Source organism: Rhinolophus sinicus, linkage group LG05 (genome assembly GCF_036562045.2).
Source record: "Rhinolophus sinicus isolate RSC01 linkage group LG05, ASM3656204v1, whole genome shotgun sequence".
NCBI lineage: Eukaryota > Metazoa > Chordata > Mammalia > Chiroptera > Rhinolophidae > Rhinolophus > Rhinolophus sinicus.
The window spans coordinates 96834054-96906142 of record NC_133755.1 but is presented as its reverse complement, the minus strand read 5'-3'; positions in this window follow the sequence as shown (position 1 = coordinate 96906142).

Sequence of the window (72089 nt, the reverse complement as noted above, 5' to 3'; positions counted from 1 at the left end):
AAGGTAAATGCACAAAATCATTCCACTCCTAATACAAAGGTCAGGATCAAAGGGAATGGTACATTTTTTCTCTTCTCTCATTTTCATGCTTTTTTCCTGCCTTCCTCCATGCATTTTCCTCCCTCCCTTTGCTTTCTTCCTTCCTCCTTTTCCTCTCCTCCACCCCTGCCAGTCTCCCATTTACACATCATTTCCTCTTCTTTAATCCTTTTTATTTCTTCTTCTTCTAAAATATGCCTTAAGTCCGAAGTAAAACAGTACAAGTAATGAGAAATAATAATACCTAAACAGTTATGGGGCTGAGCACAGTACTTTTTATACAATATCTTTTGACAATCAAAGGTTGTTAATCTTGGGCATTGTTGTAATCCTGTGATGTCAAACAGCTGATGTTTCACAAAATTCAGGGGCTCTTTTTGGTTTTGTTTTTTTGGTGTGTTTTTTTTTGCTTTTTTGGTGTTTTTTTGTCAAAAAGTACTCCAAACAATTTTTCAAACAAGTTGAACGATTCTCCTTCTAAATGATTCTTTAAATTTCAGAGAGAAATACTCTTTTTATTAAAATATTGATTTTAGAAAAGTGTGTGGTCCTGTTTTATTATTTGAAGATAAATGGGTAAAATCCTCTGTTACTGGATCCCTCTCATTTCTCTGATAGAGGGAGTCGGATGTTTGAGTAATTTACAGGGATTTATGGGTAACACCTGGTTTGGGGTTTGGCAGTCCCAATAGGAACTGCCACAAGGAATTTGCAACTTGCCTGAATTGCATTATTAGATCACATTCAGAAAGTAAATGGAACCACTTGATGCTTTGACAAGAGGTAGTTGTAACACTTAGAAACCAACATTTCCACCACTGGTGTCTCCTCAAATACTGGAAGAGGATATAAACCCATATAGGTAGTCTGGAATTGAAGGCTGTGACATCTTTGTCATTTCGTATTCAAATAGCTCTGAAAAGTAGTGTAATGACCACAGATTGGTGGGGAGAAGTAATTACAGAGGTCTTAAACAGTTGGTCACCTTAGATTGTTTCCTCCTCTGGAAACTATAATAGCTGGTGTGATTTGTAGTGGACAAGACTTACAGAGTCCACCTCTCTAGGAAAGCTGTATCTCAGCTCTGAGCACGTACTTCTCTAAAGCTAGGAGAGTCTGGCATGCAAAATAAGAACTTGGATTGAAAGAATGAATTTCAGATTTTTGTCCATCTGATATGATTGAAAAGCCCAAAGTATATCCCCAAATGTTGAGCTAAATGCCTTTTTAAAAATATTTGTTTTATTTTTCAGTTACAGTTGATATACAATATTCAGCTAAATGTCTTTACTTTAGATTTTTTAAATCCCCCCTAGTCTAGGGAGCTCTCTTTTTGATGCACATACCACTGAAAGGTCTAACTAACACATTAACAAATAGACATGGTTAATATTATTACATATTTTCATTTACCAGAATCTGAAAATTCTATAAAATGAGATACCAGCTTCATCTTCCAAGTATTTAAATATTAACACTGAGGTTGGTGAGAGTGGGAACAACTGAAATTCTCATACCATGCTAGTGGAAATATTAATGGCACAACGGTTCTGGAGGGCAATTGAAGCAATATGTGTCAAAAGGCTTAAAAATATGCTGTTGAACCAGTAATCGTATATTTTATCATATACGCATAAGTACATCTATGGGAACCTTGAAAATAGTTGAAAAGTGTGTAATAAGATAGAAAAATGCTCACAACATAATAATATCTAACATTTATTGAGCTCTTATCATGTAAAAGCACTGTTCTGATTCCTTTATGTGCATCTGCTCGTTTCATCCTCACAATAATTGCCAGGTGAATACACAGATGCATAGAGTCAAAGTAACTTGCCCAGGACTACCCAGCTGATAAGTGGTGAAGAAATAACATAAACCCAAACAGTTTGGGTCCACAGCCCTCGTTCTTACTAAAATATTGATAATGTCTTTTTCTCTGGATAAGAAAATTTCAGGGGATTTGGAATTCGGTCTCTGTAGCTTCTATGTTGTCTAAAATTTCTACGTGCCTTTCTATGTTCTGTTCTCTTCCACTCCGGCAAAATTCACTAGAGGATTCCCAAGACCATGGAAGGTGTTGGGTCACCAGATGGAAGGAGCTTGCTCCCCTGATGAATGCTATAGTAGAATCTCTCTGTTTACCTACAATGACTCGCACCTTAATCAAAAATTAACACCTCACTGTGTTAAGCCATGGAGAATATGGGGTTATTACAGTAGCTTATTCTGACCAACACACGTATTCTTCTCCCAAACCTCACACTCATGACCTCCTCAACTATGAATAATTCCCCCGTAACTGCTTGGCACACCTCCCTCATAAGAAGCACAGTTTTACTTTTCCTGTAAGTTTTTTTGAGTAGTGCTACTGAAAGGAATGGTCCACAAACACTTCGTTTCCAGTCTACAGGGAAATAAGGAGTCTGCACCAAGATGTAAATAAAGGTGATATTTCTTCATTGATCAAATCTGAAAATGTGTTATTTTAATACATCCGAATGATAACAGTCCAACATTTTCTAAAATCAAATAGTGTTCAAAAAACAATAGTTCCTTAAAAGTACTGTGAATGTATATGTATTAAGTAGAGAAATTCAAGGAAAGATACTTATCTAAATGGAATTGCAGTCCCTGGACTATTTTAGTGAATGATGTTTTTTCTGTGCCTAACACTGGTGTGAACTCTGTGGGACTTGTAAAGGAAGTCTAACAGACAGCCCCTGACCTTGAAGAGTCAGCATTCTAGTTGGAGGAGACAAATAGATAATGCAAAACATCACAGTAGGACATTTAATTGCTAATCACGTGATAACGGAATTCAGAAAGAAGAGGTCATATGTGCCTCAGTAAGAAAACCAATAACTCTGAATACATTTTCCATTATTGACTACTCTCCATATTTTGACTGATCTACTATGCTTCATTATCCCTGCATGCTTAGAAATAATCTTTAAGGTTAAATGGGAACAGCTGAAAGGGAAAAAAAAATCCCTTTGCAAAATCCTTTTGTCCTTAGTACTGGGGAAGAAAAATCCGCTGGATAAACAGTTAGACATTCTTATGCTGAGAGATATCCTCTCAGACATTCATCCAGCTCTCCTTTTGGCGTCCATTTCCATACCTTTTAGTGTCAATGATCAAAGCTCAGCCCACGAGAAAAGTGTTACTGCTTTCTTTTAGGAACTGGTATACAATTAGCCCCTCATAAGCATCTCCTCTTCATCCCACTGGAGGGACAGTATGGTGGAATAGGAGGTCACCCTATTTTTTTCTAAATATTGAGTATGAAAATAAGAGGAGATAGGAGGTCCAGTGAGCATCAGGAGATGAAAAACAAAAAGCTGCCCATTTGCCCAATACAATGGAAGAGAACAAATAAATATCTATCTATTCAATGACTTAATTTTGCATGTGAAGAAACTGAGGCTCACAGTAGGAAGATGATTTTTCAATGTCACTCAGTATATGAGCGTTAGAGATGAGAAGCAGGGCTTTGAAACTTGTGCTTTTTCCAATAATGCTCACAGCCTGGAAGCCTAATGATTCAACCCACTGTGGTTGATCAGAGTATGTCGACTGTAACTGAAGATCAGAGATGAAACACCAAGAAGGAAGATTGAAATGGTTAAAGGGTCTGTGCCTCTCCAAGTAACCCAGAACCCTGCTTACTGGGAAAGGATCCTAACTTCCTCCCATGTGCCAGCCTTTTTGTTCAGACCTGTATGGCATTTAATTAAACAAAATGATCAATTACCTTAAATAGGGAAATAAATAAAAAACATGATTCCTTCCCCCCCAGTAGAAGGAAAACAATTGGCCATGGGCAGAAGGGAGTGGGGGTGGCCTGCAAGAGAGAGGGGGCATCAACCCTAGTTCCATGCCTTTCTCTTTTATTTCTGTTTAAATCATACCATTCACCTATCTCCATGCTAGCACTTACTGAAATATATTTACCACAATTGTATACATACTGGTCTCCTGACAAGACTCTCAGCTTCCTAAGAATGATTTCTCTATCTTGGCACTATTGGCATCTGGGGCTGGATTATTCTTCATTGTGAGCTTGTCCTGTGCATTGTCAGATGTTTAGCAGCCTCTCTGGTCTCTACGCACAAGATGCCAGTAGCACCCCCACCGCGAGTTGTAACAACCAAATATGTCTCCACACATTGACAAGTGTCTCCAGGGGAAGTGGAGGGATTTCCCCCAGTTGAGAACAGCTGTCCTTAGGCATGAAGACAATGTTTTTATCATCTTTGAATCCCCAGCACATAGATCAGTAACTGGCACTCAGCAAACATTTCAGCAGTCAATTCAACAACTAATCAAAGTATAGGAGCTTAAAGCTCAACCCTTAAAAGTAATATATTACCTAAGTTTAGCAGTCTATAAATGAAGGAGCACTGGCCTCCCCACTCCAAGAAAAGAGGTCTTCTGAAGTGCTTTCTAGTTCTATTATTATGTGAAAATGGGTGTTTTTATTTCTTAAGTCCTCGCTAGTGATTTCCAAAATTCATGTGATATTCTCTGTCCCTGTTACTGGTAGCAGTCCTATTCTAGGTCTCAGCCCAGTTCATCAGGGATACTAAATTCCAGGTAGTGGGTAATCATTGTCACAATCATCAGTTTGCTCTCTGGAGAAAGAAATAAGTGACAAAGACATTCACAAGTTGTGCAAGGGTGGAGAGAAATGAATTATGGAACTTATCTGTCATGATTCACCCAGCTCTGATAACCCTTGTGCCCTTAATGAGAAACAAATACCAAGCAAGTTCCAGCTGGGGATTAAAGTCAAGCCTCCCAAGCCCCCTGCATGTCTTATACCAGCCGTTCTCCCAAGCATAGACCATACAGAACTCCCAAATCCAAACTCTCAGGGCTTGGCCCTGGCAGTGGGACTAGATTAGAAGAGAATGCAAATCTGACTCCACCAAGAAGAAAATACAAGAAATGGAGGAGGAGGGTAGCAGGCACCACTCTTCTGCATTATTTGGGACAATCACTACAGTTTGAGAAGCACAGACGAGCAGCCCTTGTAAAGTTCATCCTGCACTTGCCAAGTTCCAGTTTAAGGTGGAAATTCAATTTATTGCTGGGTCCCTTCAAAAGGTAGTGGTGGAGTTAATGGGAGATTCATTTTTCATAAAAGTGGGAGTGTGGGCACTGGGAGGAAAGAATTGCATGGAGAGTGGAAGCGTGAACTGCTGGAGGGAAGTAACCCAGGAAGGAGTGCAGGGGTGCAGAGAATTTCCCTGCATTTTGCCTCCTGCTAACGTGTCTCTTTTAATGAGGTCCCCCAGTATTGCAGGGTTTTCCTGCAGGGTGGAGAGACTAGAAATGCGACAACAGCTTCATAAGAGGCCAAAGTGCAAGACGAAGCCTTTGGGCGCCTGTGCCTACAGCACCTGTTGTGCCCCTTGTGATAGCAGTTAAGTCCCCACCTCTCCCCCTCAGAAAGGGCATATTGAATAAACCAGTTCCAAGTTCTCATACATGACTTACAGAAACCAAAGCGTGGAGACCTGTACACCTCCCTCAAGCCCTGTCTTTTTCCATTAATTCCCTATGACCTTGGGTAAGTCATTTAACCTCTCCAGGCATTCATTTTCTTTTTGGTTAAATAAGGATAAGAATAACGCTCACCCTTGCTCACCTCACAGAATCATTTGAGGGTGAGGTGAGCTAAGCAAAGTAATTAGATAATACTTCTGTCCTAGATTTCTGGGGAAGGGTGAGGTTGTCTACAGAGGACCCCAATGAGCTCATGTGCATCTAACTGTGATGCTCTTAAAGAGGCCAAGACGAAAGTCCCCTTCATCTTTGAAGCTTTGGTCTGGAATAATAGATGCTGTCCTTGTTTGAATACTGTATTGTGTACTATGCCCTGTTCTTCACGCTTTATGCACATGAGTTCATATAACCCTCAAAAAAAAAAAAGAAATATGAGGAAGGTACTATTATCCTCATTAAAGGAAACTGAAGATGTTTCCAACACAGCTGCAAGAGATGGGGTCTAGGTCCCTTCTCTTGGATCTGGAAGACTTGCAACTGCCTCAACCAACAAAGCATGGCAGAAGTCAGCATTATGACCCTGACAATGGGTCATAAAAAGCAATGCAGCTTCCAGCTTGTCTTCTAGAGCATTTACACATGGAGCGTGAGCAGCTCTGTAAGGCGTATGCCCACCCTGAAGTTGCCATGATGGGACAAGGCCAAGCCACATAGAGAGGCCACATGTGCATGGTCTGGGGAACAATTCTAGTCTTCCTTTCAGCCCAGTCCCATGCAGGCAATTTCAGCCTTCAGAGGATTCTGGAGGTCTGTCCAGCCATTTGTCACCCTCAGGCTTTAAGTCCTCTCCTTGGAGGCCCCAGCCATCACAGAACAGACACAGCCATCCCTGCTGGGCCTTGTCTGAATTCCTGACCCTCGGAATCCATGAGCAAAGTAATGTAGTTGTTTCAATCCACTATGTTTTGGGGGTAATTTGTTACATAGCAATAGTAAGTGAGACAGAAGACAAAGAGGTTTAGGCCTAAGGCCATAAGGCTCTAAGATTGAGAAGCCAGGATTCCTAGGCGTGTGGCTCCAACACACATGCTCTTAATCACCAGGTTCTTCTGCTTCATAAGAGTGGTTGTGTCAATATATGTCCACTGAATGGATGAAAAAGAGTTCCAATCAATAACGATTACAATTAATGACAACAAGTATTTTTATTGACTTTTGTAAACATACAAATATTTAAATCATAAATTATTTAAACGTGTGTTTGTTTACACAAATCAACCAAAAAGAATTCTTTATTGCAGCTATTCTCATATAATGCCTCCAAGGTAATAACTATGCTTTTAGAAATTCTAAACTGATAAAATACACACTCTCCACAATCCAGCCATCTCTAAATGGATAGAAAGATTCACATATTATGGTGCCAAGGCCAGTCAAGTGTCTAAACCCAAATCTAGACTTTCCTAAGATAACGTGTAGCCTTTATTCTAGAAAAAAATCCAGCAAGCATCTTCTCTCCTTTTTTTTTGTAATATCCTGGAATCTTTACCCTACCATACACTGTAATACAAAGCACCACAGTACAAACCACCAACTGCATTAAATGGCTATGGGGCCAGGAATAAGCTCCATACACACCTGAGTCAATAGTATTATCTAGGATGTTGAGAGTGAGTCTGATCCTCTCCTTACTCCAGCTCAACAGCAAATAACAACGCATTACTACAATTTACGGAGAAAAAGAACAAAACTTCCTCATTTCCCAGCTCACCATGATTCATGGCTATTTAACTTCCCATTAACAAGTGGGGGGAATCTATATCACAGTATTGGCTCTGGTTTCCCTGAACCTCAGAGAGAACACTGAGTATATGTGTTCTCTCTAAGCTAAAGAAGAACAGGGAAACCTTATTGTAATGTATCATCACTGTGCTGGATTCCAAAGTCCAGAGGAACCTGGATTTCTTAAAGGGCTTATGGTCAAGATGTTGGGAGTCTCAGACTGCAGAAACCTCATAGTCTTTCAGGGTAAACGTTTTTTCCAGTGAATCCAAGGTGATCATATTAATTCAGACACCCTTACTTAGCCACTTGCCATCTGAGACATAAGACACTGGGACAGTAATTTCTCCAGTCTTGTTTTGTGAATATCTATTCATAAGCTCTTTCCCTTTCACCATGCCCTCTGCATGGAGTGTCCACTATACTCAGACTTTTCTGCTCATCCAAGTTCTATCCTTTTTGTAAGGAAAATTTCAGGTTCAATAATTTTCACCCAGCATCCCTTTCCACAATGCCTTTATATTCTGAATTCCAGCAACATGTACTCTAGTTATTGTTTCTGTCTGCCATTTTTCATATAATATTGCCACCATAGACATCCTTCTTCCCCACATGTATGACATGCCATGAGAGGAACAGAGAGCCATCTCAGATTTTATAGTATCACTGGGAATTGTGGGGTGGGTACACAGCCATTATTTGGTGAGGAAAAGAGTGAGAAAAGCTACTATGGAAAGGAGGATCAGGTGAAGAGATTAAAAAAGGGGGAACTCTGATTCTGGCTGTTATCGTTGATAGACTGTGGCCAAGTCACTTCCTGTGTGTAGAACTCAGTTTCCTTTTCTATAAAAACCTTGATTTGGCCAAGATGGCCTCTGAGTCCCTTTGAATTCTACTCTGAGGTCCACCAGTAACTGTGAGAGACACAGAGAAACTGTTCCTCTGCTTTAGGACTGCAGGTTTATTAGTTAACATATACTAAAAGAGATAAATGCTGAAATCTCGGTGACAACACAATGTGAGGAGATTTCTTGTTTGTATACAACCTAGCCTGTGGCAGCAGCTGGGCTCTGCTCCACACACAACCAGTCGGGGACACAAATTGGTGGAGGCTCTTCCAGATTCAGTGAGACTTCAAATTCTCCCTGGGCACAGACATTGGGAGAGGAAAGAGAGGGTCTTACATGGAAATAAGGTTACCAGGTATAATACAGAATGCCCAGTTCTATTTGATTTTCAGATAAACCATGAATAATTTTTAGTATAAGTATGTGGCACATAATTATGTGAAAACTCAAATTTATTGGGCATCCCATGTTTTTATTTGCTAAATCTGGCAAGTCAGCTGGGAAATTTTGATGTGTCAAGCTTTAAAGTGATGCTCCTCACTGCCATTAATCATTCATCAGAACTCAGTTATATGACCCCACCTAACTACAAGAGGTCCTGGGACATTTAGCCCCAGCTGGGCAGCTACTTCCCAGCAAAAACTCTACACCTGCCATTTTATGTTTCTCTGGAGGACAGTCGTGCCATTGCACAGTGTTACTATCAACCTGCTGATTCAAAGGGAAAATAAATAGTATTTAGAGTGCTTTTTTTTTTACAATGATTTCAAAGACTTGGCCTTCTTAAATATGAATGGGCTGAAGCTGGAACTGAGGGAAACGGGCATTTTATCCCATCCTGAGGTCAAGAAAATGGAGCTTTACTCTATCTGGACAGTTTACTTACCAGATAGAGAATTAAAATTCAGAATCAATATTCAGGTATTCTTTTTCATTTGCTTTCATTTCCTATTTACATATCATATTCGTATTCAAAAGACTCTAGAATGTCATTTTGATTCAATTCAATGGTTGTTCTGTATGTTACTTCCGGGGTCCTATCTTTCCTTCCTTTTCTCCCTATGTTATTTGATTACTGGATGTTATACTACGATATAAGATAAACTCTGACTTTTCTAATCAAAAGTCAAAATGAACTGCTGCTGTATAAACTGCCCAGTTTTCTTCTTTGCTCTGAAGGTTATGCCAGGACTAAGCCATTACAATGTGAAAACATCTGAGCTACCGTAGCTAGCCTCCAAGAAATAGAAAAGGCTATAACGTCTGAAAGCTTAATATGGAGTTGGGGATGGATGGGCCAGACTGCAAGATGAATGGAAAGCAGTGTGGTCTGCAGAGTGTTCGAATTTTTTTTTTTTTTTTCAAAAGGAATTTTTTACCCCAGGCCAGAAGCCTTTGTGTCAGGGAGACTGTCTCATTTCTCTGCTCAAAGGCTGTCAGAGATGACTGAGATTTGAGAGTAGTTTCTGATGTTGACGAGGTCAAGGGAGGCAGCCCTGCGAACCATCAGTCACTGCGTCAGCGGTGAGCCGAGGAGACACGTGAGCCCCACAGTAAAACCTGGAAAGCTATTTTCTCCAGAGGAACAGAGGAGAAGGGGGGAGGTGCAGATGAGAGAAAGGAGAAAAGACACAGGTCAAATGGTCACCATGAAATTTAGCACATTAGTATTCAGCTGGAATCAGAAAAACTTTCTCAATCCCAACTGGGAGTGTTCTGAAGAAAGAAGTTGACTACAGGCAAAGATCATATTAATATTACTGTGCTTAATCAATACATAAAACCCTCCGATGTACTTTTGCAAGACTGCTCCATACAGTTAGGACCTGCAGTGATTCTGATTCTGCCTGATGGTGTTTGCAAACGGCACAGGTTAGGGGCATCCAGACTCAGACCATGGGAATGTGATACTGGCAGTATATTCCCTGCTTCAGGGATCGGTTGGGTTTGCATAAAGCTGGTCAGGCTGCAGCTCAGTTAAAATGAGGCACTAGCTCAGCGTAAGAAAGTCTCAGTGGCTATGGCAATGCTCTGCTCTGGGAAGGATGGGCCAATGGAAGCCACCATGTAGATTAACCCCCTAAAATTGGCTTGCAGGTCGGAAGCCTTGAAGCCATGACTGGATCCTGAAGTCTTAAATGGAAATGTGAAGTTTTCCAGATTTCAATGCCTAGTTGGGATCAAAGGAAAAGAGCATCTCAAACTCAATGACTTGGCCAAATATCTGTACACCCTCTCTGAAAATTCAAAAGCTACGCAAACCAACAGACCATACAGAGTCTATATATATGTCGGACAATTAGTTTCACAAACTCATTCTAGAAAAGTTCTATAATACATACCTCATTGCTAAATATCACTACAGTCACCTTCGAAGTATTCCTCTTGGGAAGCTATGCACCGACGCCAGCACTTTGTCCACCCTTCAAAGCAATTTTGGAACTCTTTTTCTGGAATGCCCATCAGAGCGGGCGTCATATTACCCTTGATGTCCTGAATGTCATCAAAATATCTTCCTTTCAATATTTCCTTTATCTTCAGGTAAAGAAAGAAGTCATTGGGGGCCAGATCAGTGAGTAGGGAAGGTGTTCCAGTACAGTTATCTGTTTACTGGCTCAAAACTCCCTCACAGACAGTGTCGTGTGAGTTGGTGCATTGTCGTGATGCAAGAGCCATGAATTGTTAGCGAAAAGTTCAGGCCGTCTAACTTTTTCATGCAGCCGTTTGAGCACATCCAAATAGTAAACTTGGTTAACTGTCTGTTCAGTTGGTAGAAATTCATAATGAATAATCCCTCTGATATCAAATGGGGTTAGCAACATGGTTGCAACAAGTTTGCAAACTTAATTGTCAGACCTCATAGACATGTAGAGAAAAGGTATCTTTCTATTAGAAATCCATAGAAACATTTCCCAATTTGGAAGATGTTTCTCCAATTCCATTTATTCACTTCAGTGGTTCTTAAATGGAAGAGGACACTGAGCAATGTCTAAAGATATTTTTGGCTGTCACACTGGGAAGGGGTTTGCTACTGGCATTCAGTGGGTAGAAGCCAGAAATGCTGCTAAACATCCTTTAATGCTCAGGTCACACAGACCCCTTTCCAAAGAATCATGTGCCAACAGTGCTGAGGTTGAGAAACCCTCGCTAATTAAAACTAGGGTACTGTGGCAATCAGATATGGAAAGAGCCACTCAAATCATCTCATTCCCTGAAATCATGATCTAGGGCTCATACTTGCACTCCTCTGCACTCCTTTCCTTTATCACGTTTCCTGCTCCCCGTGTCTTTCTGCCTATATCAAAATCAAATTATTTTTAGTTGTATTCAATATTGCAAATGTAAACTTCTATGCACCTGTCATAATGAAGGGGTCTGTCTGTTTTACCCTCATAGAAATGTTAGTCAACTCTGAGTTGATCCGTGGGACAACTGGATACATAAGGGTTTGTCAAACTCTTTGGAGTTAGGCCAGCCTGACAGCAAAGAGATCTAATAAGTTTTTATCTTCTGAGATTCTGATATTTAGCATAAGGAACCTGGAGAATGCCAGCTGAACTCTCCCTACCCTCCCTGTTTGGAGGAATAAAGCAGCTGGAGTGAGATTCGGAAAGTTTCCCATTTGTCTCCACTCTCTTGCATTTTAAGATCTCATATTCTGTGGTACACGGAAAGCTCAGAGCTCATATTAGAGCCCGTATTTAGCCTGTTTTGGAGCCTTGCATTAAAGTTAACTTCTCTTTTTTGAATAATCCCTTGGACTTCTCAGCATTACTGCTTCCAGTGTTTCATCTGTGTTTCTTCTTGTAGATCTTCCAAGTGGAAATTTATTTTCTCTTTGCCCACCCATTGGTCTCGTTTCTCTGTTCTCCCTTGTATTTGCAATGCGTCTGAATTGGGTAGCATCTGCGCATTTCATGACTGTTCCTAGTTCCCTCAACTGGACACATATAAAAATGCTAAATAGCACTAAACCTAACTTCACCTATCCCCTGTGGGACTCCACTAGGCACCTTGCCTGATTGGGTACAGTGACCTTTATCTTGACTTTGCCTCCAGTTTCTTGGCTGAAGCCCTTAGTTACTTAAAAGATAATGTGGTTTCCAATACTGGTTGTCTTCATCTTTAAAATTAACTGTACTTCTCAATACTTCCCTTGTCTTTTCTTGGTGGCCAAAACCTCAGCCTTGGCTCAAATCATGCACTAGTCTCTCCCCCAACACTCCAAGTAAATTTCAAGTTGTCTCCAAGGCAAGTCTTAAAACACCACACTTTTCAAAAACTTAAGTCAGAGATGATTACATTGTGAATGCATCTGGCTTGGTTCTTCATTGGACATCATGGAAAGTGATTGTTTGATTCATAGGAAAAAATTAGTTCTATCCCTACTCCCCTCTCTTTTCTTCCACCTTCTTGTCAAACACCAACTCCAAACTTCTTCTACTCTCCTTTTTGCAGAAAACCACTGAGCTACATCTAAGGCAGGTATACCATAGCCATCCAGTATTGTGTGTGTTGCCCAAGAAGGCATCTGATGGAATAAATCACAGGAAGCCTTTCTATGCCACTCTTACACTGGATGCAAACTTCTCAGAGATTCCTCCTTTGGGCTTTGAAAACTGGTTGCCCCAATCCAGTTTCAGAGAAGCCAGATTTGAGATGACCATTATTTCATTGACGTTCCAAGATCATTGACAATGCAGCCCTAGAGATATGGACCACTAATCCATTTCCTGCAAAACAGAATGCTTCCAAGTGAAATCCACGCCTATTTTTCTAGATTTCAGATTAGGTCATTCATTCAATGAGTATTAATTCCCGACCTACTGTGTCCCAGACATTATTCTAGGTGTTGAAGATTGAGTGCTGACTAAGAGGAAAATTCCCTGCTTCCACAGAGTCTAACATTAAAGTGGGGCAAGATAAAGTAGGAAAGGCTGGTATGTTTTCAGGTAATAATAAGTGCTAAATTAAGAAAAATAAAGCAGAGCAAGGAATAGAAAGATGTGTGAGGGAATAAGTGGCTCTTTTAGGTAGGATGATGAGGGAGGGCCTCCTTGAGGGGCAGCATTTAACAGGAGCCCGGATAAAAAGAAGAAGCCACTTAGATGAAGATCTGGGAGAAATGCCTTCTAGATATGAAGTTCAGAGGCTTGAGATAGCCATGAATCTACATGACCAAAGAAGATCAGTGACACTGGAGCAGAGCAAGAGAGAAACAAGATCTGAGACATGAGTGGAGGCTGGATCACATAAACCCTGTGGCAAGAATGGTGAAGGGCTGCCTATCAGTTTCCTGTGGCTGTCCAAATAAATTACCACAAACTGGGTAGCTTAAAACCACAGAAATTTTTCTCTCACAGTCTGGATGCCAGAAATCTGAAATGAGGTGTCATCAGGATCAATTCCCTCTGTAAAATCTGAGGGACAGTCTGTTCTATGCCTCTCTCCTAGCTTCCGGTGGCTCCTGGCAATCCTTGGCATTCCTTGGTGTGTAGACATATCACTCCAGTCTCTGCCTTTGTTTTCACATGGTGTTCTTCTCCACATCTGTAGGTCCCCAATGTTTCTCTGCCTTTCTCTTATAAGGACATCATTGGATTTGGGGTTCACTCTAAATCCAAGGTGATCTCATCTCGAGATCCTTAATTATATCCACAAAGACTCTTTTCCCAAATAAAGTCATAGTCACTGGTTCCAAGGGTCAAGACATAGACATATTTCGGGGTGGGGGGGAATTTGGGGGCAGGGCACCATTCAACCCACTAGAAGGAGCCAGCAGAGGATTCAAACTTGGGTTGAATCTCTATTCAACCTGACCTGCTACATCTTAAAAGGTCACTGTCTGCCATGTAGAGTTGTTTGGTGGGGATAAGGTAGCAGCATGGAGATGACACACACTGTCCTATGGATTCCACTGCTTTCCATTTACCCTTTTGTTTGGGGTAGCAAGGGATCAGGAAAGCTTAACTGAAGGATTGAGGTAAGAAGAAAGAACAAAATGTTTCTTGTCCTGATGCTCTAAAAAGATAGACTAAATAGTAAATCCACCAAAGATTCAGTTAGAAAAGCTCAAGACTGACTACCTACATAGCAAATGTTCATGCAGTCATGTTGTAAAACATTCTCTAAAACTACCAGTAATAATGCCTATTTATGAAGTGCTTACTAAGTGCCAGGGACTGATGTAATTGCTTTATACATATTATTTCTCACTAAATTTTTGCAATATTATGTATCATTAGTTGTCTTTTGCTTCTAAGGTCATAAAATTTGAAGGATTCAAATCTACAGTTATCATAAGCTACAGCCTGGGCTCTAACACTAATCTATGTCATCATTATCAGTAATTTCTTTTTAAAAGTTGAATTTAGTGTCATTATTGAACTGAATATTTCAAACATTGGATTTCACCTGACTCTGGATTCTGCTAAAATTCTAACCTGCTCATCTAAACAATAATCATGTAGCAGCCACTGTTTACTACTATTACAGTAAGGGACCTAAGAGGAAAATATTACCCACAATGCTTCCCAATAGTCTATCTTTTTCAGATATTAGCGATCCTTTCCAACATGGGAGAGTGCTTGGTATGCCACATGTACTACTTGCTTTAAAGAAAGTAGTCCTACAATATTAGCTTCTCAAAGGTACCTTAGATAGGAATCCTCTCATTTTACGGACGAGGGATACAAATCCCAGAAATAACCCTAGAACCCATTCTCCCTGAATCCTACCCAATTCCACTTTCTTTTAATATTGCTTTTCCTTTGGTAGAAATAGGTTAATGACAATTCTCTGCTATATTCTTATTTTAAAAAAAACCAAAACATATCTACAATACCATACTTAGCAACACTTAGTGAATTGATAATCATTGGTAGCTGATAACATTCTCAAAAATGATGCAACCAGAGTATGTATCTCCTGATGGAAATACATGACACCACTAATGGAGTAGCGTTATTCCTCCTGCTCCCCAGAAAATCAAGTCTAAAATAATCAAGGTTCTATATCTATTAATTTGCAGGAAATACAAGACACATGCAAAAATACCAAGGGGATACAATCAACAAATTAAAAAATGGTGGAAACTCCAAGGACAATTGATTGAAATTTATTTAAAATATACAAAAAATAAAGAATTAAGTTATAGATAAAAAGAGACTGAAGAGAAAAATCAATCAACCTCAATGTATGACAAGCAAACAAACTGGTAATGAAATGTGTTATGTAATTATAAATTTATAAGAAATTCAACAGACAGAAGACATGGCCAAGAAGAGCTTGACTGTATAGTGATGACAATAAAAAATTATTGTTAATCATTTTAGGTGGGACAAAGCACTGTGATCATATTTTTAGTCCTTAGCTTTTAGAAATATATGCATTTAGAAATACATCTACATATATGTGTATATATATGGAAATATGGATGAAACAATAGGATGATTTTGTTTCAAAATAATCTAATAGGGGAGGGGGAAGGTATTCCTGAAATAAGACCAGCCATGAATTTATAACTGTGGAAGTGAGTAACAGGTACATCAGGATCATAATACTATTGTATTTTTATGAATATTGAAAATTTCCAACATTGAAGTTAAAAAAAACTTAAGAAGTCCAAAATGAAAATAAAATATAAAACAAATGGTATGTGTCCTCATTGTAGAAATTCTGGAAAGCATAGAAAAATGTTCAAATATTTTTACAAAACTACTCCTAATGCTGCCCCATTAGGATTCCCTGTTAAATGAAATACCAAGTGCTCTGGAGGCTGGCTCTCTGCTCTCCAGGACTGTGTTCCAATCTGAGTGCCCTAAATAGGACGGAGAGATCCTGTGAAGTTTGAAGAAGTTGATCTTTGGAAACATTTTTCCTTAGGTCGCTGCAGGTTCCCATATCTCCAGGTCAAAACAGAAGTACCAGTCAAGAAATACATCCTCCTTGTATATAAGTGAACTTCGGTAGGTAGTTGCAGAAAAGCAAATCCGGGTCCAGGTTTGCAAACCAAATATTTCAGTGTAAGATGAGTTTCCACATTAACACCTGGATTAAAACTGAAAGGCTTCCTTGTAGGGCCCTTGCTTCATTTGGATCTGGTTCCCTCCTCCCCGTACCCCTGTACCAGACACACTAATATGGTGACGAAGTCTCTTTTCTAGTGACTTGGAATTTACTCCCTTCTGGAGACTATACCAACCAAATAACAAATTGAGACGGGTACACAGAACTTCACCATAGTCAACGCGGTTTAGAATTGTTATCCCAAGTGGGCTGGGAAAGTCAGCTGCAGTGATGGGCCAGCTCTGCCCTGTTTCCACACTGAAAGCGCCCTATCCCTCCACAGTTAAATCCTGTCATAATGAGCTCACAAATTCATGCTGGTTTCCTTCCTGTGGCAAGCATCTTTCTAGCTCCTGCTTCTGCATCACACAGCTGTGGCACTTGTCACTGGGACTGTTAAGACAATTTCCCTACTCTAACAAGATTTTACTCTTGAGTAAAATAATTTTTCTCAGTATGACTAGATTTTTTTTTTACATCTCCAATCAGTTTTCAGTGAAGGGTGGATTTTCCTCCCCCACATTCGGAAGTGATTTATATTAGGCATTTAAAGGTAAACATGGACATTTTTCTTATTTTTTATTATTATTATTTCTTTAAGCGAGCAAGCAAGAAAAATCCAACAACTTGGAGTAGATTTACAGTTAGTTCTTCGACCCTTTCTCTTGCCCTGGAGCCTGATGGGACTTGAGTGTCCTTGGAGGAATGGCAGAGGGAAATGCTAGGGGCCAATTGCTGATTTTATCATTCAAACACAAAATTTGTTACACCACTTTATCGGTCACAGGGAAAGCAATTATATTGTGGTTCAATTTTCCACTCAATGGCTGTACTGGGGATCAAAGTCAGTTTTTATGATGGGAAAAAATGTTTTGCTATTTTATTTGTTACTTAAAATAAAGAAGTACCATTATTATAATGCTTTCTGAGGTTTTGCCACCCCTAAACCCCTACTCTTTCATGAGATACAGTAGATTATTTTGGCTGTCTCCCTCCCTTTGATTAAATAATCAGTTTTCTTCCCATCCTCTAAAGCATATTTACTGTAGAAATGAAATTGGCACGGTTTAAGGCAACACAGCATTAGGACTCTAATGATAGCCACGAAGGGCAAAATCTGCCCTATGTTATTTATTGTTTTCTAGACTGGTACTTTTTCAAAAGAAGCAAGCAAGCATTGTGTGTGTGTGTGTGTGTGTGTGTGTGTGTGTGTATTATTTACTATGTATTGTTGTGACAGATGTTTACTCTCACCCATCTTCCACGTGAAATAATTAACATATATTTTGGCCGCATTTATAATTACTTTTTTGCTATAGAAAAAAATAAAATGTGATTGGGTGTAGTGAAGGATCCATATGAAATTATAAGTAAAAATCATACACTTTTATTCAAAAAAAATAGAACATGTTGCCATCAATTATAACCCTTTTCTCTTATTTTCTATGTTCATTTCATTGAGAAAATTAAAGGAAGTAAAAATGAAACTATCAAAATCAAGAAAAAGTTACTGTTATTTTTCTAAGAATCCAAATTCAGCATGAGTTGATTACTAACCTTTTTTATTTAAAAGTTCCAGTTTTAAACTGAGAAATCCAGGGAGGTTCGGAATTTCAAACAATTGTGCTCTGGGGCTACAGTTTGCAGTAGGACTGAATAGCTAAGTAAAAACTAGTCGTATTTATTGCACACTTGGTCATATTTGTTAAGAAAAAAAATAAGTAAAACATATTTCCCTCTTTCAAACTATATCAAGTGTACCCTCCCATTTCTAGTTGGTTTCAGCTTTTACAACTTGATTGCGATCATCTTCATTTTTTCTGGTCTCCTGCTAATTGCCTCCAGGCTCCGAGTCTTACAACATATCCCCTGAATCCGGGAGCAGGGAATTCTGGAATCTGCTGTAGGTAAATAATTACGGCAGTAGCTGAGTGATGGTCTAGCTACCACGGGACACTTTTGTCCTCATCGTGAAGCTTGAGGCGATGCAGGGGAGATGAGTGTGAGGCTCCATAAAAGTTTGCATGGGGAGGCAGCATAGGCTGGCTGGGGTTTGCCGCCCTCACTCCATTTCTGCCCATCCTGGGTACTTGTGTCTGAGTTTCTATGAGGATTAGGTAGAGTGACTGCTGGCTTGGAGAGTAGGAGAGTCTCCCTCTCAGCGGTTTCCCTTTAGGCTTTGTCCGTTCATATGCGTTTAAAGTGTTTTTATTTGTGTGTGTAACGTTGAGTTTTATGACTTGGGACAAGACACTGGGCCTCAGAAAAGGCAAGCACGTGCACCTGAGAAAGGTATTTCTGATACCTCCCGCTACGATTTATTGGGAGTTTATTGTGTGCTGGGTTCTGTGTATACATCGTCCATTATGTCCTTAGAGCAATCCTGCAAGGCACAAATTATTATGCTCATTTTTTAAGATGAGAGAGCTTAGATCCTAAAACTTATTTAAACTACTCTTTAAACTATTCTCCAAACTACCCTTGGAACACTTACTATATGGTAAAGAGTAGATAGATAGTAATATTAACCCGTCTAAATATAACAATACTCCTCAACTAATCTTAAACACCATATTCTAAAACTGTAAGTTCATTTTTTCCCCTTTACATACTCCAAATGTTCTTAATTACATAGACCTTTAATTAAATAATTTGGACATTTAACTTATTTTGACAAAGCAGACTAATGAAAATTTAACTTTTCCATAGACATCTACTGCTTTGTGTTCTGAACCTGTGAAAGCATCGCCTGTGCTACTTATATATCTATAATTTTATTCTGTCAAACAAAATGAAACTTTTTCAATTTAGTGACTGGCACAGTGACTAAGTACTGTTCATTAAAATACCATTTCGATTTAGATGCTTAGATGTCAAATAACTAGACCAACTGTTTTTCCTTTCTATTATTTTTAAGGAACTTAATGAGGAGTCCTATTTATCTTGTGATAATCCAGTCAATCAATTAATAATTTACCTACAAATGGTCAGCTCAAGCCAGAGGCAAAACAACCTGCTTTTGCTCAGGACATTAAAAAAAGTAATTGGAGTGGCAATAGGCGTCTTAAAAAAAATTTTTTAAAAACAAACAAACAAAAAAAAAAAACGGGATTATCTAAATGGAATAGAGTGAATGTAATCCTGAGCATTGCCCCATGTTCCCAATGGGTTGTCTCTCCATATAGATTAGTTGGTTGTCATGACACCAAACTCTTAATTTAATGCAATATGAGACTGTAAATGGGACTAGTTCTCTCTACTATGATATTATGATGCATTTTAAATAACATTTTTAAACTTTCTCTGAATTTTGAACCAAATTTTTAAGTGGTCTTTTTAAGATATTCCTTCCTATGTTATATAATTTTACATTTACTTTGATGTATAAAAACTCCAGTTCTCATAAGAACACAAAACTGAATACCTTGTAAATCATTGAATTACCCTCCCCCTTTAAGAAAATCTAGTATGTTAATATTCAAATTTAGAAAGTAGATGAGGCGACTGGTAATGATTCTATTTCTTTAGAATTTTTCACTTTACCTACAGGATAATGGATTTTTTAAATTCCAAATTGTCCCTGCTCATTTATTTTAGTACTTATTACATTTGCATTTTTATTATCTGTTTACCTGTTTTCATTCCTTACTATGCAATGCACTTTTGAAGGGCAGGATCCTTGACTTTTAAATTTTGTGTTACTCCATTGCTTAACACATACAAGGAACTCAAATATTGTTGTATTAATGAAGTAATTAATAAAGTAAATATGATTTGAAACTTAACTTTAAAGAAATATATATTTTTCTCTTTTCTTAATCCCTACACCTCTCAGATGCACTAATCTCTGTTTATAAATTAGTTCTAACCTTTTCTAAAGAGCCTTTGTAGTTCTTGTAGAAAACATATAGGCTCATTTTTCAGAAAGAAATGCTATGGAACTAGATTCTTCCCCTCTGAGAAAACTTCCATAGAATTATGAAAAGAATGAACTGAACCAAACACCTTCTTCTGCAGTTTTCAGAGCAAATATTTTTTTTCTGTCCTTTTTCCTTTAGCAGCACAAAGAAGAAAATGAAACTAAATAAGTAAATAAAATATTTTATCCCCAATGCTTTAAGTCCTACAATCACAAACTTCTATTTACAAACACTGGATTTCAAATAGCATCATCGGTAAATAAGGCTGCCATTTCAAGCTTAAAAGCATAGCTGATGAGAGACATGATGATTGCTTAAAATATCCTAAGGGTATGAAAACTAAAGTGGAGAAAGAATTATTTAGGCATAACTAAAGCATAACTAAAGGGAGATATAACTGGATGGAAAAATACTGTTAAGTTATTTTTTTTTTTTTAAAGAATAATTTCAGGGAAAGAAGCAATATATATATATATATAACCCTCAAACTTTCTTAACAGTCTATTGGGCTGTGGAATTGGTTTTAATGGAAAGTAGTAGGAAAAAACCATGAGTGCTTAAAACTAGACCAAAAACTACCAAGGACGAAATACAGATGAGGACAGTCTCACACAGGCAAGAGGTGTGTAAAAGTGATGAAACAAAGTACTATTTTTAAGCATCTTGATTTCAAGAAATAAAATCCTCATGCTTTTCCAAATTTGATTTTCCAAGAAAATGTGCTAAGTAGAGCCCCTGTGAATAATTTCTAACAGCCGTTCAAGTAAAATCCTATTTTTCATGCACAAAGTTAATGATTGTTTACACACACACACACACACACACACACACACACACATACATCTTCCAAATTTGATATTCTATTTTATCTTCTAAACAACTAAATAAGTAAAGGGATGCCCTTTGGATTTTTTTTTTCCTCGATATCTATTGGTCTCCATATGTAACCCTACTTAGAGTAGTAGAAGAATAAAGATCTGTTGTTTTTCCTCCCCAGCTATAAAAGTGCCAAGATTTTTCAGCCTGATAAATTTAAATGAGGTGAAGGCATCTCCCACATGGGAATCAGCAGACATATATTTTTCAATAAACATGCACCTAGGGTGAGGAAGGGAAACCTCCCTGATTTTTTCCCTTCCTTTATCTCTTATTTCAATTGCAGAATGGATAAGCAAGAATAATTTCTCTTTTTCCTCTGAATTTCCAAAAGACAGTGATTTTAGATATAACCAAGGAGATTCTAGGTGGTACAGAAATTTCTGAATATAAGCAAACAAGTGTTCTTTTTCCCTATGCCGACTGGGCTGGCTACCTGATTTTAATGGCGTCCCATTGTGACCAAAAAGCCTAGTAAGGGTGCTCCATGGAGTTGTGAGGTTAATGCTGGGGCCACCTTCCTTCCGGGGTTCATGCCTCTTCTTAGTTGGAATGATGGTGGGTAAGGGCTGTTTGCCACTTTCTGTCTCCCTGCTATTTGGGTTTTTACTGCCCTTGAACTACTTCCTAGTTTCATTACATATTTGCCCTTGCTCCATTCCTTATTGAACAGCAATGGATTGCAAATGCAGTAAATAATTCAAAATAAAAGTCGGGGTGTGTCTTGAGGCAAAATCAGCTTCTTTATTTGGACTGATCTGACAAATCCATGAATTCAGTGGAGTATTTGACTAAATCAATTAATATTCAGGTGAAGGAGCAACATGAATGGTATATTATAGATCAAAAGCTCAAAGTTGTTGGGTGGCATTTAAACTCCTTCGTCAAAGAATCCTAACTTGAAATTAAGTCTAAATTAGAAACTTTGAAAATTGAGGTTGTCTAGTCAACTTATTGTCTGTGTGACCTTGGGCAAGTTATTTAACCTCATTAATCCTCAGTTTCTTCATCCATAGGGTATGTGTATATAGTGAGAGTCACTCAAACAGGTAAGGAGACCTAATAATACGTATTTTTCTAAGAACTTTGCGAGCACTGCATGAAATGTGTGACTGGACCCGATATTTGCTTAAAAAAATGACGTTGTGCTATATGTATATTAAGTGGAATTTGTCAATTTACTATGTTAAATACTCAATTGTGAAACATTTACTATCTGCTGAACCATGACTCTCCAGTGTGATCCAAGGACTCTTCGATGTCCCAAAGAACAATTTAGAGTATTGGCAAACCTCTAAAAGTCAACCTTCTTTTCATAATAATGCTAGTTGCTTTTCTTTTTTACTCTCAATCTCTCCCATGAGTATAATAGAGCCTTCCAGACTCCACACATGTGATATCCTATGGTTGAATGCAAAAGTAGACATGAAAAGAGATTTGCAAGATTGTAAAGGGTCTTGAGAGAAAGAAAAGCTTGATAGTCGCTGTGCTAAACTATATTAGTTCACTTTAGGTGGGTGTGTCCTGAGATGAACCTGTGTGTGGTACTTGAAATTACTCAGCTAAGTATCTGAGCTCTGCATTTCACAGACGTGAAGCCACAGCCTTCAGTTCACACTCTTCAATCACTGTGAGCTAGAGTTAAGGAACTTAAAGTCCCATTATCAGATGTTCTCTCAGTCTAAAAAATAAAACCTGGAAGAAGAATATCCATCACGGTCATATCTATGATTGAATCTACAGAACTGTGAGTTGAGTGTCTTTCTTTAAATTCATCATTAGTTTACTTAGCACCTGCAGTGTGCCAAGCACTGTATTGGAATCTGCACAAAAGGTCTTTTATTTAATCCTCAGAACCCTGTGAGATCCTTAGGCAGGGCCCTCAACTCAGTATTTCATTTTCCACATCTGTAAAATAGGTATAATAATAGCTACCAACAGCATGGGGTTATTACAGGGTTAAATGAGTAGAAATATGCAAAGTGCTAAGAAAAATGCCTGCCATTTAGCAATCACCATATAACTGCCATGATTATTTCTACTATCAATCCAAATAATATTCTTGATTACAGAGTTAAATCCACCATTTACCATACTCATGGTTATTGTAGTGCCCATGAGCCAATCAGAAGATGTTATTACTGGGTGTGTAATGAGGCCAGAGTCATCACAGGCTCAAACCCCAACCATCCTTCTCATTAAAATACTACATATTTCATTCTTTGCTCTGGCAAATCCATTCTTTCATCTAAAGGATGACCAGATAACAGAAGCTGAATTTATTCCAAGAATATTTGAGGTATTACACGGTAGGCAATCTTGTAAGGAAATCCTCAGGGATGACCAGAATTAGAGGGTAGAGTGAAAGGGGAAGTAAGAAGACAATCTTGTTCACCAAGCTAATGAGCTTGATTTGGCTCTGAAGAATCCTTGGAATGTGGGGTTGCAGAATTACAGGGTCAAGTCTAGACTTTAAAATTATTTTAACTATAAGCATGGAAGATGAATTATAGGGAACAAAAGTGGAGGCAATGAGGTTAATTCATTGGGAGATTATTAATGCATTTAAAGTGAGAAATTATGAGGGTTTGAGTTCAGAAGTAACAGTATAAATAAGGAGGATAGTGCATTTATGAAAAATGTGTGTGTCACTGTGTATAAGTGTGTGTGTTGTGTATGTTGAATTTTAGAGCTGGAAACTACATTATAAATCATCTAATCCTTCCCTCCTCCCACCATCAATTTTACACATTGAAAAACTGAAGTAAAATGTTGTGCTAAAGCTTCAGAGACAGGAAGTTTTAGTAGAAAGGAAAAAGAAGCTTAATCATTTGACCTCGTTCCTAATTCTACTTTGGTCCTTCACCTCTTTAAGATTCAGTTGCTTGTTTTCTGAAATGTAAATAAACCTACCTGTCCTACCTGCCTCACAGAATTGTTGAAGCAATGTACTTCATGAGTCAATGTATTTGTAAGCACTAGATAACCTATAAAACATACTACGCATATAAATTATAATTTCTAAATCCTCTGATACATTTTCCACTCTTTGCCTTGTGAGAAGAGGAAATGGCACTAGTGATGTCAGGTGAGAGAGGCCATCCCATATTCTGATGGACAGATCCATCACCCTTCCAAAGGAATGCAGCAGGTCTGATTTCCAGAACCTGACAGAAGTCAGGTGACAGTGGGCTGCCATGTTCAGGGATAGTTGTGTTTCTCACTCCTTCACGGAAATTGAGAGATGACGCCTCACTCTGTCTGCTCGTAAGCCAAGAGTGAAGAGAAGTGGATAGATAAAGACACATAAAGATAAGTTATAAAAATGAGCAAAACATCAGGGTATTCAGTGTCCCCCAGTAGATGGACAAAGCTTGCTAACAAATACCCAGAAGTACTTATATATGTCACACAGAGAAGCAATTTACATCAAAAGTGGTACATCCGTCCCAGTTTACTAGAAGAAGATCAGTAGTGAGAAACTTTTTATGTTACATTATTTTTTAGATACCTTTCTCTCTCTCTCTCACTATCTCTTACCCTATCTCTCTCTATCTCTCTCTGTCTCATTGTGTGGAATATTATATGGCACAGCATTACCATTTTAGTTAATAAGTTGAGCCCTGGGTTAATTTAATGAATATAAATGGAAATACACTTTTCTGAGGAAGAGTTATAAAACCAAACTCTCTGAGTTCTACCAATCTGGGAAAACGAATCCCCTGGCAAGAGGCAAAACAAAACTAGTGTTCCCATATTTATTTAAGATTTAGAGGTAAGATTTGATTATACCTCTACACTCCATAAAATTCCCCTGAATCAACTACAGACTCATATAGAAAAATATGGCACTCAGCAAAATCACGCATTAACAATACAGAGGGTTATGGGGGAAACAAACAAGATTGGGGCAGACCAATCACATCTATAGAAGTTTGTAAATAGAACCCAAACAACAACAACAACAACAACAAAATAACAATCTGAATTAAAATAATACCACAAGGAAAATCATATAACATAATGATAATCCATACAAGCTGAAAAACCTTTTGACAAGATTCGTCCTTCATTCTAAAAAAAAAAAAAAAGAAACATGAAAAGAAAAAAAAATGTACGTATACTCACACACACCTCAGACCTAAGTCCAGCATCTTACTTAATGGGGAAACATTAGAGGCATTTCCATCAAAATTAGGAACAAGGCAAGGATGCCCACCATACACTAATGTTTAATGTACAGAAGGCATTTGTCAATGCATTTAGACAACTCAACTAGAGACATACAAATTGGGGTGGGAGGAGAGTGTCACTTTTTGAGGATGATTTGAGAGTAACTGGAAAAGTCTAGAGTATCAAATGATGAAAACTACTTCATCAATTGAAACAATTTAGTCAGGTACCAGGATATAAAGTTAACATATAGAAATTAACAGCTTGTAAACACAATAAGACAGAGGACACACTGGCAGAGAAAATACATTTTCAATTACTTAGGAATATACTAAACAAAAAATGTATAAGACTTATATGGTAAAAACGTTAAAATATTCCTGAAGTCATAAAAGTAGACTGAACAACTGTAAAGATATTTCTTCATCTTATGTAGGATGACGCCCCAGAATAGTGATTGGAAACAGCTGTGATACATTAACACAATGGAGCACTATGCAGCTGTATTTAAAAAACTACAATCTCTATTAATTGGTATAATGTGATTTCTAAGATCCACAGGAAAATGGGGAAAAAAATCAAAATGCAAAAGAGTGCCTATGCTATGCTGTCTTAAAATAGTTTATCTTAGTAAAAAGAGAAGCGATTCTTGAAGCCACTAAGGCAAGACATTTGTTGCACTTAAGAAAGGCACCTCCGTAGAATTTTAATTTTTTTCTCAAGTCATATATAGCTAATGCATTCTCTTTCATTCAGAACATTTGGCCCTAATTGCTACAAACTGTGAACATTCTGGGTAAGAACCAACACCATGTCCTCAGTATATTGATATTATTCATTTTTGCCAATAGCATGTGCACCAAAGAGGAAAACATGCATTGCAGCAGAATGAACTGGATTGCTAATCATTTGCATTGTTTTAAGGAAATGGGTTCCCCTGAGACCAATAAAGTAAATTAGAAACCCAGCTTTATCAGTTGTGTGGCCATAGGCTCATAATTTTTCTGAGCCTCAGTTTTTAAATACGGAAAACCAAGATATTAACTAACAATGCTTACTTCATAAGGTTGTTGTGAGGATTAAATGAGATACTGCATGGGAATGCCTAGCACACACTCCATAAAAGTACCTATTATTACTGCCTTCCTTAGTTAGCATTCTGCCCTTTCTTTGGCCATGCCATAGCACTGAGCTCTGCATACATATCACACAGACACACCAATGAACATAGGCACACATAAATATGCTCAAACACTGTCCAGTCTTGTATTTCATAGCTCCCTCTCCTTTTTGAAAGCTCGATAACCTTAACGTACTTTGTACATCAAATTCTTATTCTGATCTTCGGGACTTTGCTCATTTTATTCCTTCCACCTAGAACGCCCTACTCCCCATTTTTCAAATCATATCTTGAGTCCCTAAGCATCCCTTCCGCCTTTACCACATCACTCAGCACCCACTGAGCTTTCATAGTTCATTGGTCTATGGCAGGCGTGAGCATACTGACTTGCCATGTTCTTCAGTTATTCTGTGTTTACATCATTACAGCAACAAGCTTTCAAGGTCTTTCATTCCTCTAACGTGGTATCAAGCAGCGTGTGTCATGTATTGTCGATTATCTACAAAACCTTATCAAACTGAATTGATTTGAAATGTGTCTCACCATATTTTGTAAATACATTTCAAACAAGTATTATACAGTAGTGCAGAAAAACTGACTACATATTTATAAAATCCCACCCCTGAGACTTCATGACAAGGAATTTATGAACTATATTACACTAATTATGCCATCATATAATTTTGTCTATTAACCTCAAGGGGATGTTACCAGTTGTGGAAATTTTTTGACAAGTTGTCATATTTCAATCCGAGTTATAACAGATTCTGACACTCTAAAAATCTTGATGTAATGTGCCAGAAATAGACAGTGACTGTCACTGATGGTCTTGTCTGTTCTGAACTAAATTCATTCCTCAGGGTCGTCACATCTCAGCAATGAGATCTCAACACTGGTTCTCATCCAGGTCAATGAATAAGATATCATGCAATTGGGCTTTCCATAGAAATAATAATCGGATTGGGGTTTTCACCTCCAGCTATCAGGTTCTTTTGCACCTCCAACTCTCAATAGTTTAAGGGAAAAACAACTGTTAAATTCTAAATAGAATTGAGATGGAATCATTTTTTTTTTAATTTTCTTTCAATTTAAGTTGCTATAAAATATTATATTAGTTTCAGGTATACAACATAGTGACTAGACATTTCGAAACAATTTCTCAATCAAAATCTAATTCTCTTTGGAAGTCAGGCATAAGACTAGGGTACAAAACAAAACAGCAACAATAAAATCATAAGCTGTGTTTTGTGTGGTTTTAGTTATATTAATATAAACCGAAGAGCATTTAGAGTATTTCTATGCAAGTAACGTATACTTTATGTGGTTAAGCAGAATAATGGCCCCCAAAGATATCCACATCCTAATCCCCAGAACTTGTGAATTTGCAGATAAAATTAATTTAAGGACCTTACGATAAGAAAATTATCCTGGATTATGCAGGTGGGCTCAATGCACTTACAAAAAGTGGAAGAAGGAGGCAGAAGAGAAGAGGCAAAGAGAGATGTGACTGCGGAAGACGGGTGAGAGAGATGCTACAATGCTGTATTCAAAGATGGAAAAAGGAGGCCAAGAATCGAGGAATGCAGGCAGCCTCTTCGAAGCTGAAAAAGGCAAGGAAACGGATTTTCCCCTAGAGCCTCCAGAAAGGAATGACGCTCTGCTTCAACCTTGATTTTAGCCAGTGTTGGAATTCTAAAACACAGAACTGCAACTTACTACCTTTATTCTGTTCTAGGCAACAAAGTTTGTGGTGATTTGTTATGGCAGCAATAGCAAACTAATATACTTTACCTACAGAATATTGTAATCTCTATGAAGGCATGACCTTTGATCTATAGGTTCCTCGTTTCCAAAGCCTAGAATAATAGAATAGTGCTTGATCCATGATACACATTTAGTACATAACTTTTGAATGAAACATTGATGGAAACTTTCATATTTTACCAAAACAATTCCAGTATATTATCTACCCTTAACTCCTACAACAATTTTGTACTTTAGGTATCGTATCATCAGATGTCTTGAATTTTATAGATGGGGAAATATTTAGTAACGTTTTGCAGATTATCTAGCTATACGGAGGTAAGGTCAAGGCACGAGACAAGGTCATCTGACTTTCAATCCAGTGACCTTTTCATTGTAGGACTGGATGACTACTCAACTGCGGTTTCTAAAAGAAAGAAAATGGATTGACTAATAGAAGCCTCATTTTAGATCAATCTGTTACAAGGAATGTGTCTGTAAAACAGGCTAACACCCTCTCTCTAGTCCCATTTGATTTTGAAGGTAATTCAAATTAGGAATGAAATGACATCACACCTGAAAAGAAATGTCTTGCCATTCTGCTTAGAAATCTCATTAAATGGAGACAGTGCCCCAGGTTCTTTCTCTGGTCATAGAGAGCACAGATATGATCTATTGTGGTCGCTCCCAGAGCCAGGCAGCATAAGTAGGGGGAAAAGAGCCACAGCACTGCTGAAGAATTACCATAGAAGCCAGAAGTCCAACCAGAGGCAGGAAGGCTTACTGTCCCAGAATCAGGCCTCTACGTACACTTACTGCACAGGAATCCTACTTGCGTCTCCTTTGATTCTATCCTCGGCTTCTTTGGTGGCTGTGTTAGTCTACTGCAGCATAACATAATGCCCTAAAACTTAATGATTTTGAACAGCAATTAGTTAGTATTTCTCATGGTTTCTGTAGGTCATGAATTCAGAAAGGGGACAGAGGGGATGGCTGGTTCCTGCTTCACAACATCTGGGTCACAACATCTGGGTCGTCAGCTAGATAATTCAAGAGGCTGGGGGGCTGTGGTCATCTGAAGGCCTGACTGGGGCTGGAGGATACACTTCTAACATGGCTCTCTCATGTGGCTAGCAAGTTGGTACTGGATATAGGCAGAGGACTCACTTCCTTTGTATATGGGCCTCTCCATGGGATTGCTTACTGTCGTCACTGATGGCATCTGGCTTCTTCCAGAATGAATAATCTAAGAAATTAATGGATAAGCTGTAATATATTTTATTACCTAAAATCACATAGCATCATTTCCATAATATTCCGCTGGACACATAAATCGCCCTGATTCAAAGTGAAAGAGGACTGCTATACAGAGGTAAGAACACCAAGAAGCAAGGATTATCAGGGGCCATCTTGGAGGCTGGCTATCACGGTGACAGAATCAAAGCACTTTGCTCTTAGGAAACATCTTAACAAATCCTAGACCCGACATTACTGCCGACTCTGCAAAAATAGAGTGATCAAGGTCGTGTGCCTTGTCAATCTTAGGTTTCCAAGGGAAACAGTTCTTTTTCATTCCCCAACTCTATTGCTCACACAATCCATAGGAAGTACATTCCATATGAGGAGAATATGGAATATTAATTAGTTAAAATAGTCTAGAAAGGAAAAAAGACTGACTATACCAAATAAAACTCCAGATTTCAGTGGCTTAATACAATACATGTTTTTCTTCTTTTAATTACTATTGTATAGAACAACGAAGGTCAGTGGCTCTGCTGGGAGTCTACTAAGTGATAAATCAAGGATTCATCTTCTTAAATGACCACCATTGTCACTGGGGGAAGGGAAATGAGGATGTGGAGGATTATCCAAGGTGACTTATAATCAGACCTGGAAGAAGTGTACATCATTTTTAGTGGAGCTCAGTCACATGGACCCAACATAACTGCAAGGAAAGTTGGGAAATGTAGTTCTTCTTAGTGTCCAGGAGGAGGAATTAGGAACAAAGTAGGAACAAAGACAGCTCACTAATATTTCTGTGCCATGCTGAGCTACCTGAGTCAATCTACTACCTTGATTCAGAGAGATTTGTTTAAAACATGACTTAGTTGATCATGTTAACTCTCTGTTTTCAAACTATCACTCAGGATAAAGACTATGCTCCCTAGCAAGCCATCCAAGGCCTTAACCACTGACTCTAACTACTTCTCTTACCACACATTAGCCGTGTCCCTCCCTTCTTCACACCTGAACTTTTCCATTCCCTCTGGCCCCCGGCTTCACACAGACATTAGATTCCAGTCCTGGCTCTTAGTTGTATAATGACTTTAAACAAGGGCTTTAATCTTGCTAAGCCTCCATTTCATCATTGATGAAATGCAGAATAATATTCACCTCGCAGTTGTTGTGAACATTAAATGAGAAAATATGTATAAAGCACAGCACCTGGAGCATAAAAGTGACTCAATAAATTCTTGTTTAGTTAATTGTTTTCCTTCCATTTTGCTATGTAGTGTAACCAATGTGCTTGATGAATAATAATATACCATATTAATTATTAATAGTGATATAAATTGTATTAGTAATAATTATTAATAATACAAATATCTTGAGAGAGTGATTGAAAGCTTGGATTCAAGTTCAATCATTCTTCTTAGACTTATTCCCAGGCTTTACCATTTCTTGCTTTGTGAGTTTGGTAAAGTTCTTTAACCCTTTTAAAAATCTCAGTTTCCAGACCTGTGAAATCTCTTAAGCAAAGATAATAATTATACTCATTTCATAGTATTTTTGTGAGGCTCAATTAAATAACAAATGTAAAATAACTTTTGGCTTCTGGTTCATAGTAAATAGCTTAATAAATAATAGCTGTTATTACTTTTACTACGATATTTAATGAATTCCTATCATGGGCCAAATATTATGCTAGACACTTTAACCTTAAAAATGTCTTTTTCTTTTAAATTAAAAATGCGAGTTACCAAAAGTTAAGTAACTTTCCCAAGATCATACTGTTATGACATTTAAGTTGAGACATAAAGACAGGACAACCTGACCCTGACATCGGTGTACTTTCTACTATCTCACTCTATCTCCCAAACTCAATGCAAGTTTCTCCAAAAGTATGAGACCTCAGTGGGGGTATTTAAACACAAGGAAGGCACATATAACTGTTATGGCTTTAGCACAACTGGAACTTTGATTTCTACAATTAGAATGAGTATAAAAATCTAGAATACAAACATGCTCCACTAGCATGACGTCCAAGGTACCCACCCTGACATATCCCTGCAGACATTGTCTGTGGATGCCAGGTCAGCTTTCCAGCTCTTCCATAAAGAAGCCAAGGGTCACCTTGGGCCCTTTCCAGTTTGGTTGGTATTAGAACTGCTTTAAAAAGTTGTTATTCAAAGAAACTACACTTGCCTTGCCAGGGGTTTTGTTTTGTCAGGACCTATCCCCTGAAACAATTCAAGTAAGGCCTACATACTGCCAGCATTCTCATGTGCAGTCTTAACCATAAGTGGCTCCAGCCAGTGAATAATTTATATACCGGGGGTGCCAAAAAATATATATACAAGTGGACACTTCGGTCAACGTTGCTCAAGCAGTAGTAAGCTATAATCAGAAGTGTCTGGATGCTGATGGTAACTACTTTGAGTACTTCTTGTAATTGCAGAAGTCAAACGTGACTTGTATTCATCTTTTGTTATCAGTATATGTTGAGTATTACAATTTTAATACAGTTTTCCTTTCCTAAAATGTGTATACATTTTTTTGGCACCCTCTATATTTAAGGCATCACATGGTCCTTAGTATTAATTTAATTTTGTTTTGTTTGCCTGGGTGTTTGGTCCTGAATTGGTCAAAGTAGATGCTAAGATGTAAAGCACTTCAAAAGGGGAGTCTACGACATACCTAAGGATTTATCAACCCAATAACGACCCATGATTTCACAGTATTGATCGATTGTTGGAGGTAAATTGATAGGTAAAAGGTTACCTATCCATCCTTCCATCCAACCTCAAGTATAACTCCTTCCTTGAGGTCTTCTCTGGCAATTCCAAGTGCACAGTGACTAGCTATGGGCCAGCACTGCTTATTCCACATTTAGTTACATAGTGGTTCTTGCTATTATTTATTCAATAAACATTTTCTGAACACTTACTCTATGCCAGACAGTGTTCTAGATGCTGTGGGTAATGAATAAGATAGAAACCTTACCTTCCTGGAGCTTATACTCTGATAAACGAGGCAGACACTAAATGTATAGATATTTATAAATGTCAGGAGAAAAAGAAAAGTGGGGAAAGGCAAAAAGATTTATGGAGAGAGAGCACCATTTTAGTACAGTAATCAGGAAAGGCCTCTGTAATGATGTATCATTTGAGCCGAGAACTAAATAAAGCTCAGCCGTGTGACTATACAGGTGAAGAGTGTTCCTAGGAGAGAGAAGATCCCTCAGATATTTACATGCACACTGTATTCAAGAAACATAAATGAAATCAGTGCAGCGGAAGCCCAGTGAAGGCTGGAAAGATGAGTAGAAAACAAAATCAGAAAAAGAGGCAGAGGAGAAAGCAGGTCCAACTATTGGATTTTATTCTAGAAGTAAAGGTAACCCGTTGGAGGGTTGAAAGCCAGGAAGGAAGATGATGTAATACATTAGGTTGGTGCAAAAGTAATTGTGGTTTAAAAGGTTAAAAATAATTGCAAAAACCGCAATTACTTTTGCAGCAACCTAATACATTTTAGAAGAATCACCCTGCCTGTTGTGTAAAGAAAAAACTGGGGTCAAGGGACGTGGGCAACACTGCAAGCTGGAGACAGGCTAGGCCGGTATTACAGCGGTCCGATGAGTAGTCGTATGACCTAAGTTTGTCTAACACTGTCCTTTTGTTTTCAGTTTTACTGAGATATAATTAACATACAGTACTGTTTAAGGAGTACAGTATAATGACTTGACTTACATATATTATAAAATTACTACTACACTAAGTTTAGTTGACATCCATCATCTCATATAGATACAAAAAAGCTTTTTTCCTGGAGATGAGAACTCAGGATCTACTCTCTCTTAACAACTTTCAAATATACCATACAGCAGTGCTAACTAGTCACCAAATTGGACATTACATCCCTAGTACTTATTTATCTGATAACTGCACATTTGTACCTTTTGACCACCTTCATCCAATTACCCCACCCTCCATCCCCTGCCTCTCATAACCACTCATTGACATTTTTTCTATGAGTTTGACTTTTGTTAGATTCTACATATCAGTGAGATCCTAAAGTACTTGTCTTTGTCTGTCTGATTTATTTCACTTAACATAATGCCCTCAAGGTCCATCCATGTCATCACAAATGGCAGGATTTCCTTCTTTTTTATGGCTGAATAATATTCCATTGTAATATACCGTGTTTCCCTGAAAATAAGACCTAACCAGACAATCAGCTCTAATGCGTCTTTTGGAGCAAAAATTAATATAAGACTTGGTATATTATATTATATTATATTATATTATTATATTATATTATATTATATTATATTATATTATATTAACCAGGTCTTATAGTAAAATAAGACTGGGTCTTATATTAATTTTTGCTCCAAAAGACACATTAGAGCTGATGGCCCAGCTAGGTGTTATTTTTGGGAAAACTGAGTATATATGTACCACAACTTCTTTAGCCATTCACCGTTCACTGGACATTTAGGTAGTTTCCATGTCTTGGCATTAGAAACAATGATGCAATGAACATGGGGATGCATACATCTCTTTGAAATGGTATTTCACTTCCTTTAGATACAGTCTCAAAAACAGAATTGCTGAATCTTGTGGTGCTTCTATTTTTAATTTTTTGAGGACTTTACCACCATTCTTTGACTTCAATGTGCTTATGATGGCTTATCTGTTTTTACTTCATTTCCAAGTGAGATTGTAAGGCAGGGATTGAAACAGAGGCCCCAAATGATATTTCTTAGTAGTACCCAGAGCATTTGCAACAAAGCTGTGCTATGCTCGAGACAGAACTCAATATGTATTCATTGAAAAAAATGGCATACAAGTTTTTAAGTAGTACGTTGGAAGCTGGGTTAGCATAACCTTGGGTAGAGTCTTGCCACTGCAGTTAAAATTCTCAATGCATAAAACATCCTTTGGAGGCCTTATGGGAGGCTTCTAAGATTAGGACAAATATATGATCCGTGGTGTGACTGAACCTGCATCTGCTGAAGAATGCCGGTGCAGTGAGGCGTGGGGTGTCCAGAAAGTCAGTATAGGACTGAACTAGCGGAAGAAATATGATTGGAAGTAGAGATACGAAAGCTATACTTTCTGAATGAAAAACAATTTTCTTCATTCCCATCTATATATATTTCATATATACATTCTTCAATGACATCATATACCACATGCTTTTTTTAAGCACTGGCTTTTTTCATTCTTATGCTTTGACCCTTCCTCAGCTTCTCCTTCCTTCCTCCACCCATATTACTTCCATCTCTGTACTACAGTCCCAGACAGCTACCTGCACCTGTGTTAAAATCACAAATCGTTCTTTTTACCTTTTTTTTTTTTTTACTAAGGCCTTAAGATCACTTATAAGCATACACACATATGTTTACCTATGTGTATGTGTATGTTTTACTTATATGGCATAGTATTACTCTCTGCATCTTGCTTTGTCATTTGCCATTGACTCATAAAAATCCCTCCAAGCCAACTGGTAAAAACTCTAGCTCATTCTTTCTAACGGCCGTATAGAACTGCATGGTATAGATGTATTACAATTTAGTGTGCCATCCTTCTATTTAAAATCAATATGGTCTTGGTTAAACAAGTTTTCCCCTTCCTCTAGACCGGACATGTAGTCTTCTATTATTTGCTTTTAAAATATTTATTATTTCATTATTTCATTTATGTAAAGCTATTAATTCATATGAATGTTAATTTGGGTATCCAGATTGGTAGCCATTTGTGTCACCACTATTTATTAACCTCTCTTTTCTCTCTGAATTGATCATAGGTTGTTTTAATAGATTAAATATTCATGTCATTGTAATAGTAATAGTAATATTTTCCCTATATTTTTTATTGTCTCCCACTGGCCTATTCATCTAGTGTTACGCTGTTACCACATTTATCTGAGTACTATGACTTCAGAGTACATTGCACTGTTGGCTAAGGCCAGGCTTCCCTCACTATTCTGCGTGTCATAGTATGCTCGGTTATTCTCCTGTATTTATTCTTCCTTTAGATCATTTACACAACTCTCTCCTGAAGTTTGGATTCTAGCTGTAATTACAATAAATGCACATACATTAGAACTTACCTACGACATTGCCTTTTCATTAAAGACCATGGGTATGTTTTCCCATTTGTTCCAATCTTGTCCTTTGATAGGATTTCATACATTTATATGTACATGTCCTGAGCTTTTCTTATTTAGGTTATCCTTAAATGTTTCATAGTTTGATCTCTGAGCTCTTGTCTTGAAGCTACGGTTATACAAGGAACCTACTTGTTGTTACATATACTTATTTGGGGTGACTCAGGGGAAGTGTTGATGGAGATCATAAAGGTGGGGATAAATTCTTCCAAGACACCCCAGCACTTAACTTGCCTGATCTCTCTCCCAAGCTACTGGGTTTCTGAGGACAAAAGGGAAAATAAAGCAGTGTTTTCTGTCTTGAGTATGCTCTCTTTGACTTTGATCATAGTCATTTTAAGTTTCTGATAATTGTCATTGCAAGTGCGTGTACCATGGGTGGTCTTTGTGTTTTCACACAGGTGGTTCTCAGGGAATTAAAGCAACCGGGGCTTTGGGCTGTTTTTATTAAAATGGGGCAGAGAAAGAGTAGGCACACACATACCAATATTAATAATATTTCCATGGTACAGAAATTAGGATATTCACCATAAGAATGTCCTGCACATGTAGACTAACTTTAACGGCAAAAATAAAAATCAACTTATTAGCTATGACTCTAAATGCCTACGCACAAAGATGTTTTGGTTTTTTCTTTGTTAGGCACCTGTGCTAATAAAATTCTTGGATTCTGAGTTTGATAGCAGTCTTAATAAAAATAAGATTATAGAAGCAGCAATAAAACCTATCATGCATGATTAAGTATGGAGGGGCAAATTAATCTGGCACTGCTTTGACAGAAAATTTCCCTTTGTTGTGCTTATATGCCTGTGTTTTGTACCAATGGCTTTTTTGATTCCCTCCTTTAATCATGCCTTTAAGGTGATGAGCTACGTGCTGATGATAGAATATCAAACTCTCGATGTTTACTTAGGAAATACACAGAGGTCGGAGCAGGCACAGAGTCCTGTGCTGCCTGTGGCATTTACACAAAAAGGAACGCCTAATATTTTGCAAAACAATGAACTATATGTTTGAAATATCTTGTAAAGAAAATTTCTAATTTTAGTACTTTACTAGCAGAAGGCGGTATATGTTCACATCGTCAAATGGAGATGGAGCAAGTAAAGTCTATTGAGGATTAAGGAAAATTGATAGCAAACTAAACATCACACAGTTTCTCCAAATGTCCACCTTTTATTCCACGAATAGATTCTGCAGTGCACGGAAGTTTAGAGACAAAAAGATGGCAGTCTTCCATGAGAGATAGCAGGAAATTCAGAACAAGGGTAGAATTTAACATCCCTCTTTTTGAGATGATTAAGAAGAGTCTGTGCTTATCTTCAGCTTGAAATGTGCTGTTAAATCATTTTTCGAATACAATCATTTTCCAAGTTTGTATGCATCATGATATAAGTGTGATAAAATATAATTAATGAGAGGATAGAAACTTATGTTTACATGTAATATATAAGGCAGTTACCTGAGATGGATTGATAGAACTACTAGTTACCTGCTTCAATGCTTTGGCACTTATGATTCTGCTTTCCGTTGCAAAATAAACAATGTCCATATAGACTTTTGCCTTATGATCCAAATGTGTATTTTACTAGTTCCTTTCCTATATGAACTGATCAAAGAAACCTTAGTCAAGGTCAGCTTTCAGGAAATGTAAGATGCTATCTAGGTTAATGTATGGCCAATTTCAGCCAAATTTATTTGTGGGAAGACGACAAATCACTTTCTTTGCATTTACATCAGCAATTATACTTTAAATTTACTTCGATTTACTTTCATTTGAATTGCATCAATCACACAGGATTTTCCTGGATTTCATGAAAGACTTCCCTTCCATGCATACTTGTACCCCACATAAATTGTTTCATAATTGAGAAATGATGATAAATATCTCAGAATAGGAAACCATTCTTGATTCAATGAGTCTAACTAACTTGAAGTTTCCATCCAATTCAGTTTAAATTCTAATGAATTTCTTCTCCTGGGGAAGGAGTATCTGAGTTTTATTTAGGGGGGGGAAAGCCAAGGAATGAATGTCTAAGTGTGGGATTACAAGTATTAATGAAGACTACAGCAAGCACCAAAAATACTTTCTCCATGCCATAATATACCATCTAAAAAGAATGATAAAACCAAATGCTAAATTCTACTTAGCAGTCCAAAGCTATGACTAGACCCTGCAATTCGCATGGAAGTAGTCCAGAACCAGAAATGTCTTTAAAAAAAGAGAGGTATTGCTAGTAAAGTTCTTCTATAACTCAAAACCTTAGCAAGAACAATAGTTAGGGTTATCATATAGTTTATTATCCAAACCAGGACACTTTTGAGAGTGCAAAAAGGCGGTATTATAATTATACCAGAACATTCAGCAAAATCAGGAATGTCCTAGGCAAACCAAGCCTATCAATAATGTCAGCATTATCAATAGTGAAACTGCCCTGAGTGGAACTGTTCTTACTAATTTGCCCTGAATTCCTCCTTGGTTCAGGAAATCTTTCTTTTAAATTATCGACATGCTGGCCAATATGCCTCTACATAATAATGGATAACATGTATTAAGTACCTACTCTGTGCTCTTAGCACACGTACATTTTAACACGGGGCTAAGAATTTTTATAGGCATTACCTCATTTAATCCTCACTTGCTACTTTTATCCTTATTTTACAGTTGAGAAAACCGAAGCACAGTTAAATTAAGTAAAATGCTAACGACCACAACTTTATTGAGTAGCAAAGCTGAATACAGTTTGACTCTGCAATCTACAGTCTTAAATAATAAATTGTATTCTTTCATCATAGTTGCCTTTAAACATCAGAATCAGAAATATGCATAATTTCTACTTCCCGAGCCCAGCAGACCCTGCTTATCTAACCCTGTTGTCCTTCCAGCTGAGCCCAGGCCTGGCCACAGAAGACTTCTCAGTACTAGGCTGTAGGAATCAACCTCTGGTGTTCATATCTTTCTACAGACCTGGAATTAGTCCAGGTCCATATTTTTACAAATGGGAAAACTGAAGCCCCATTGTACTTGCTGAGGCTGACTTGGTTGTTGTCCACCCAACATCATTACCTACCCTTTTCTTCTTTCCACCAAAACTCCAGTTTTACTCAACTCCTGGGTGGCTACATGTAACAGAAGAGGCTGGGCTTTCTCTAGGCACAGGGCATACATCTGCTTTAGCCAAAGCCAATCATGTTATCAAGCATTCCTCCTACCAGTGGCCAATTTAGGAATGAGTATGAGTGCAATTCTAGCTAATGAGATGGGAGATTATTAGCTACTACTAGCTAGGAAGAGGAAACTGAAAATTTTGTTCTTGAAGAACAAGCATGTGAAAAGATACAGTCCATCCTCTCCTTCCTGCCTTGGGACACTATAATCCTTGGGAAGAGTAACATTTAGGATGTTGTCAAGCCTGAAGACACCAATTCCTATATCATGTGGATGACCAAAAAGTGCTATATTATTAGGTTGGTGAAAAAGTAATTGCGGTTTAAAAAGTTAAAAATAATTGTGATAACTGCAATTACTTTTGCACCAACCTAATAGTTTTCTATTGCTGTAGAACAGCTTCCCCCACACTTAGCAGCTTAAAACAGCACACATTTATTATCTGTTTCCATGGGTCGGGCATCCAGGTACGGCTTAGCTGGGCTTTCTGCTCAGGGTATCACAGGGTTGTAATCAAGATATCAGTCAGGATGCATTTTCATCTGGAAGCTCAACTGGGGAAGAACCCAGTTCCAAGCTCATTCAGGATGTTTGGAGAATTTATTTTCTTCCAGTTTTTGACTGAGGGTCCCAATTTTTGTACAGCTGTTGGCTAGAGGCCACCCTCAGGTTGCATGGGCTGCCCAGAGTTCCTAGAGGCCATCTGCAGCTACTTGCCACACCGGCTTCTCCTACATGGCCACTTACTTCATTTAGGCCTCAAGTAGACCTTCTCTCTATGTTTTCTGAGGCTATTTGTGGGAAAGAGAAGGATCATACTGATTTTTCACGACAGAAAACAAACTTAGGAGTCTGGCTTCAAAAGTGGCTAAGTGGTTTCTCAGTGGTGTACAAGCTACGTTGAACAAACTGGGTAATAGGTACAAGTAGAATTTCCTCGACTGTTTTGTGGTCAACTGTGAAGAATAGAGAGGGAGAATAGGATCCAGATTAGGTATAGAATAAACATTCATCATCCTTCATTTGCGCATTTATTCATTCCTAAATTCATCCAATAGATATTAACGAGAATGGAATATAACACAGGAGCTCTGGCAGATGCTAAGATGAATCATAGACACATATATAATCCAATGGCAGAAGGGAGAAGCAAAAAACACAGGTATAAAATAACACAGCAACTGCTAAGCACCTTAAAAGATGAATGTGCCTTGGCAATGTCCAATGCCTATTTTCACGACCACTAAATGCTAAGCTTGCTTTTGTCCAGTAAGAACCCAAAGGCAAATTAGAACATTCAAAAACAGGGAGGGAAAGTTTCCAGGGAGAGGAACAGGTAAGCAAAGGGAAGAAGAAAAGTGTTAAGTATATGAGGATATGAGCAGGAGAGAGCTTTCAGTACAATGTAACAGAAGAATAGTACAAAAACCTCACAGGATCAAAATGAGAAGGATTGAAAAGATAGTGAATAGAAAGGGGAGGTGCTAGAATCCATTACATTCATATTAGACTTTTTTCACGAGACCTCAAGTGACATATGCAACTCAAGCTGATTTATAGGAGTTAGGGCCTAGTGGATGGAGAGGTTTCTGGATTCAGCATGAGTTTAAATAAAAAGAACAAATACTGGAGTTTGCATTATCATAACTACCAAAGAATAATATTAAAGTTATTTGCAAGAAAACCATCTTAAATGTAGTTAAGGTGATATGTCGTATTTGCCCTTGGGAAAGCAAAGCTACCCTAATAAATTGAATCCTTTTCTTCTTTCTCCCACTTTCCTCCCTTCCCTGTACCTCTCTCCAAAATGTTACTCATCTGATGGACTAATGATCACCATTTAGTCCTTCAATATCTTCTTTAGAAGGCTCTCATTACAGAAAAAGACAAATTTCTCATGGTAACTTTTCTTTAAAGTGGTAAAACCATAAGACATGGTAAAATTGTAATTGAGGTGATTCTGGTCATGATCCAGGAGCCAAAACTTCGCTCCATTAGGGCACTAAGCTTGGCTCAGAGTGTGTCCTCTGAGATTGGGGTCCTAAAACCACTTGCACAGTGTCCAGGGGTTTCAGTGCCTCGTATGTGTAACTTGAGTGACCAGTGAAATGCATTCACATGCTACGTGCCCTCCCCCACGTTTATTCAACATTCACAAACACAAATCTTGTGACCTTTGGAGGATTTTAGGAAAGCTTTGAGGATGTGTGTGGGTGTGTGTGTGTGTGTGTGTGTGTGTGTGTCAAACAAATTATGCTGTAATGCTGTCAAGCAAACTATGTGGGAGGCATATGAGTCAGTAGCGTTATAGCAAAGCAAATCATTGCATTTGTGAGCATGTATCTGGATGTTTGTCTTAGTTTCTGAAGTGTGTGCTTTTTGGATGACTTTTTTTTTTTTTGTCTAGGCCTTTTGTTTCTTCCTGAAAACTCATTCTCAAGCACTTACGGTCATCCATTCTAGAACAGAATACAGTCCTCACTGAGATTATCATTGATGTTCAAGACAGCGATAAACGTTATTTCACCGAGACCCTATGTGGGGCCCATTAATGAAGAGAGTTGAGTTTCATTCTCATGTCTTTTTAAAAAATATAGTTTTGTCCTAGACCAAATAAACATGCAAATATACTACAGCTCTAATTTTAATCCCTAGCATGGGTGATGGAAAGGGGAGCACTGAGCCTACAGTTTTTGGTAAACAGTGGAAAATAAATTAATAAATGAGGTTTATATTTATTTATTGGCTTTTCATAGTTATTATCTTCAAGCATATCATCAGGTCATTAATACCATGGCTTTAATGAAGTCTTAAGTGGGCCAAATATGGTGCTAGTTCTATTCTGAAGAACACAACTGCCATCCTCACCTCTAATCCCAGGACAGTGGGTCACTCAGCCCACACATTTAATGAATGACTGCTTTATTCCAGGCCCTGTTAGGAACTGCAAATATAGAGCTGATGGGCATATTGCAAATCCATTCCCATAAGGCCAGTTCTGCAAATAGTGGGGGACAGAAGATGGCAAAGGGTGGGGTGTACAGCACATAGGTGAAACATTCCAAAACAGAAACCAACACTCAAAATCATTTGTCATTAGGAAAAAGAAGATTGCAACAACAAAGATCACACTGCATAAGTAGAATGGCTGAAATGTTTTAAATGATGATACCGCTTGCTGGTGAGGATACAGAACAATAGGAACGCTCAGTCATTGCTGGTAGAAATGCAGACAATAGTTTAGTGGTTACCAGAGGGTAAGGGGGAAGGGGATGGTAGATGAGCATAAAGGGGATCAAATATATGGTGATGGAAGGAGAACTGACTCTGGGTGGTGAACACACAATGTGATGTATAGATGATGTATTACAGAATTATACACCTGAAATCTATGTAATTTTACTAACAATTGTCACCCCAATAAACTTTAATTTTAAAAAAAAGTAAAATGGTACACTCACTTTGGACAACAGCTTGGCAGTTTATTAAGGAATAACTAGTCTTATCCAGCACCTACAGTCCTAGATATTTATTCCAACTGGTTTCAAAACACACAAAACCTACACGTGAATGTTTATAACAGGTAATTCATAATCACTGAAATCTGGAAACAGCTGAGAAGTCCTCCAACAGGTAACTGTGGTATATCCACTCCATGTGACATTCAGTGATAAAAAGCATGAGCTAATAAGCCACATCACTAAGAGCATATCACTAAGTGAAAGAAGTCCACCTGAAAAAAACTGCATTTCATACGATTGCATTTATATGACATTCTGGAAGAGGCAAAACTATAGAGATGGTAAACACAACAATGTTTCTGTAAATCTGAAACTATTCTTAATTAAATTAAAAAGTTTATGGAGGAAAAATCCCTTAAAGGAGGAAAGAATACGTTTGGGGAAAAGACAACAGTTCATTTTTAGACTTGTTATGTTTGAAATACTATGAAACACCTAGGTGGAGATATTAGAGGTTTGATCAAGCTAAAGCAAGAGCTTCAAAGCTAGGGTATCCATTTCGAAAGGATTATTATAAGCAGAATTCAAGAACTTAAGAAAGCTGATATTGAGTCAATCCTGGCCATACATTTGTGAAGAATTTTATTACCATCTTAATTCAGTGATATCCCCACTCAGAACACTTGGCATTTAATGACTTAGACCACAAATGAAAGATGGCATCTAAGTTTAGTTTACTTCAGCTTTCACATGTTACCCATACCTCTCTTACCACCTGCATTATCCTTCCCTGAAAGCAAACACTGCTGACGTTTGCCAGTGTTTGCCTCCTCCCCTCCTCCCCCAGTGTCTTGCAAAACACTACATCCATAGTAGGCACCCAATATTTTTTATGCAAATAACTGGATGTTTGGATAGATGGATAGATAGATGGAGAAAGATGGGTGGATGGATGGATGGATGGATGGATGGATGGATGGATGGATGGATCGATAAACATATTCCACAGAATCCCTTCATTTCTTTAGTAGGGGTAGTCATGTTAATCTACAAGACAGCTATGAACAATAATTTTATCTAGTTAGAGTCCACGTGAATTTGCAGACCCTGTTATGATGAACAACAGAAAAAACTTCTCCAACATATTTGAAATCCGTATGTCTAGAGGTGGACCAAAAGAAAACCAGATTTTGAATTGTGGTTGTTGACTTGTATCCCCCAAAGAAGATATGTTGAAGTCCCAATCCCTAGTACAACAGAATGTGATTTTATTTGGAAATAGGTTCTCTACAGAGATAATCAAATTAAAATGAGGTCATTGGGCCCTGATCCAATATCACGGGTGTTATGAAAGGGAAATTTGGATACAGACATATGAAGAGGCACAAGGAGAAGACAGCCATCTACAAGACCAGAAATGTCTGAGGACACCGGAAGTTAAGAGAGAGGCATGCAGTAGATCCTTCCCTACCACTGCAGAGGGACATGGCTGCAGAGGGAGCAACACCCAAATTTTGGTCTTCTCACTTCCAGAACTGTGACAATACATTTCTTTTTCTAAGCCACCCAGTTTGTGGTACTTTGTTATGGCAGCCCTAGCAAATGAATAAAATTGTGAACAAGGTATTTTTGGTGGGGGAGAGCAACGTCTGAATGCATGTGTGTGCCTGTTTTCCTTACTATGAGAAAGACTGCTGGTTTTAGTCTTCCTTTTATAGAAAACTAATGACAATAATCTTAGAAGGTTTTGACAGACTCACAAAGCACCAAACCCATCAGCTTTGAGGTGAAGAATTTGAGAACTCAAGTAGACAACCCTTTCAAGGCATATTACTGTCAAGGGGAGAAAAGGGGTGGCAGATGGAACTCAAAATGGGGTCCTGAGAGGGCTGTTTTTAAATTGGAAAACTTCGAATATGCTTGTAGGCTAATAGGAACATGCAGTAGACAGGGAAAAGAAGAGAACTGCCTGAATGACATCTTTGAGTAGGTGAGGTGGAAGAGGTCCCAGAGCAGGGGTGGCATCCTAGAGCGTGTCCATGTAAGTAATGTTTTCTTTTTCTCTCTTCTCCACACTTCTGAAATCTTTTTAAAAACTGAAAAATCCTACATAAAACTTGCCAAACAGAGGAATTAGGGGTGATTAATCTTATTATAAAAGAACCTTTTAAATAACAAGCTCCCCTAGTGCACTGAAAGGATTTTTAATATTGAATTTGCACTCCACTTTTTAAGCAGCAAGTCTACTGCATAATACTGGCTACATCTGTATACAATTATACAGTACAGAGGTAGAGACATGTGGCTACACAGTTATGCCTATAGTTTAGTAATTTAAGGTATAATGTAGGGCATTCTCCTAAAGACTTAGACTTTAATAATTTGAGGAGATTGTTTTGGTTAATTTTATCCTGGCAGGCTTACAAGGTGGAGGTTGCTGACATGTTAGAATATTTTCGCTTACGTTGATGTTGCAGCTGTCTGAGAATAGTTTGGTTTTTTTCACAAATTAATAAGCTCAAATGTAATTTGGTCTCCTTCACTACCTCTGTGCTTTTATATATTCTGCACAAATGCCTCAATGTTCCATTCTATTTTAACTATAAAATATAATAATGCATTACAGGGAGGTGGTAACATTTACTATAAAGTTACAGTTTTTTCCACTTTGCCTTCCAAATCCATTTAAGTTAGCAGCACAAAGCATAGTTCCTTTATAATGCTTGTGTTCATAGCAAAAGCACATAAATATTCCGTCCACAAACTGGTTCATAAAGAGAACGTTACAGGAAGGGATATTTTAGGTAACATCAGTACATATGTGTAAACCCTATATAACTTAGGCCATAAATTACAGGATCTCAAACTGCTGGTGCTGAGACATTCATACCAACTTCTTAATAAGATCAAAAGAAAAGAAGCACCTGCTCGCACCTTCACCCCTGTAATTATTATATTGGTGGAGGTCCTACTGTACCTATAAGAAAATGAGTTTAATTAAATTACAGCTCTACATATTTCAAAGACAAATTAAATGTGGAAAATTTGGCCAATCATCTCAGTCTTTAGTATTCAATGGGATCTATAACCCAAATGTGACTACTGACTTGAAATGTGGCTACTCTTAGTTGAGATGTGATTTAAGTGTAAATAGACACTCAATTTCCAAGACCTAGGATGCAAACTATCTCATTAATACTTTCTTATATTTATTACCAGCTGTAATAATATTTTGGATATGTTGGATTAAACAATACTTATTACTGAAATTGAATCCATCTATTTCTACTTACTCTTTTAAATGGGGCTATGAGAAAAATTTAAATTACTTATGTGGCTTGCAATTATATCTATGGGATAATGTTCTTCTAGATTTTCCCAAATGTTACATGCTTTGTAATCCATGGGGGGAAAATAACTGATTGCTTATCTGCCATATATACTTTGCATTATTGTGACTAAGATCACAAAATATGAAACCAGAGTGTCTGTCTCCATATTCATTACTCTACTTCTTAATAGTAACTTATTTCTTTGCTGAGCTTTAGTTTTCTCAGCAGGAAAATGAAGATGATAGCAGCACTAACCTCATATAATTTATTATGAGGAGTTAATGAAATATTGTACATAATGATTTTAGCAGAATGTGAGCCATGCAGGATTTGGGAGCTGACATCTTTTGTTTAGCCAATGCAGCATTTTGTAAAAATCTGAATTTGATTGCCTGTAGGTAAACCATGTATTCTGCAGTTTAGCCACAGGCCCTGCCATTCTCTATTGGTCATACACAATTTGAGTTGTCCGTCTCCTGGGGATATTTGAACTTGTTTAAATGGAAACATTCAAAATAACCCCTTTTATCACCAGATCAGAGGACTATCTGCTAATTAGAGATTCTAACCAATCTGAAATGCACTTTGTTCAGTTAACTTTCGTCCTCTCTCTCTCTCTCTCTCTCTCTCTCTCTCTCTCTCTCTCCTTTTTTCTTTCCTCCTCTATTATATTAAAAGTGTGCCTCTTTCATTGAGGTCCCCAGGCACATAAAAGTAATATAAATTGCTAGCATTTCATTATGTTATGATAGCCCAAAGATTTCTTAAGTATTCCCCACCAAACACACCAACAGTGGGTCTTATAGCAGGCTTAACCAAAAGGAGTGAGGTAGCTAGCATAATAAAATATTCTATAACATTAATTTGGATGACCAGTGTCCATTTATGCACAGTTGATAACTGATGCAATTATACAGTTAATTAAAATATTCAAATAGTTTCTAAGACACTGTTTTGAAGTTGGAGATCTGAGGATGCTATTATCTCACTTTTGCTTTCTCTTCTTTTATCATTACAATAAACGCTTGGGACCACAACCTTCACACATATTGTGACTTACAGACACAGTCCTTAATCTCCTCGAACACTGAATTCCATTAGAAGTGACCTATATGGCCCTAAATGGCCTGCCCCACCCCTTGTCTCTTACTACTTCCCTAGTTGAGTCTCGCTGTGCTGCAGCCACTCTGGTTTTCCAGTTGTTCTCCCAAGAGTCCAAGTCTGCTCCTTCCTTCAGGCCTTTGTACGTATGATTCCCTCTTCCTCGAGCACTTTCTCTAGATATCCACCTGACTCCCTGGCTCTCCCTTGACCTCTGGCAACCTTGTTTAAAACTGCAACTATCAGTGCAACCCTAACACAGTCCTTTCTCTCAGCGTTTGTTTTCACATAGTTTATTACTATTGTGCTACATAGTTTACATATTTTTCTTTTTTTCTAATTATCTGTATTTTTCTGCTAGAAGGTAAGCTCCTTGAAAGCACGGAGTTTTGTGCATTCTGTTCACTGTTCTATTCTTAGGACTTAGAAAAATAAAAACATACAATAAATAATGATAATTGCTAAGAAGTAAAATAATGTAGGGAAGGGAAAAATAAGGTACAAGTGAGGGATAGGGTGTGTGGCCAGGGAGGGCCTCACCAAGAAGGAGCACTTGAGGAAACATCTGAAGAAGGTCAGGGAATGTTCAGGGCCAAGCATACAAGGGAAAGGCTACAACCACCCTGATAAGAAGCAGACCTGACATGGTATATTCCACATACATGGCATATTATAGTTGCTCAATAAATATTTGTTGAAGTAATTAATTTTTTTAAAAAAAGTACACCACACAAAATATCCCATGTTCATGAATCAGAAGACTTATTGTTCAAAGTGATCTGCAGAGTCAACACAATTCCCATCAGAATCACATCTGATTATAGAAATTAACAAGCTGATCTTAAAATTTATCTGAAATTGCAAGGGGCTCAGAGTAGCCAAAACAATCTTGAAAAGGAAGAACAAAGTAAGAAGATTCACACTTTCTGATTTCAAAACAAAGCAACAATCAACAAAATAGTATAGTACCAGCACAAGGATAAACACATAAGTCAATGGAGTAAAATTGAAAATCCAGAAAGAAATCCATACATCAACTATTTTTCAACAAAGGTCATAGAGCCTTTTCAATGAATAGTGCTGGGACAACTGGATAGCCACATGCAGAATTCATTTGGACCCTTAACTCATACCATATACAAAAATTAACTAAAAATGGATCAAAGACTTAAAAAATAAGTGTTAAAACTATAAAATCTTAGAGGAAAATGTAGGGGTAAAGCTTCATGACCTTGGATTTGACAAAGGATTCTTAGACATGACACCAAAAGCATGAGCAGCAAAAGAAAAAGAAAAAAAGGTACATTGGACTTCATCAAAATTAAAAACTTTTGTGCTTCAAAAGCACCATCAAGAGAGTGAAAGGAAAAACCAAAGAATAGGAGAAAATATTTGCAAACCATGTATCTTATAAGAGTCTTAAATAAAATCAGAATATATAAAAAAAACTTTTACAATTCAATAAAAAGACAGATAAACCAGCTACAAAATGAACAAAAAATATGAATAGATATTTCTCCAAAAAAAGATATACAAATGGACAATATGCACATGAAATGATGCTCAAAATCATTAGCCACCAGGGAAAAGCAAATCAAAACTACAACTTACCAGTTCATAGCCACGAGGTCGGCTAGAATCAAGAAGCCAGATAATAAAAACTGGGGAGGATGTGGAGAAGTCTGAACTCTCAGATACTGCAGGTGGAAATGTAAAATGGTGAAGCCATTTTAGAAAACAGTCTAGGAAACCCTCAAAATCCATATGATCCAGAAATTCTACTCCTGGATATACATCTGAAGAGAAATTAAGACATGTATCCATATATCCATATAGAAATCTATACACAAATGTTTATAGCAGCATTATTTACAATAGCCCAAAGGTAGAACAACCCAAATGTCTAACAAGTGATGAAAGGATAAACAAATATGGTATATTCATACATTGGAATACTATTTAGCCATAAAAGAAATGAAATTTTCTGCATGGCAAAAACTTCCACTAGTAAAGCCAAAAGAAAGAACAAATTATTAGTTGGGGAAAATATTTGTAATACAAACTTGTACAAAACATAAGGAGCTTATATAAATAAATAATAAATATACCTACAACCCAATAGGAAAAAAAAAAAATCAGGCAAAATGCATTAACAGAGAGTTCACCAAAAAAGAAATACAAATGGTTCTTAAACATATGAAACTATGCTCAGACTCATTCTTAATCAGGGAAATGAAAATTTAAACTACACAGATACCAGAAAAGGATCCAACATGGTAGAGTCGATAAAACACTGCCTGCTTCCTTCCATGAACACATTCAAATTACAATTAAATTATTGAACACTCAACCTGGAGAACCATTTGAAATTTAGCTGCACAGAAGTTTTATAACTAAGGCTATAAAGAAGCCATGTTGAAACTGGTAGGAGGAGTAGAGACACAAAATGGATTGGCCCCCAAACCTCCATGTAGCGGTTGAGAATCAGGAGTGATGTCTCAGACACAGAGGTTCCCCAGGCGCACACCAGTACCCCCAGCCTGAAGTTGTGGTGGTGGGAAAAGAAGCCACCCCACAACACCTGCCTGTGAAAAACAGTGGGGATTCTGACCATCCAGGTGGCACGTAAGGCTATGGGAAATCCAAATGCCCTCTTACACGGGCCACACACAGACTCACTCACTTGCAGGCACTCACCTTGGGCTCCAGAGGAGGGATGGTGCCTGGGGGCGGGAAGGGGCATGTTGGAGACTGAGGTGTGTGACATCAGAGCAAGGGCTTGAGGACAGTCGCCATTTTCCCTGTGTGGGTTCCTTCTCCTGTGCAGTCAGCAGAAAGGTGCCATATTTCCTGTATTGAGCCCGCCCCCACATGGCCAAATCTGAATCTGATTGGTCTGGTGAGCTCCACAGCGACCCACCCCACCCAACTCCTCCATTGCTGGAGGCACTTTCTGTTGAGCAGCTGGCCCTGCCCATATTACACTCTTTTTTGGAAAAATATCAGAATCTGCAGACCCCAGGCAGACTGGCCTCAGTGTGCTCTGAGGCTTTTGCTGAGTAGCTCCAGGCTCAGCACTGGCACCAAACCAGAGTCTACCTTAACCTGGTGACTACAACTCTTCTTACTCTAGTGACTCCCTGAGACCCTGCCTCATCCAGGTGAGTGAGTCTCTGTGTGCTGGCCGTTTAAGAGAATGTTTGGATTTCCCACAGCCTTCCTTCCCACCTGGATGGTCAGAATCCCCACTGTTTTTCACAGGCATGTCTTTTGGGGTGGCTTCTTTTCCCAGCAACACAACTTCAGGCTGGGGGTACTGGTGTGGGCCTGGGGAACCTCTGTGGCTGAGACATCACTGCTGATTCTCAACCGCTACATGGAGGTTTGGGGGCCAACCCGTTTTGTGTCTCTACCCCTCCTACCAGTTTCAACATGGCTTCTTTATAGCCTTAGTTATAAAACTTCTGTGGAGCTACACTTCAGATGTGTTCTCCAGGTTCTATAATTTAATTGTAATTTGGATGTGTTCACGGAAGGAAGTAGGCAGTGTTTTATCTACTCTACCATTATGGATCCTTTTCTGGTATCTGTGTAGTTTAAATTTGCATTTCCCTGATTAAGAATGAGTCTGAGCATAGTTTCATATGTTTAAGAACCATTTGTGTGGTTTTTTTTTGGTGAACTCTCTGTTAATGCATTTTACCTGATTTTTATTTTTCCTATTGGGTTGTAGGTATATTTATTATTTATTTATGTACGTTCCTTATGTTTTGTACAAGTTTGTATTACAAATATTATAAGGATGCTCAAGGAACTTCATGATAACTTCAACAGAGAGATAGAAAGCATAAGAAAGGACATAGGAACCATAAAGAATAACCAGTCAGAAGTGGAAAATACAACAAGTGAAATGAGGAATGCACTAGAAGGAATCATCAGCAGACTAGATGAAGCAGAGGATCAAATCAGCAATTTGGAGGACAAGGTAGCAAAAAACACCTACTTGGAAGAGCAAAAAGAAAAAGACTTTAAAAACTGAGGATAGTTTAAGAACCTCTGGGACAACACCAAGTGTAACAACCAGAAGAAGAGAGAAAGCAAGGGATAGAGAACCTGTTTGAAGAAATAATAACTGAAAACTTCCCTAGCCTGGGGAAAGAAATAGACATACAAGCCCAGGAAGTGCAGAGAGTCCCAAACAAGATGAACCCAAACAGGCCCACACCAAGACACATTATAATTAAACTGGCAAAGGTTAAAGACAAAGAGAATCCTAAAAGCAGCAAGGAAAGGCAACTAGTAACTTATAAGGAAGGCCCCATAAGATTGTTAGCTGATTTCTCAACAGAAACTGTGCAGGCCTGAAAGGATTGGCAGAAAATATTCAATGTAATATTTTCAATGATAAAAAGCAAGGATCTACAATCAAGGGCACTCTATCCAGCAAGCCTATCATTTAAAATCAAATGACAGATAAAGAGCTTCCCAGACAAGAAAAAGCTAAAGAAGTTTATCACCACCAAACTAGTATTACAAAAATATGTTAGAGGCACTTCACGATGAAAAAAAAAAAAATTATGAATAATGAAATGGGAATAGCTACATAGCTATCAACAATTATTTTCAATGTAAATGGATTAGATGCTCCAATCAAAAGACACAAAAGGGCTGAATGGATCAGAAAACAAAACATATGCTGCCTACAAGAGACCAGATTGAAAGACACACACATACAGAAAGTGAATAGATAGAAAAATTTATTTCATGAAAATGGAAACAAACAAACAAACCTGCAGTAGCAATACTTATACCAGACAAAACAGATTTTGAAACAAATGCTCTAACATGACAAAGAAGGACCTAGTAATCCCATTTCTGAGTATTTATCTGAAGAAATCCAAAAATGCTACTTTGAGGGGATGTGTGCATCCATATGTTCATTTCAGCATTGTTCTCAATCACCAAGATGTGGAGGCAGCCTGGCATCGATGGAACAATGGATAAAGAGTAGGTGGTACATATAGACAATGGAATATTTCCCGACCATGGTAAGGAATGGGTTCTTGCCACCTGTGGCAGCATGGATGGAACTGGAGGGTATTGTGCTGAGTGGAGTATGTCAGATAGAGAAAGACACATGCAATGTGATTTTTGCTTATATTTTGGAAAAAAGTAAACAAAATAAAGAACAAAACAAACAAATCAGAAACAAACTCATAGATACAGAGAACATTTTGATGGCGGGAGGGGGGTTGGGGGTGTGTGTGAAAAAGCTGAAGGGATTAAAATGTACAAATTGGTGGTTACAAAATAGTCATGGGGATGTAAAATAAAGCATAAGGAATATAGTCAACAATATGGTAATAACTATGTATAGTGCCAGGTGAGTACTACTCAGGTGGATCACTTCTTAAATTATATAAATGTCTAACCACTATGCTGTACACCTGAAATTAATATAAAATAATACTGAATGTCAACTGTAATTGAAAATCTTAAAAAGGGGGGGGGGCAATGTGAAGGGTAATAACAGGTCCAAATTTCCAGGTATAAAACAAATAAGTCATGGGGATGTAATGTACAGCAGGGGAATACAGTCAATAACATTGTGACAGCATAATATGGTGTCAGATGGTTGCTGGACTTATGGTGGTCAACACTTCTTTAAATGGTGAATAACTCTGGTGTATCCCTGAAACTAATATAATATTGTATGTTAGCTATATTTTTAATTAAAATATTTTAAAAAGGAAAATGTAAACAATGATAACATATCTACTGCAAGTAAGTTAGCACAAATTATTTTATGAAAATTCTATTTTTCAAAACAAAACATTTAGTGGGAGAAGTAGCATTACTTTACATTTTTGCAAAGCTCTTTTATGTCTGGTGTAATAGAAGAGAGATGGATTCTTTCTGCTTCTTCATTCACTCTTCTGTGATATGTTGTTCTGGTTGAAACACAGGAAGAAAATGCTTTCTCAGACATACATACGTTGGAAAATCCAGGAGTATTTTATTAAGCATTTCAGGTAATTGTGGATATTCTTTGATAATACACCAAAATTTGACAAGTGGGAAGTTTCTTAGGGGTTGGTACCAATGTGGAATCTGAAACCATATCTGTGAACTTTTTGTGTTTTCATACAAGAAAAATTCATTAGTATATCATTGTTTTGAATAGAATTTTTACCCATGCATGCATTTGTAACATCATGCACTAATCAATTGAAAAATATAACTTCACTGAGTTATGCAGATCTTCCAAATATTGACATATTTCATGATACAATATAAAAATATCACATTTGTTACAATAACAATTGATCTCATCAGGAAAGCATTTATGTTTTGGATAGATGTGAAGCTCATGATGGCACATACAAGTTACCTATAATTCTAATTTTCACTCGAAAATTTGAATTTTGTAATTGGCAAAAAAACCCTGTTCGTTGTTTTCCTTGAAGTGACAGATTCACTTTGTTAATTTTAGAGAAGAGGTCTGCCAAGAAATCTGATAACCAAAGTTTGTCTGTCAATAATTCTTTTAAGCAAAATGTTGTTTCATGAAAAAGTGTTTTAAATTGCACAAATGTTTGTCTTTGAGGTAATTATTATACTTCAATTCAGGATGCAGAAATGCTTTATGCATTCTTCCCATTTTGTCAGACAAAAAATTTAAAAACCATGTACTCAAGGGTCAGTATTTATAACATTAATAAAATTTTCACTGCTTCATCAAACAAAAAAACAAACTACACAGATACTATTTTCTCACCTACACTGCTGGTGAGAGCATAACTTAGTACAACTTATATGGAGGGAAGTTTGGCAATATCTAAATAAAACAGATTATAAATGAACATGTCATTTGGCCCAACAGTTCCATTCTGGGGAATCTGTGCCACAGATACACTTGATACGTCTGCAATGATCAACATGAAAAGTTATTCATTATAGCATTCTTTGCAATAGTAAAATATTGGGGGAAATCCTACATATGGTATGGTTAAATATATTAAGGAACAGCCATACACAGCAATACCATGCAGCTATTAAAAAATGAGGGAGCTTTTTCAGAATATATTTATCCACAAAGATATATGCATATGTGCTCCAATCTTCATTGGAGCTTTATTTACGGTTGCCAAGGCATGAAAACAACCAAAGTGTCCTTCAATAGATAACTGGATAAAGAAGACGTGATACATATACACCATGGAATACTACTCTGCAGTAAGAAAAAATGAAATAGTGCCATTTGCAAAAAACTGGATGGATAATGAGATTATTATGCTAAGTGAATACATCACACAGAAAAAGTCAAGAACCATATGATTTCACTGATATGTGGGATATAAAACTGAAGCAACAAAGGAACAAGACAAACAAAGAAACAAAAAATCATAGACACAGACTATAGTTTAGTGGTTACCAGAGTGTAAGGGGCGGGAGGTAGTAGATGAGGGTAAATGAGGTCAAATATATGGTAATGGAAGGAGAACTGACTCTGGATGGTGAACACACAATGTGATATATAGATGATGTGATACAGAATTGTATACTTGAAACCCATGTAATTCTACTAACCATTGCCACCCCAATAAATTAAAACAAAAATCTTTTACTCATACAAAAAAAAGAAAGAAAAAAAATGAGGGAGCTCTTTATACACTAAAACGGGACTGATCTACAAGTTGAAAAAATGATAGCAGTAACACACAGTAACAATGAGTAGCAACACTGGATAATTCCAATGTGATAGAAACTATGCAAAGCCCTTTACATGCATATTGATATATCCACAACAACCCTGTATGGTACATACTATTACATTTCCCACATTACAAATGAAGAAACTGAGGCACAGAGAGGTTAACAAACTCGTCTGAGATCACTCAGCTAACATTTGGCATAACCAAAATTTACACTCAAGCAATCTATGTCCAGTATTTGCTTTTAAGAGAAATATATTATTCTTCCCTTTCAACCAAAAATAAAAAGCAAGATGCAGAATAATATAATCTTTGACCATTTCTATGTTTTAAATACATAGAAATGACACTACATGCACACATATATACACATATGTCATACATATAACATGTACACATTTTCTTATTTATGTATAAACTGTTCCTGGAAAGACATCTGAAAAACTGATATCATAGATTGCCGGGGAGAGACACCAGTGTTTAGAAGACAGGAAGGGATGAGATTTTTCATTGTATATCCTTTTATACCATTTGAATTTTGAATCATTTTGAGAAAATAATACACTTAAAAAAACAGCTTTCTTTTACTTACTTCTCTAAGATAATATAGCCTATATCTCAGAGATGTCACCTCTTTTATTTTAGACTATATTTAACCTTAGTTCACCTTAGTAGACAACTTTGAACTTTGTCTATACTTGACTCTTCAGCAGGAAACCTACACGGCGTGCAAAGTAGGGAACGCCTACAATGGGCAGTAGATGAGGGAACCGTCTTCCTGTTACCTGAAGAGGCAGTGTCCAGAATTAGAGAAACGGGGGCTGTCTGAATGTGTATTTACCTGAGACAAAGCTCCAACCAGCTTCTCCAAACCCAGCAAGCCCCACAGGGACTCTAAGACAGATTTGTATCTAGAAAGGCACTGAGCTCAGAGGACCTAAGACCGTGTGTTATTCTACCCTAACATTTCTTCTAAGCCATAATGCCTACACACACACCACACACACACCCCTCATAAACAACCACTTTTCTGACTTCTTCCTAGAATTTATCCCCCAGAAGCACATGACCACATAAAGTACATGAGCTCAATTCATCGCACCTAGGGACACCAGTGGCATCTCAGATCATTAATAGACAAAATGAGACCATTCTGGGCTCAAAATTGCATTATTAATATCAAACATTGGCTGGAGCATTCAAATAGAAATCAATTAGCCTAAGATTTTCAAATAGCAGATACCTTACTGAGCATCGTTATTTTGTCTCACACTACAGAAATGATGATCATATTTTCCAAAGTAAATCAGATCACGTACTTTGTTTATTTGTTTCTGGCTGAGTCAACACGTTTATTTGAAAAGACATTTAACAAAGGCATAAAATTCAGTTACGTTCATTCATTTATTTAAATATACTTACTAGTTGCCCAGTACCATATGTCAGGGGCTGTTCTGCTGCTGAGCAGACCACAGTCTCCAGTCTCATGGAATTCACATTTTAGTAGAGAAGATAATCAACAGCATAATACATAAGTAATAAATGTCAGATAAGTATAAATGCAATGAAGAAAAATACAGCAGTGTGACCAGATAGACAGTGAAGGGGGTCAGGACTGGGGGAGACACTCTTTGGGGTTGAATGGTTAGAGAAAGACTCTCCAAGGAGAAGACATTTGTTCAAACCCCTGCATGAAGTGGAGGAGGAAGGCATCCAGGTGGAGGGAACAGCTAGTACAAAGGCCCCGAGTAAGAATCAGTTTGATGGGCTCAGGTACCAACAAGAAGGCAACCCCTTCACTCTGCCAGAATTACTTTGCTAGAATTTTTTTTTTTTTTATTCCTAGAACAATACATGGTAAGAATCATTGAAACTGTTGAAAGAATGATACAATGCCTGAAAAATAAAAATCAGACTTTGCTACTCATAATATGAACATGCACCAAAATGCCAGAGAAGCAAGTGAGGCTGCTGCTAACTTATTTCTCAATGTAAACTCACCTGGGAGTAGAGACAGGCCTTTCAGTTAAAAAAAAAAAAAAAAAAAAAAGCCTAGGACTCACTGATGCATGGGTAATTGGCCTGCAGAAGCACTTAGTTTTGCATCTTTGTTTTTTAAGCTATAGACATGGGAAGATAAATAACAGCACCTTCCTTTTTTACGTTTGAAAGACAGCTCTGTAAATAAACACTCAGAACCCCACATATAAATAACTTCTACATTTTTAAATAAAATAAATGCATATTAATGAAATACAGTAGAAACACTGACAAATGAGGAAATTAATATTTGATAGGAAACAGGATATAATCAAGGCACTTCTGAATTCATGTTTTCTAGATAAGCACGAGCAAGACCTGAAGCCAAGTGGACTTCATTTACACTATTTACCTTTTTCTTCAATTAAGATGGGAGAAGTGATATAAAATATGAATCCCAGGCAATCCTTTTCTTTATAAATACGAAAACGCCAGCAATATCAGAATAATTAAAGCTGAACTGAAACACAAATGCTTTTCGAGTTGTAGTTCTTCCAGTTGCAAAACCTTGATGTTCCTTCACCAGGTCAAAAAAGCATCCTTTCAGAAATTGGGTTCAAATTATTACAGAAATGTCCCCAGTATCAATAGAAAATCAACTTCATACTACAGCTTCAATGGTCACCCTCTTAAAGAAAAAGAAGTATGTTTCTATAAGCCCTGAGCTCATAATCATAGAAGAAGTAATCATAAAACTAATGCTAAATAAACTAATCTGCAAGGGGAATAATCATATGGTTAAATTTTGCTTCTTTTTTCTGACTGCTCTTATATTAGAATTAAATGAAAATTCTATTTGGTAGCTCCAGCCAAAAGTTCTCACTTAGAAGGCTTAAAAAAAAAAAAAAAACTCAAAATTGACCATGAGTTCTTTTGCCACCAGCTCCCACTGGGGTCAGAGCTGGTGACCTACAGGTTTCCCACCTGCACAGTCTTCAGCTCTCAAGAGGATGGGCCCTAAGTAATAATGCATGGTGAATGCAGCTCTCTTTCTCTCTCTTACACACACACACACAGACACACAGACACACACACACACACACTCACACGCAATTCTTGAGAGTCACCAGATGCACCTTCCTCTCTTCTAAAGTAGGTTTCTGCAGAGGGGACCACATCTTCCTCATGAGTATATCACTGATAAAGTACTGGCACCCTTGGAAGACCAGAGTAAGAGACTCCCAGACCCAAGCCCCGGCTCAGGAACAGGAAAAGGATTGGAATCGATTGGACTTGGGATGGTTCCCTTAATAATATATATTGTTTTCATTAGGATAATAAAACATTCCAGGAAGTAAGTTGCCAGGGAGAGAAACGGAGAAGAAACTCCCTCTCCCCCGCCCCCTCTCTTCTGAAGGAAACAGCATCGTCTCCTTGCAGAACGACAACCCTGAGGACACAGCAGTTGTCTTCAAATCTGTGACCATAAAAAATCATTATCTCTGTGAAATACAGCAATTTGGGAGATAATCAAACGGTGACCAGGGGGCAGAGCTGCCAATCTGAAGGATTATGCTCCCGCGCGCCCGCCTGCGCCTGACCTTCCTGGGAGCCAGCTGTCGGCGCGGCAAAGGCGCCCCATCCACTCCGGGCACATTCACGAGGCTGCCTTCGGAGCATGAGCCATTTGCATAACACCCCGGCTTTCTTAATTAGTACTTCATTTCTCCCTTGACTTATTTTGTGGCTAAACCCACTGCCCCCACCCCCACCCCCTTGATTCTCTCTTCCCTTGCTGACATCTATGAAGGGGCAGAGGAGGTGGGCCGGAAGGGGGAGAAGGAAAAACCAATAGGACTTGCAAATGAAGGCACTGGTAATTAGTCTATTAATATTTTCAGATTTGTGTGAGGTTTCTTCGTGGAACAACTAGGAAGAGACACTGCTTGGGGACAAACTGTTCCTCGCATCTTCTAATTCCACTACGCGCCAATGGGCTGTGGGAAGGATACAGGCGGTGCGAATACATTTGCCTCGTGCTCTGCCCTCTGCTTAGAATATACCCTACCGGGGGTTGACGAGTCTTTGGTTTTACATTTTCAGAATTAGCATTAATGCCATCAGAGGGAGGGATCACGTCTATTCACTGATCAGTTGAGCTGCTCTCGAATTCTAATAGGGGGTTGGGCCAATGTTTACCTGGCAGTTTCATACATTTCCAGTGTCTTACTCCAACCTCTCTCTGGCTGGATAATCCTATACAAGTGAAATGAAAGTAAGAGCAAATGTGTTCAACATGTGATTATCAAAGTTTGCCAGTATGGGTAATTCAGATCCAAACGAAACCAAACTACTCTTAAAATTCGGGTTTATTTTACCTGAGGGAAGAAGTAGAAATGCCTTAACTTCCTCACATGATAGCTATAACCTGTGAGATCAGTGAATCAACAATTCTGATCATGAAAAGGGGGCAGATTCTGTTATGTGGGCCCAGGAGACATCTGATGAAGAAAATAGAAAGTGGCCATTATTAAAAGCCACAAGAAATGATACTTAAGTTAGTCACCAGATATAATAATCACATCAACAAAAATCATTAATTATTTCTAAAAGGTCTCACCTATTTCAACATCTGCATTCCTTTCATTTCTTCAAATATTTTACTCTATAAAGTAAATCATTCCATTTGCGCTATGATACACACAGGAATTTTTTTCAACCAACTATCTAATAAACCTTGATCCTTATCAAAAGTATAATGTTAGATCAAGTGAACTGGGGAGGTTAATAGGAAAGTATAAATCCTCATGAAGTTGCAGTTTAATTGAGGAAAAAAGACTTATGCGTAAGCAGGATGACAACTATCCCTGGCAATAAATAGGTTAACATCATGAATAAGACGTCTTGGCCAGGGGCTTTGTAGACTTACTGGGGATAGGAGGTCATTTGTTGGTTGCTATTGTAATGTGAATTCCAGGGTCCTTAAATGGACTACATTTATGACCACGGTCTATGCACATATAGGTAGCAAAATATTTCCTTTCTGTGTCTTAGTTTCCTCATCAATATACAGATAACCCAATCTACTACCAGTAGTTTTTAGAGGATTTACCTGATGCTTCTCAATACCAATAAGAAAAGATTAACTGGTGAATGTCACATGATATAAATTACCCAAAATTTTGTTCTTTATTTCTATGGTTGAGAAAACTCCAAATGAAAAGCCAAGACCTAAACACAAGAACCTGTAAGTATAGCTGCCTAAGGGAAAAAAAAAAAAGTCTTTAAGACAGACTTTTTAATTGTTTTAACCTTTCGAAAAAAAAATAATAACAAAACACATTTCCATTACATTTGTGCTAAACACACTAATTTAAGTCATGATGACTTTGAAAATTCTTAACCTATTTTCTTTTAAATGTGGCTTCATTTTCCTCCTTTAGTGGGTGCTGTAACTAAGCCAAATAGTTCATAGCATCAATGCAAAGGGTATCTTAACAATACAGATGGAGGGAGGGCTTTTTAAAAAATCTCGAGACCCCAAATCAGCTGAATCTATTTTGCTATAACTATTGAACACATTCACCCATACATACAAATAGAAATAAATAAATAAAATAAAATAAAAAGAGATTATGAACATTAATTCACGAAACAAAACATTTCAACTCCAAACCATTATTTTGAAGAATGTTGTAAGCAACCCAAGGAAATAGTTTTTAAAAAGGAACTTTTACCTTTAAAAAAATGCTAAGACACATTCAGAATTTACCTTCCAAGACTATTTTTCTTAAAATGTAAAATGTATAAATTACAATTATGTGGACAATATATGTTTTTCATTATATATGCATGTACACTTGTATTTAGAATAAACACATTTATATATGGAATAATATGCAAATGATAATTTTTATGACTAACAGATTCTCTTTAATATGTAATCATGCACACATGCATAATTTATAAGTAACATACCTATTCACATTTCCAAATCAATTTCCTTTTCATTATTTTTTTTGAATTCATTCTTTATTTTCAACTAAAATCAAATCTTACTCTTGTACTGGGGACTTTTTCCTCTCTCTTGAAAAATGTGAATACAGTAATGAATTTCTACAATTAAAACTGTAAGAATTCCACCTGAAAAGTTAAAAACACACAGGGCAAAGGAGAGGCCAAGAAGTTATGTTGGCAGTGACATATATTACTCATGAGCAATAAGAGGGGGTAAAATAGTATGTGAAGCAATCGTTTGAAATGTTAAGCTTTGAAATATTTGCCTATAATGTTATTTTAACATAGTTGGTTGCACTGAATGGATGTAGCTCTCTGTCCCAAGTGATACTTTCTGTGAACATAAAGTGTCTGCAGGTGTTTGCCTCCAGGTAGGTCACTGAAAGACAATGCAAATGAGGACAATTTCCCCAGTAGCGGCAACAGTAGAAATTAACAAGCAGAAACCTGCCAGACACTGGCATCTGTCTCTACAGCAAGGTAAGTTTTGGGATATTTTAGAATTTGCCCTCCATTAACTCCTGTGAGGTACACAGTTGGGATTACCCATCCCAACTGTGTACCACCAGGTCATAAGCATAGAAACTAAATATAAGACATTCTCAATTGTCCACTTATAGACTATCCATTTTATATTTTAGTCAGGGCATAATTTGATATCCCACACGTGGCTACCATCAACCACATGTTTGCTTCTGTAGCATACTCCTCCCTGGCAACTTGGCAAATAATTTTAATACAAGCTTAGAGTAGGCAAACCTCTGACAACCCCCCCCCCCCCAAAAGTCACCTAATACATTTCTAGTTTAAAAAATAATCCTGTAGCAAATCTAATTTTAGATTACTTCATATACTAGTTCACTCTGACCACTCTGTCAGCACAGATAATTGGGAAGAGGTAAAAGAGAGAAAGAAAATAATTTACATAATAAGTCAATCTTTTTTATTTGTGTTACTCATTTAATTTCTCTTAAAGATTCCATGAGATATGTATTCATGTCCCTATTTCACAGATGAGGAAACTAAGGCATACATGGATTGAATAACTCCCTGAATATCACATTGTAGAAAACAATGATGTCAATACTTGATGCCAGATCTCTCTGACTCTAAAGTACTTGATTTTTTTCTACAATAAACGGTTGCCTTGGCCTGTACACATATGCAAAGTTTGCAAATGGTTTGGGTAATTGCAAAAGGAAAGGCATCTACAAAAGGAAGCATTCATTGTGCCTTGGAACTCATCTAATGAAACATCATACAGAAGCTCCTGGATTTACAATGGGGTTATGTCCTAATAAACCCACGTCAAGTTGAAAATATCTTTAGTCAAAAATGCGTTTAATGCCCCTAACCTACTGAACATCATAGTTTAATTTAGCCAACATTAAACGTGTTCAGAACACAATATTCAAAAGACGTTGACAACACAGTTAGGCTGTAGAGCACCCGTTTTCCACCTTCGTGGGAGCTGTGGCTCACTGCCGCCGCCCACCATCCGCAGGGGTTCATACGGTCGGTCTATCACTAGCCCAGAAAAAAAGTCAAAATTCAAAACGAGAAGTACTGTTTCTACTGAATGCGTATCACGTTTGCACTATCATAAAATGTAAAACTCATAAATCAGGGGCCCTCTGTATACAATGCAACATGTAAAACAAAAAAATCACTCAAATTTAGCAACTGCCTAGAATGACATGACATGTTTACTTATAGCACGCCTACTAGTCAGGTCTGGGCAATGCAGACGGAATAGAGGAGAAGCCCTCCTGACCACGGTGCTAGCGTTCTGACCATGCTTTTATATCCATTCCCTTATACTATATGCCATCATCGGTAATAAAATAGAACTAGAATTTTACCACACGGAGGCAATGAAATGTCCTGCATAGCAACCAGATGTCCACAGTGGAAGGTCTGGGAAAGACAATTAAATACAGTACTTTCCCTCCAGGGCAGTATTGATCAAAGGAGTAACACATATACATGTTTCATCATTCAAATGCTAATGAATCTATAAACCTCATTATTTCTTATCTATCTTTGAGTTTCCACAGCAGTTTTTGATGACATACCATATTTGTGCCAGTAATGTTTGCACGTTTTATTTCCATTTTCAGAGCCCAATAACAGACAGGAAACTATTAGTCAAGAAAAAGCATTATATGAATATAATCCCAGAGCATGCATTATTTGCAGATTGAGAATAGATACAAATTTTTCTACTCTCCACTTGAAGTGTAACTTGTGTTGAACTCGGATTATTACTAGTTAGAACAACAAAACAACATTTACCAGGTGAGACACCAGAAAACATCTCCTATGTGACCTTTGAAATTCTTGGAAGATACTATGAAAACGTTATTATGTGTTTTTACACATATTGCTCAGATCCATAATGATCAGAGGGAGCAGCAAAAACAACTAACTAGTTAAGATATCAATGCAGAGACAAAATACTCCTCTTTTTCTTTCCAATTAGATATCCTTCTCTTTCTTTATTACACCTTTTAATGTACTTTTTGTTGTCACTGTCATTGTTTACTTGTTTTTACAGAGGCAGTGTGATGATATGTTGGAAACACCAGGACACTTGGAGTCACAAAGATCTGGGTTCGAATCTGTCCTGCTATTTATTTGTAAAATGACCTTGAGCAAATTAATTCATCTCTCTGAGACTCGGTGTTTCAATCTGTAAAACGGGGATAATAATTGTTATTGCTAACTGTGCAATCTAATTTACTCAGAATTTCTGAGATGTGGGTTTTTTCTATGTGAAATGAAATTAATATCTGTTTTATAGGGTGTGCCAAGGATTCAGTGTGATAGTAGCTACACAGACCTAGCACAGTACTGAGTGTCTAGCCTGTTCTGAGTAAATCGGTTGTCAGTAATCTTTGTTAGAACTACCAGGGGTGCCAAAAAAAATGTATACACGTTTTAAGTTATCTATGCTCAAGCAGAAGTTTGCCATAATCAGAAGTGTCTGGACGTTGATGGTAACCACTTTGAGCACCTCTTGCAATTGCAGACGTCAAATGTGACTTGTATTCATCTTTTGTTGGTATATATTGAGTATTACAATTTTAATAGTTCTCCTTTCTTAAAATGTGGATACATGTTTTTGCACCCTCTGTATATGCTTATAGCAAAATATTTGTAAAATAATCCCAATAGTCAGAGATAATCTTTGTATATTTTGGTATATCTTCCAGTCTTTTTTCTATGTATATACTTTTGTATATAGTTAAGATTATATTAGCCATATTTTCATAGCTTCATGGTTGCTATTACTTATTATATAGTAAACATGTCCCCTTATCATTATAAATTCTTTGTAATAATTGTTTCAATAGCAGGATAATATTGTATTGGGGGATATAATACAATTCGTTTAATTAAATTTTGATTTTGCTATTACAAATACTATATTGTATCATTAGCCATATTTATGAATATTTTTGTTGAGTTCTATTTCAGAAAGTGCTTATCTGTAACCCTGTGCCAAGAGATACACTGACTTGGAGAAGTTTTACAAAAGAAATATAAAGAAGGATCAATTTCCCCAACAGCAGTGAAAGAGAGTCAAAGAAAAATACAATTTTGTTACAGTTAAGTGTAAAGAAGGAAAGAGAAACTAGAAAAATGCAACATGGAGATCTCCTTTTCAAAGGCCCTATAGTTTGACAAATTTACAATTTAAAATAAAGTACTGACTGGAGAATTCCCCATGTCCAATGGATTCTGTCCATATTAAGAAAAAAATCCTCAGGACAGATCTGCAAGCCATCGCACCAGTAGCTCAAATGCTGGAATTTTGTACACATTCAAGGGAGGGTCTAGAGAAGATTAGAAGTATATGGATCCAGACAATAGTTTAGTGGTTACCAGAGGGTAAGGGGGCAGGGGGGTGGGAGAAGAGGGTAAGGGGGATCAAATATCTGGTGATGGAAAGAGAACTGACTCTGGGTGGTGAACACACAATGTGTATATATAGATGATGTAATACAGAATTGTACACCTGAAACCTATGTAACTTGACTAACAATTGTCACCCCAATAAATTTAAAAAAAAAAGAAGAAGTATATGGATTGGAAAATTAGGCGTAGTCCTAAAGTCCTCAGAAGTGCAGGAGAGACCTTTCTTTGATGTCCCCACCTACTTCTCGAATTTTTTTTTAATTCTACTCTAAAACTACTAATACGCTTTCTTGCAGAATTAGTAGTTTAAAAACCCCAGAGGGTATTTTTTTTTTCTGATACTGATGTAAATTCACTAGATTCCCAGTACAAATATCTATATTTATTAACATGCAAAAAAGAAGGCATTGAAATTACATTCCAATAGAGAATGAGAAAAAACAACCACTATGTGTCTGCTCCCCACTTTGATAACAGAAGTCTCTTATTTCTAAATACAAATTGAACAAAACAGTTCAAAATTTTTTTTTCTTAAAGAAAATTAGACATAGAAGCCAACGAGCTTGGACCACAAATTGTGAACCTTTTATTTAAATCATCCTCTGAGTGGAAATGCATTTCTACCGACTCAGACTTGATGGCCAGAGTCGGTATGATGGACCGTATTCAGGGTTAGGCAATATTACTGCACCCGTTTTCGTTGATACCGTAGGAGGAAGGAGTTTGACAAACGTGTGTATTTGAAGAGAAATGCAATGTATCTCTTTCTCATTCCTTCCTATTTAGTCCAAAAGATGCTCAAGGAGAACTTTTCCATGTTCAAGTTTGTTTGTTTTACTGTTATAAGAAACCAGGTAAATTTTCCTTCTCCAATCTTTCCCTCACATACATCTCTCCTTACTGACTCTGGGGTTTCGTCAAAACAAAATTATCATGGAGCCTGGGGTAGGACTCGATTTTTTATCCTATTGATCTATATATCTGGTAATTGCAGTTGTAGCAGTAAAATTCTATTTATTGGAAGTCCCGTGGGCTTGTGGCTTGATATCAGACACAGGGGTGGGGGCGGGGGGGGGGGGAGAGAAACAGCCTACTTGGAACACGTGCTGTCTTAACTTCCAATCTGACACAGACCAAAGTACAACAGGATGCCCAAAGGAAAGAACAAAACAAGGAATGGTAATATTTCATTTCTATCCATATTTGCAGAGATATCTATAGCTATAAATATATAGTTATAACATAAATAGCTTATGTGTTACATCAGGAGTGACAGAGTATGACCCAAGTCAAATAAATCTATGTGAAAATTTATGTTATAAAAGTATTTATTTTTTATTTGTAAATAGTTTATCTATAGCTATCCCAACCCTCATCTTACAGGATGTAAGAAGGGCATACAATCAGAAGTGATTACAAGTGCTAGCTCTAGTAGGCAACTGTGTCACAAAGTCTGTACTTGGGACATATTTTTAAAAGCCCTAAATTTCCCAATTTGGATATTTTGACAACTGTGCCTTCAACTGTCAATTGCCTGACAGTTGTGTCTTTAAATTCAGAAACTCCCAATCTTGTTCTATGGCCAAACTTGAAAGATTCATTGATACACAAAAATTAACTTACATCTGAGAACATATTTGACATGAGTCTAAAACTAAGTACTTGCTTCATGTATTAAATCCTCCTAGAATGAAACATCTATTGCATCTTTGGCAGAATGTCCCTCCTCTTTTGCCTACATGCCTTCTGCCATTGTGTCGTTTTAGTACCTTCCAAAGTTTCCCCCACTCATTACATCCTCTCTGTCCTTGTTTACTAATGTGACAATCAAGACCTATTTTTGTTATAAATTATCTTCTAAAATTAAACTGGGACAACGAATCTCATGTACAGTAAAAGACCTCAGGCTGGGCAAAAAATACAGTCTCTGAAGTGAAATAACAGGATTTTATTTCCTATTGTCTTTAGTCTAGTCACCGGTTTTAATTGACATTGAAATGACATTTGGACAAGACTATATTTCGTATTTCTAATGTAACTGTTTAAAGGCTCACCATTAGATAGCTACTAGTAATACCATCAATACAAATGAATGCTGGATGCATTAATACTACTGATTGGCACAACTGAGAGAAGAGTTGGGGTAAAAAGTATTTTTGTAGTGAAAGAAGAACATTTTCTCAGCATGTGTAGAATTATAAGGTGACCGCAAGAGAATTATTTAGATATATGTTCTATTCAACTTTTGACATAAATTAATGAAAAAGGAAGAGTAAGGAGGTGAAAGGACAGAGGGAGAAAGGGAGGGAAAGAGCAGAGAGTGAGAATACGAAAAATGTTTTGTTCTTGTCAAATATGGGGGACTTTTTATTATGTGACATTTCTTAGTGGTAAATATCAAACTTGGTCAATTTTCAAGACACTTTAAGAATATCTATAAATTAATACATTTACATAAATTGGTGTTTTGTTTGTTTGTTTGTACCATTTTCTATGTCTGGCTCCTCTATTAGCTGGGCTATTTCCTTTATGCACTTAACATTTTGTTCTGCTGTGGCCTATGAGAGGACATTCCAATCTTGAGTCTCATTAGGAGGACCAGCTGACGAGATGACATTCATTTCAGCAAGTCCCTCATTCTGGGTCCCTAGGTCTCTTTATGCACCCATATCCTGTTATAGATTCTAAAATGATTCAATCATTTAAAACTTACTGGCTTCTGTAAAATAATGTTATTTCTCTCCAAGCATTTGAAATCACTCATTTCAAAAGAAATGCTGATTATCAAACCAAACCAGAACTGAACTTACAAAATAAAGATTAAACAACGGTGGGCATTCACCCATGATTTCAAATACAAATGATCGTGTAAGGTATAGTTCATTGTACTAAGCCACTTTTATCCAAATTTATCAAGTGTTCATTTGACTAACTTTCATTTCCTTACTTACACCATTTACACCTAAACGCAAATCTTAGTTTTGTGATTCTACTAAAGATCTTACATAGAACCAAGGAAAATTATTATACAAATGCCATTACCTAGAAGTTTGGAATCCTAAGACGACAAAAGGGTTAATTAATTACATTATCTGTAGCATTACCCTGGCTACATTCTGCCTGGAAGGCATATGGATCCACTCAGCTGCTGAATTTGAAAGAGCTGTGTCCTTTTCATGCAGAAGAAAAATCATCGACATAACCGTCTCTCACCCCCACCACAAGCACTAGATGATTCTTTCTTTTTTTTTTTACCTGATTATTTTGTTTCTGGTGAAATAATTAATAAAGCCGACATTAACTATTATAAGCATCAAAATATTTCATACCATCCTGAAAATCGGAGTACTGCAGAATGTATTTCAATCAGTGCCTACTGGCTAAGCTTCTCCTATGTTCTAGACACTGTGCTAGACATTGGGGTGGGCTGGGGAGATTCACAGATCAATGAGACTCGGTGCTTACCTATCAGGAATTCCTATCAGACTAAGTCCCTAAGAAGTTAAGCAAAAAAGAACATTAAAAAAAGCATTCCAAGATTTGATTTGCTAAGAAATTAGTGGTGGTATGTAAACCATTTCCTTAGCTATTTATGCAGTTCAAATTAATTGTATAATTTTCTTTTCTCATTTTTCCTTCCTCTTCTAATTTTACTCCATCATCCGTTTAGTTCTTTCACCTTTTTTCTCTCTAATTTGCTTTACTTTTCCCCCAAAATGGAGGCTTCTAAAAAACAGTATTGTAGGAAAAAAATGCCAAAAGGCAAACGGAAATAGAGGGTAGACAAGTAAATTGAAGTGGGATAAAATTAGTATACCAAAGTATACCAGAAACTCTTGTATATAAATATGGATGTGAAATGGGCTGTGAGCTCTCTAGTGGGCAAAGAAAAAGGCGGCATAATTCAAAGTTTCCAAAATATTGGCAGCATTTCAGCAGCTGCTCAGATGCAGCACAACTTCTCTGAGAATTAAGGTGGAGAAAACATTCTTCTTGAGTCCACAAGAAGGGGATCTGTGGAGTAGGAGACAGTATCCTCCACAATATCCAATTACCTGGCGGAGTCAGTTTTTAGGTATGAAATGTCAGAGATTTTGTTGGTATAATATGTTACGGAGGGATTGAAACTGAAATGTGAATCATGTACATCAGATTTCTCTCTTCTTTCTCTCCAACAATCCCCCCAACCCCACCCCGTGTGTGTGTGTGTGTGTGTGTGTGTGTGTGTGTAGATAACATTGCCCTGATTTAGGAAGTGTTCTCTAACTCCATAATTCTTAAAAGGAAAAGGAAAGAGACTCAACAGAGGAAAAACTCCTATTATACGAGTAACTCTTACTCTACTTCAAAGACTTCATAAAAAAAATAGAAAATGAACATAACTGCTGAAATTAATATACACAGAGCATTGGAAGATATGCACTATAGCTGAAGACAAGGAAGAAGATAAAGACCAAAGAAGACAAGTGAAGGCTTCAGTTGAAAAAGAAAATTAAAACACACTAGCCACAAAAAAAAAAAAAAAAAGAAAAGAAATTGTTGTCCTTACACTTCCCTCTCAAAAAACCAATTGTTCAGAAAATTCTCATGGATACATACGAGATGAGATTATTTGAAGCTGAAGAAAAGTATTTGCACTTAGTTTATTACTAATGTAATTATAATAGGTGTAGAGTCTCAAAAACTGCTTCCACAGATGGAAAATTTTTCTCAAAAATACACTTACAACTTTTTATTAGACCAGCAATATTTAATTTAAAAGATCAAATGTTAGTTTATTTCCCATTTTCAAGATAATTTTTTTTTAATTTTGTGTTTAGTTTATTTCTATATAATGATTTATTTGTATTAACTTTCAACTAATATTTTTGTGAAAATTATTGTGGCTTTAACATTTAAATTTTTATAAATTTCTGTTTTTACTTGACATTCTGCAATACGTTTATACATATTTAAAATTTTGATTTGCTTTGAGAACATAGTATCACTGATTCATTTATGAACCTGAATATTTTAAAAATAAAATACTATGATTATTGCCAATGTTTGTATATTACAACTTCATAAATATTAAAAATGTTGTTCCTTTTGTCCCGGTGTTGCAATCATCACACAACCTGAGATTTCTCCAGGTACTTCCACTACCGACTCTAACTCTGTCTCAACCATGCACACCGTTTTCAGCAAACATCAGAGCAGAGATTGCAAACTCCCCAAAATAAAATGTACAGCAACACTATGAGTTTCCTAAAACCTGTTCTGCCCACTTGTCCCCCGACGTTCTAGCTAATGAATGCCTTCCATATGATTATGTGACATGGTCAAAGATTCAGAATTCCATGAATATCTAGCACAGAAACAAGGATTAAAAACATAATAATGCCAACACTTTTGTTGAAAAACATGGCATTCAACTTAAAAAAAAAAAACAAAACTCACGGTATTGTATTTGTTCACATAGTCATCAAAATTCTTTGTGTCTTAATGTCCTCATGTTGCATATGGATACACTGAAATAACATTTTCTGGTTTACAGGGATGCTTTGTGGAACAATCTATTTGTTCATTAAGGGACTATGAAATATAAGTGACAAACACTCCTTGTTTCTAGAAAGTCACATATTTTTTTAAACCTCAATTTATTTTTGATAGCTCAAACAGAGAATCTAGTCCCTTGTGTGGATGAATTAAAGTAATATAGGCGAAGTAACTGGTTACACGGCACTAAAACAGCTAGATTTGATCAAAACTGGTCATTTGCAGATATGTGGTCTGCATTGGACCCAATACCTAGTTGTACTGCATATTTGATTGCATGTATGAGACCTTTGGCTGTTTATATTGCAGCCTATACCTCCACTGCAGGGATTCAGGCATTCTGAACATGACTGTACCAAAAGTACCAAAATCCTGCACAAATTGTCATTTCAAAACTGAAAAACAAATCAGCCAGTTTCGTGGGAAGTTCAGTCAACAAGCTTGGTGCCTTATAGATAAGACAATTTATCAAAGGATTGAACTTTCCCTTTATGTTTCAGGGATCTCTTTTGGCTCGATACAGGCAGGGAGTCAGAGAGAAAAGAGGTTTAGTGAGAAGTGTACTTTGAGTCTAACCCAATAAATATATCAGAGAGGATACATTTTTCTGTGAGCACCAGTCATTTTCTATACTGTTCAGTTGAGTGGGACCTAGCAATGAATCACTTTATCACCTCTTAGGAAAACTTCTCAGGTCAGCTACATCTTCATATACAACATGGGAAGGCTGCCTGGAGAAGTTATGGCCTGTCACCTAGAAAATGTCTGAGCTTCCTCACAGTCACCAAGTAGCATATATTGAGCGCCCACTGTGTGCTTAGCACTGTGCAAACACAAGGTGTCAGGTTAACAAATCACAACCCTTCTGGCTGCAAAATAATTTTTAAAAACCCTCAGTGCCATTAATATTCCATGCCATATTAGGGAGAAAGGTCTAAATTCTATTGCTTTTGCTTTACGGATAATTTATGAAAAAAAATGAAATATTAACTAGGAATGTGGTAGAATGGCTTTCTGTTTCGCTAGGAGATGACAAATGAAGCCGCATAGGCACACATTTGAATAAGGAATTATCAATCAACCTCAAACTTGACCCATAGCTGTCATCCCTATAAATTAATGTTTACCATTTTTAAGTATGTGCAGGACATCTGGAAACACACAGGCTGTGGCTGGTGAGAAATTTCTAAGATATAGTATATCAAAAGCTAATTATAGCAGCAGCGAGCCCAAGTGTCATTTTGTTATGGTGAATTATAGACAGGGAGCTCTGTCACCGCAAACTGTTATTCATAACTAAATCATAATGCTTTTAAGTTTTAATTAATCTGCTTAGCTTTAGTTGCAAGGGAGAAGCTTGCTTAACTGTTAAGCCACCGAGGCTCTCTCAGGCGACCCTGAAACGGCATCTGAGCACCTGAGGGAGCAAGACCACATTATCAGGCTGACATTGCGTCTATTAAAGAGAATTTCTTTTAATATGCCAGAGTCTGAATATTTCTTCCTATTTCATTATCCAAAAACCAATTAATTTTCCATAAGAGCACCAAATTAATTACAAAATACTATGGAAATCAGAGATGTCTCTGCTTCCCCACCATTACAGAAATGCCAAGCCCCTTGGCAGCAAAGTCCTTCGCAGGTTCTAGTTTTTTTCCTTAGTTAACCTTTTATTTGTGATGTCAGGAAAACCCTTAAGAGCTGGCATTTTTATTTCTCTTTCACCTGACTTATTTCCTCCCTTTGCTTACCCAGTCCACACTCTTTCTATTTAATCATCCTCACCTCATGAAGGTTAGCAGGAGAAAGGAAATTTTTTCCATAAAGAAACTCCCCCTTATTCACTGATTTCTTGGGATTTTATCTTGTCTGCCCAAGTAGACTCTCCTCATGGGCAGGGGCGTGTTTTTTGTTTTTAATTTTTAAATTAGTTTCAGGTGCACAAAACAATGTAATAGTTAGACATTTATCATTTATATCCCTCACACTGTGTCAACCCCCTTCCCCCGTCCACTATCCTTCTGCACAGAGCCATTACATTTCCACTATCTCTATTCCTAATGCTGTGCTCCTCTTCTTGTAACTATATACATACATACATATATGTATATATATAAAATTGTAGTTGACATTCATTATTGTTCAGTGTTTTAAACTTAATTTATATCCACAAGTTCCTCTACCAGCCCTTGGTATGAATATTCAGAATATTCTAGTCTGAATCCATAGTAGGGATTTAGTAAATTCTTGTCAGTTGAAAGAAATCTAATTTTAATTCACAAAGAGATATTAAAATGTATTGGACTTGCAATCCAAAATAAATCCAAAAAGAGACACAGTAACAGAAACCTATAAGGTTTCTTCACCAAGCAACCCAC